Source organism: Mus musculus, chromosome 7, assembly GCF_000001635.26.
Source record: "Mus musculus strain C57BL/6J chromosome 7, GRCm38.p6 C57BL/6J".
Lineage (NCBI taxonomy): Eukaryota > Metazoa > Chordata > Mammalia > Rodentia > Muridae > Mus > Mus musculus.
The window spans coordinates 103,950,681-104,022,769 of NC_000073.6; the positions used below are offsets into that span (position 1 = coordinate 103,950,681).

A 72,089-nucleotide genomic window follows, 5' to 3' on the forward strand; every position below is an offset into this window, starting at 1 on the left:
CAGTCTTGGTATAAACCTTATTTGCAGTGAACATTCCCAGGAATATTTGAGAGACTTTTGAAATAACTCATACACAGTTTAATCTTAACCATAAGTGGGTAATCTGTACCTGAAGACTTAGAATGTTCTACTTGAAGAGATTATTATTATTATTATTACTATTATTATTATTATTATCATCATCATCATCATTATTATATCCTGACCACAGTTTCACTTTCCTCTTTACCTAACCTCACTTCTTCCTCATACAATCCACTCCTGTTCAGTTTCTCTTCAGTAATGGCCAGCCTCCATGGATATCACCCAGTCATGACATATTAAGTTACAGTAAGACTAAGGATCTACTCTCCTATTAAGGCTAAACAAGGCAACCCAGTGAGAGGAAAGGGTCCCAAAGGCAGACAACAGAGTCAGAGACAGCCCCTGCTCCCACAGTTAGGAGTCCCACAAGTCAATCAAGCTAAACAACTGTAACCTATGTACAGAAGACCTCGGTCAGACCCATTATGAGCCCAGGATAGTTGACTCTGTGGGCTTTCTTGCGGCTTCCTTTACCTTATTGCCTCTTAAAATTCTTCCTTGGAGACTGTTTTTAAGTGGGAAATGAATGTATAGAACATGTGTTAAAATTCCAAATACCTCAAAGCATCTTATATAATCTCATACTATACTAATTAATAGTGTTATTTTTCAGGGAGTAATGGCCAAGAAAATATTCAAATTCATAGGCACATAACTTTTAGATACTTCACTATTAAATGACTTAATAATTTGCCATTAAGATGTGGAGGTAAATAATTTAAGCTGAAGATTTGAGCATGGTTTTTAATCTAATAAAGTATTTATATCTTAATGGTCTGTGGGTCCTTTTTCCATAGAGATAGCTCACTGCTGCTCATGACTTCTGATCTTTGCTAAGCCATGCATTCTACCCACTGTGCTCCATCTCTGTCGCACCTATTAAACCCCCTGCAGTGAGGAAACCTGAAGAATGCAAACACTCTTATCTCACTTCCTCTGACGTACGGAAATCCATGCTAACATCTGATCATTTACTTACTTTCTCTCCAGCTCAGATTAGTAGCTCCTAAGAAGGATAAGAATAAAAGTAGGCTGTATTTTTCTTTCATGACCTAGAATTTACTCTAGAGATCTATGTGTCTTCTTGTTGTTGCTGCTGCTGTTGTTTCTAATAATCTGTCCTGAAAATGAACAAGTTGCAATAACTTTGTGAGATCTCCTCTCAGACAGCCATGAGCTTATGCATCCAAAAGTTGAAAAAAGAGTACATTTTACATTTGGATTTTGTTCTCTGGAGTGATTTTCCCCGTCTAACCTACATGCCTAGTCTTGGGTACGTGGCACTCAACAAATGTAAAGCTTTTTTCACAAACTTTGTATGCCAGACAAATTCCTATTTATCTTGAGATCTGCACTGATATGCTTTTCTTCAAAGTACTGTCTAGGTACTATGCCTACATTGTATATTCTTGTAACCACTTATGTGTGTCACCTGAATATTTTGCTTCCTGTCTTCTTAGAAAACATCTCAGCATTTCCTTGCATTTATGAAGGAACATTTATTGGATGACTCAACTGATGCTCACGTTTATGTCGCTCTTTGTAGAATACAACGTATCTTCTTCTCTAGTAGCACCTGTTGAGTACTTTTCTATTATCATTTCTACCCATTCACTGAATTCAGTTTCAATGTGGTCCTTAAATACTTTTCTTTCCAGGATGATAGAGTTTGTGCCCTGACTCTGTTTGATGTCAGGATACCTCTTCATATTTGCTGTGTTCTTATACTTATTAAATACTTTTGTCTAATTTCACACCTTTTTCTAAGTCTCTCAGACCACTTTTGATTTACAATATCCAGATTTTGTATATATTTGTGTATACCTATCATTTAAAGCATTTTTGCTAACTATACAACTATACACAGCCTTCTTCTCTCTTGTAAAACTAGTGGCACAAAGAAAACACTTCCCAAATAATCTTAGTAAATCTTATAACTGGATTATGATGAATTTATGTCAAAATATGTTTCAATAGTATTATACCTATAACTGTTACAATAATTAGGCATACTTATATGATCTTTCAACACAGCTACACACTAGATGATTGACTCAAGATAATATAGCAGATCCATCCTTTAGCATTTCTGTGTGGTGGTAGTATTCACAATCCTTTGCTGTCTGTTTTAAAAGAGGCAGTGCATTAAAATAGGTAACTATTGGTACCCTATTATGCAATAATAGAACACCAGGATTTGTTCATCCTTTTTAAATATAAAATTATATATCTGATCAAACTCTTCTCATCACCCTACCATTCCCTTGTTTTACTTAGTCTTTTGTAATTTTTATTCTAACTTTAATTTCTATATGACTATTTTTGGATAACATAATGTCCTCCAAGTGTTTGCTTTCACTTTTCATTGTAAGGATTTAAAATGTTCTAAGTAATTTTCATAAATTCTTTATTTAATCATCATATAAGATAACTATATCCATATTCATTTTCACACCCATGTTTTATTTCCTTGGGGGCATCTAATAATTAGAAAGCAGTATGATTACTTAGTAAGTGCTCTTCAGGGAACCTGACTCTGTCTCTTTTACTCCACTGATGGAGCTTCTTGTTGGCTTTAAAAGATGCAAGATATTATTCTAGCCACAGATCTATGAAGCTAAGGATGGCACAGGCCAAGAACTTGTGGACGTGAGCTTCTCTGGTCACATCCAATATTAAGTGGTAAGTGCTCAAGCTTATGGTCTCCCAGCCCTGCATCCTATAACAGCTTCAGAAAGATTTCAACCTCCATCCCTGGGCAAAGCTCTGTAGCTTTATTCCTACTAACAGGCACCACTTTAGCTTCCTGAACATGTAAGATAGAATGACAAGAAACCTAAAGACACCTATGGACAAGTTAACAAAACAAGATCATAGATTCTAGAAATAGTTCTTATAGTGTAACACTTCTAGTATACACTTCTAGTGTATCACATGTACAACTCATGCATTTATCAGGTGCTGATCTACTAATGGAAACTGCATGTTTTCTTGTTTCCCACATAAATGCAGTAATAGCATCAGTTAGACAGTAATAGGAAAGAATAGTGTAATTAGATAACTGGGGATAAAATGTTCTCTCAGAGAATACTTTTATAAAGAAGATTGTGAGCAAGAAATACTAACATTTACTTGTTGCTAAAAGCTTATGATAAATATCCAGACATATTGTCTGAGGTAGAAATAATAACATTGTTGTCTTGAACAGTAAAGAAACAAATGTATGTATAAACAAGTAGAAGAGGATGCACTTTCCACAGTCAGTCCAGTTCCAGGACTATGGGATTCAGTGTGCCATGTTCTTGTCTTTCTGTTGATATTTTCTGAATTATTATTCTGTACTATGCTGTGTGGTTTTAATCTTCACAGCTAAATGATCCCTTTTATCACCTCCCATCCTTTGAAACACATCTTAAACTCAGGAGAACAACTGTAGTAAGATGTCTTTCAAGAACATGTGTGGATGCATGACTGTGGAGACAAGAGAACAGGGATGGGAAACAAAACAAAAAATGCAAGTGCAATAGAAAAAATAAATCAGCAGAGAACAAATGTTGGGGAAAATAAGAAAAGAAGGCCCCTTGTTCCCAGAATCTACCAAGATTTGTCTGTTCACTCTCAGGTTTCTTGAGGTATGGCAGGCAAGATAAAGCTACAGTAGGATTAAGGATTCAATAAAGCAAATCAAGAGGAAGAGCTTTCAATCCAGATTAATACTTGGTGCACTTAAGAAACTAAATGTTGAGGCTTGTGTTTTAACATGCTCTGGTGTGTGTACCGTCACTTGCTCTGGGGGTGATTGATTTCCTGTGATTCTCTCCCCCTTAAGCTGCAGCACAGCCCACCATGCAGACCTTACCCAAGCCTGATACCTGCTGAGGTTAATAACATCAGAGAGTGAGGAGTACCAGGATCCTATGTGCAGGAGAAAAATGAGAGTTGTGCTTTTTCATTATCTTTGACATTTTCATAAAATGTTATAATTAATGATAATGATTTTTAATATCCCAATATTTAGTATCCAAAGTTTTCATTTTCTCAGAATGCTATGTCACATGGACTGTGGCAGTGATTTTTTTCCCGTCAGGATTGTTCATCCAGTTGACACTGCCTACAGTTTCATTATCTACAAAGTTGACAGTTAAAAATTGCAAAATTAATTTTTAAAAAATTACAAAAACCATTATGTTTCAAGTTGGTTTATGTTTTTATGTTGGCTCACATGCTTAGCTACCCTCACCTGCATGCGTCCCACAGGCAGCAAGTTAGACACCCCGGCAGGATATACCTAACTTCATTTAAACCTGGTAACTTTCTGCTGATCCTTCAGCTGGGTTTGAGCTGAAATGGTTTTTTTGTAAATAAAGCTTTCTCTGACTTTTAAAACGAAATCAATTTCTTTTAGGACTTTCTCACAGAATCTTGAACTTTTCCATCCCAGAATGTAATATAACGGAGAAGAAGACTTCGGGATACTTAATGACTGTGTCTGAACAGCAGAAGCACATGTGTTCTCTGTTTTATGGCTAAAATTCACCGAGATTCCTGAGTAAGTCCAGAACTCTCTACTTTCTTCATCATATGTGGTGACTGGTGGAGAAAAATGCCATTTGGTTATAAGCCAGTACTGAAGACAGAACTTAGTAATGCCTCACTTAGAATAATGAATTATCTCTATTGCAATGGCTGTAAAAAAAAAAAAAAGATGCACACCAGAAAATTTGTAATTTAGGCTTGTGCATGTGTGAGTAGATAAGCAGAGAGGGGAGAAGTGAGAGCATGCATTCATGAATGAGTTAAAAATCTACCATGAGAAGTCCTTCCTATTCTCCCTGTCCAGGATGCTTCTGTAGTGCTGTACTGGCCCAGACAACATTCTGTTAGGAAAGTGGTTTTTCATCTGATGACAACACGATCTGCCCAAGAAAACATTTACTGAAGTTTTGCTTAGACTATTAGTATTGTTGCTGTTGTGAGGCCCGTGGTGCTTTAAGATAAAAATTTTTTAAAATCCTGACAAAGAAAGCAGTCTTTTAAGACTGTCAGTCAAAATATTCTGGATGCTATCAACACAGTATTTTCAGAAGCAGTAAAGTCTTTTACAAATAAGCTAACCTGGCTTCTGATCCCTTCTCACTCACCTGGTCAATTGGACACAGTCTTTCTAGTTACTTGCCCCAGGCTGTATTCATTGCCACGATCTCAACCTTACCTTGCACCTCCATCATTCACTACCTACTCATTGGGATTTTTAAAGTAGTTATCTTGTACTTAAATACTTATCAGTAACATTCATCTATTGCAAACATTAGTCAATGCCTTATTCTGAGATTGCATATAAGTTGTCTCCTAAGCAGCATCCTACAGGCAGGAGTGTCCACACCAGCACAAGACAGTAATTTCCTCCTTAGCACTTTGGATTCATACTTTTTCTCCATCTATAACTTCTTTGTGACAGAGAAAGAAACTCCTTTACAATGAAAACACCTGGATGGGAATCAACTGTCAATTTTGTAGAAGATCTTTGGTCATGTGAATCAAAGTTTGTTTTCTTCTCTTTTGTTGATTCCCAATTATTTTTTCCCAACATAATCTCACTAGTTTGTGACTTTTGAAGTGGCACTTCCCCCTGGGATGAGATTTCAGCATGAAGAACTACAATAGCTCTTTGGGGTTCTTACCAACAACATTCATTTTGGTTGGCATCCCAGGACTGGAGACAGAGCACATCTGGATATCCATCCCCTTCTGCCTGATGTACTTCATCATCTTCCTTGGGAATGGCACCATCCTTCATGTCATCAGAACAGATGCTTCACTGCATCAGCCCATGTATCTTTTTCTTGCCATGCTGGCACTGGCTGAGGTTGGTGTCTCTGCCTCCACTCTACCAACTGTGCTAGGTATCTTCCTTTTTGATACTTCAGAGATTACCTTTGAAGCCTGTCTTCTCCAAATGTTTTTCATCCATTCTTTCTCCATTATGGAGTCAGCTGTGTTGCTGGCCATGTCTGTGGACCGCTTTGTGGCCATCTACAGCCCACTACGTTATACAACTATCTTGACACTGCCTCGCATCTTTGGCACAGGAGCTGTCATTGGACTGAAAAGTGTTATACTAATGGCCCCATTGCCTATACTCTTAAGGAGATTGCCCTTCTGTGGCCACAATGCCCTTTCTCATTCCTATTGTCTCCACCCCAATCTTATCCATCTACCTTGTGGGGACATTTCTATTGACAATATCTATGGACTTTTCATTGTGACCTCCACTTTTGGGCTAGATTCATTGCTCATTGTGGTGTCCTATGGGCTTATACTCCATACTGTACTTGGAATTGCCACTGGAGATGGGAGGAGGAAAGCACTCAACACATGTGGCTCACATGTCTGTGCTGTGCTTGCTTATTATGTACCAATGATTGGCTTGTCTATGGTACATCGCTTTGCACATCATGTATCTCCTCTGCTTCAAACCATGATGGCCAATGCTTATCTCTTCTTCCCCCCAAGTCATCAACCCCATTGTCTACAGCATCAAAACCAAGGAGATCCGTCGTGGCATTGTTCGAATGCTGTCAGAGAAGAGGTTCAGAGTTTAGTGGAAGATGTTAAAATAGGGGGATGTTTAGTTGGTTTCTATCATCATGTGTTATCCGCTTATTTCTATACCTGATGTAAACTTAAAACCCAATATCTAGCAGCTGTGGAGATCGTCAGTGATAAAGGGTAAATACTTCTCTCAAACAGAACCCATGTTCTGTTTCCAGCACCAACATTGGGCACCTTACAGCTGTCTTCAATTCCAAGTCAAAGGGGAACAGACTCCTCTGGCCTCAACCAGCACATGTAATTCAACAAGACACACACACATAATTAAAACAAAATAAATATTTCTTCAAAAGCCCAGTGTCTAATAGAAGGGAATTAGAGTCTGCCTCATTAACTAGAATGATATGGCAAGTAGATTTTGTGTGTGTGTGTGTGTGTGTGTGTGTGTGTGTGTGTGTGTGTGTGTGTGTGTGAGTGATGGATCAGTTCACAAAATCAATTGTGTTACATGCCATGTCATGTGTCATGCATGCCTAAATACTTTGCCTTGTAAATCTGGGGCAGAAATGCAAGAAAGATTGTTTCTTTAAAACATCTCATTCTTCAAGGGAAAATAAAACTGACATTTGAAAGATATCTGAGAAACCTACTGCACTCCCTACACTACGAAGAAAGAAAATAATCAGTGTTGCATCTGCTTGAATCTCTGAATTCCACAGTAGGTAAATTGATCCTTGAATTCCAGGATGTCCAAAGAAGTTCCCCACACAGATGCAGATGTGCCATTTTCCCAGCTTTGCCAAGGCCCCACACCAGGGGTCTCTACAATTACAAATCCCACACATTATACAAGATACTGATGTAGAACAACACAGATGTAAAGAAGCAAGCTTCCTCTTTATACACTTTTTATATTGTTGGACGTGATTCTGCAGATACTTTGAACTATTAAAGTGCTTTGGACTCAATGTTATTGAGGGACAAATATATAGTAGATACAGTGTTCTTCTAGTGATTCCTTACAAAGTTTCAGGTAGTGTTAACATAATGCTTATTCCTCAGATAAATATTCTAGTGCTTCTGGCTGCCCTATGAGAGGCTCTACCAAGTAGCTGACTCAGACAGATGTTAAGCTAACAGCCAAGCAGTGGATGGAGCTTGGGGACTCTTATGGAAGAATAGGGGGAAGGATTAGAGGAAAACCAACAGAATCAACTAACCTAGACCCTTGGGGTTCTCAGAGACTGAACCACCAACCAAAGAACGTACTTGGACGTATATGTAGCAGATAAGCAACTTGGATTCATATGGATTCCTCAGCAACTGGAGTTGGGACAGTTCCGAAGGCTGTTGCCTGTCTGTGGGATGTGTTCTTCTACCCAAGATGCCTTGTCTGGTCTCAGAAGGAAAGGATGCATTTAGCCTCACAGAGACTTGAGGTGCCAGGGTGGGAGGATACCCAGAGGCCCCTCCCGTGCAGAGAGGAAGGGGAGGGTCATGGAAGAAGGGATTGGGGGAGGGCATGACTGAGAGAGGGGCAGTGAGTGGGATTTAAAGTAAATAAGTAAAAAATGAACAATAAAAAATGTTTAAAAAGTGAACTAACATTGAATAAAAATCTAATACTTCAGACTGGAGAGATGGCTTAGTGGTTAAGAGGTCCTGAGTTCAATTTCCAACAACCTCATGGTGACTCACAACCATCTGTAATGAGATCTGATGTCCTCTTCTGCTGTGTTTGAAGACAGCAACTGTGTATTTATACATATAAATAAACAAATCTTTTTTTAAAAAAATCTAATACTTCTTAGTATCTTATTCAAGCATATAGAACAAAGAGCTACTGCTGTCCTCCAGCTGATCCAGACCTCAGAATGAAAACTACTAACACAGCATATGTCGATGGAGCAAGAACTCAAACACCTTGCTCTTATTATAATTCAGCCAAATAGAATGTACTGAACACAATTCTAGAGCATCAAGATTGAGCAGTGACAAAAAGAGACCAGGTTCCTTCACCTATGGAGCCAAGCAAGTATTTTCTCCATATATTTTCTGTCTGTGCCACATTTTGTATATCCTAGAACAAAGTTTAGAATCAATTTTTGTCAGAACTTATAATATCCTATATATGCATAAACACAAAATAAGCCTTTGAATATGAATTTTAAACATTTAAAATCTTGCTTCCATGTTGCATTTTTAGGACTGTGACAACTGAGAAAGACTTTCTGGAGAAGTTATACCTGAGGCCTGACCTCCAAGTTTTCATTTGCCATGCTTATATACACGCTGAACTAGGACTCTGTAGTTGATGAAGAGTACAGGATAGACTCACAGCCACTGTCTGGCATAGGAACTCAGTAGAAGACAGAGATTTAACATTGTAGGGGTAAATCAAGTTGACAAACCCACAGACAAGGCCTTTCCATAGAGAATCAGAGCAAGAAACATAGGTCATTTCCAAGAAAATGAGAAGGAATATTTTTAGGGAATCAAAGAAAAGCATTCGACATTTAGAAGGATACAAAGAAGATGATGGGATCATGTCAAAAGTGCAGTAGAAAATGAAAGTCTTAACAGCTCACTTCCAATTCGGAAACACACAGAATGCTTAAGGAATGTAACTGAAGACTGTGTTTGCTGCCACTATTCAGTTGTTTTTTTCAAGATAGGAGTCTGCATTCATTGAAGACAAACTATTTTTATTACATATTTTCTTTATTTACATTTCAAATGTTATTCCCTTTCTTAGTTTCCCCTCTGAAAATCCCCTATCCTCTTTCCCCTCCGCCTGCTCCCCAATCCACCAATTCCTGCTTTGTGGTCCAGGCCTTCTCGTATACTGGGGCATAGTACCTTCACAGGAACAAGGGCCTCTCCTCACATTGATGACTGACTAGGCCATCCTCTGCTACATATGCAGCTAGAGCCACGAGTCCCGCCTTGGATAGTCTAAGCTTCTGGACTAATATCCACTTATCAGCGAGTGCATATCAAGTGAGTTCTTTTGTGACTTGGTTACCTCATTCAGGATGATATCCTCCAGATCTATCCATTTGTCTAAAAATTTCATAAATTCATTGTTTTAATAGCTGCATAGTACTCCATTGTGTAAATGTATCACATTTTCTGAATCCATTCCTCTGTTGAGGGACATATAGTTTCTTTCCAGCTTCTGGCTATTATAAATAAGGCTGCTATGAACATAGTGGAGTATGTGTCCTTATTACAATTCAGAGCATCTTCTTGGTATATACCCAGGAGAGGTATTGTTTTATCTTCCTGTATAACTATGTTCAATTTTCTGAGGAACCACCAAAAAGATTTCCAAAGTGGTTGTATCAGCTTGCAATCCCACCAGCAATGGAGGAGTGGTCCTCTTTCTCCATATCGTTGTCAGCATCTGCTGTCACCTGAGTTTTTGATCTTAGTCATTCTGACTGGTATGAGGTAGAATCTCAGGATTGTTTTGATTTGCATTTCCCTGATGATTTAGGATGTTGAACATTTTTTTGGTGCTTCTAAGCCATTTAGTATTCCTCAGTTGAGAATTTTTTGTTTAGCTCTTTACCGCATTTTTATTTATTTATTTATTTATTTTTCCATTTTTTATTAGGTATTTAGCTCATTTACATTTCCAATGCTATACCAAAAGTCCCCCATAACCACCCACCCCCACTCCCCTACCCACCCATTCCCCCTTTTTGGCCCTGGCGTTCCCCTGTACTGGGGCATATAAAGTTTGCGTGTCCAATGGGCCTCTCTTTCCAGTGATGGCCGACTAGGCCATCTTTTGATACATATGCAGCTAGAGTCAAGAGCTCAGGGGTACTGGTTAGTTCATAATGTTGTTCCACCTATAGGGCTGAAGATCCCTTTAGCTCCTTGGGTACTTTCTCTAGCTCCTCCATTGGGAGCCCTGTGATCCATCCATTAGCTGACTGTGAGCATCCACTTCTGTGTTTGCTAGGCCCCGGCATAGTCTCACAAGAGACAGCTACATCTGGGTCCTTTCAGTAAAATCTTGCTAGTGTATGCAATGGTGTCAGCATTTGGAAGCTGATTATGGGGTAGATCCCTGGATATGGCAGTCTCTACATGGTCCATCCTTTCATCTCAGCTCCAAACTTTGTCTCTGTAACTCCTTCCATGGGTGTTTTGTTCCCACTTCTAAGGAGGGGCATAGTGTCCACACTTCAGTCTTCATTTTTCTTGAGTTTCATGTGTTTAGGAAATTGTATCTTATATCGTGGGTATCCTAGGTTTTGGGCTAATATCCACTTATCAGTGAGTACATATTGTGTGAGTTCCTTTGTGAATGTGTTACCTCACTCAGGATGATGCCCTCCAGGTCCATCCATTTGGCTAGGAATTTCATAAATTCATTCTTTTTAATAGCTGAGTAGTACTCCATTGTGTAGATGTACCACATTTTCTGTATCCATTCCTCTGTTGAGGGGTATCTGGGTTCTTTCCAGCTTCTGGCTATTATAAATAAGGCTGCTATGAACATAGGAGCATGTATCCTTCTTACCAGTTGGGGCATCTTCTGGATATATGCCCAGGAGAGGTATTGCTGGATCCTCCGGTAGTACTATGTCCAATTTTCTGAGGAACCGCCAGACTGATTTCCAGAGTGGTTGTACAAGCCTGCAATCCCACCAACAATGGAGGAGTGTTCCTCTTTCTCCACATCCACGCCAGCATCTGCTGTCACCTGAATTTTTGATCTTAGCCATTCTGACTGGTGTGAGGTGGAATCTCAGGGTTGTTTTGATTTGCATTTCCCTGATGATTAAGGATGTTGAACATTTTTTCAGGGGCTTCTCTGCCATTCGGTATTCCTCAGGTGAGAATTCTTTGTTCAGTTCTGAGCCCCATTTTTTAAGGGGGTTATTTGATTTTCTGAGGTCCACCTTCTTGAGTTCTTTATATATGTTGGATATTAGTCCCCTATCTGATTTAGGATAGGTAAAGATCCTTTCCCAGTCTGTTGGTGGTCTTTTTGTCTTATTGACAGTGTCTTTTGCCTTGCAGAAACTTTGGAGTTTCATTAGGTCCCATTTGTCAATTCTCTTGATCTTACAGCACAAGCCATTGCTGTTCTGTTCAGGAATTTTTCCCCTGTGCCCATATCTTCAAGGCTTTTCCCCACTTTCTCCTCTATAAGTTTCAGTGTCTCTGGTTTTATGTGAAGTTCCTTGATCCACTTAGATTTGACCTTAGTACAAGGAGATAAGTATGGATCGATTCGCATTCTTCTACATGATAACAACCAGTTGTGCCAGCACCAATTGTTGAAAATGCTGTCTTTCTTCCACTGGATGGTTTTGGCTCCCTTGTCGAAGATCAAGTGACCATAGGTGTGTGGGTTCATTTCTGGGTCTTCAATTCTATTCCATTGGTCCACTTGTCTGTCTCTGTACCAGTACCATGCAGTTTTTATCACAATTGCTCTGTAGTAAAGCTTTAGGTCAGGCATGGTGATTCCACCAGAGGTTCTTTTATCCTTGAGAAGAGTTTTTGCTATCCTCGGTTTTTTGTTATTCCAGATGAATTTGCAAATTGCTTCTTCTAATTCGTTGAAGAATTGAGTTGGAATTTTATTATTTTTTTTTTTTGAGTTGGAATTTTAATGGGGATTGCATTGAATCTGTAGATTGCTTTTGGCAAGATAGCCATTTTTACAATGTTGATCCTGCCAATCCATGAGCATGGGAGATCTTTCCATCTTCTGAGATCTTCTTTAATTTCTTTCTTCAGGGACTTGAAGTTTTTATCATACAGATCTTTCACTTCCTTCATTAGAGTCACGCCGAGATATTTTATATTATTTGTGGCTATTGAGAAGGGTGTTGTTTCCCTAATTTCTTTCTCATCCTGTTTATTCTTTGTGTAGAGAAAGGCCATTGACTTGTTTGAGTTAATTTTATATCCAGCTACTTCACCGAAGCTGTTTATCAGGTTTAGGAGTTCTCTGTTGGAATTTTTAGGGTCACTTATATATACTATCATATCATCTGCAAAAAGTGATATTTTGACTTCCTCTTTTCCAATTTGTATCCCCTTGATCTCCTTTTGTTGTCGAATTGCTCTGGCTAATACTTCAAGTACTATGTTGAAAAGGTAGGGAGAAAGTGGGCAGCCTTGTCTAGTCCCTGATTTTAGTGGGATTACTTCCAGCTTCTCTCCATTTACTTTGATGTTGGCTACTGGTTTGCTGTAGATTGCTTTTATCATGTTTAGGTATTGGCCTTGAATTCCTGATCTTTCCAGAACTTTTATCATGAATGGGTGTTGGATCTTGTCAAATGATTTTTCTGCATCTAACGAGATGATCATGTGGTTTTTGTCTTTGAGTTTGTTTATATAATGGATTACATTGATGGATTTTCGTATATTAAACCATCCCTGCATCACTGGAATAAAACCTACTTGGTCAGGATGGATGATTGCTTTAATGTGTTCTTGGATTCGGTTAGCGAGAATTTTATTAAGGATTTTTGCATCGATGTTCATAAGAGAAATTGGTCTGAAGTTCTCTATCTTTGTTGGATCTTTCTGGGGTTTAGGTATCAGAGTAATAGTGGCTTCATAAAATGAGTTGGGTAGAGTACCTTCTACTTCTATCTTGTGAAAAAGTTTGTGCAGAACTAAAGTTAGATCTTCTTTGAAGGTCTGATAGAACTCTGCACTAAACCCGTCTGGTCCTGGGCTTTTTTTGGCTGGGAGACTATTAATAACTGCTTCTATTTCTTTAGGGGATATGGGACTGTTTAGAAGGTCAACTTGATCCTGATTCAACTTTGGTACCTGGTATCTGTCCAGAAATTTGTCCATTTCGTCCAGGTTTTCCAGTTTTGTTGAGTATAGCTTTTTGTAGAAGGATCTGATGGTGTTTTGGATTTCTTCAGGATCTGTTGTTATGTCTCCCTTTTCATTTCTGATTTTGTTAATTAGGATTTTGTCCCTGTGCCCTCTAGTGAGTCTAGCTAAGGGTTTATCTATCTTGTTGATTTTCTCAAAGAACCAACTCCTCGTTTGGTTAATTCTTTGAATAGTTCTTCTTGTTTCCACTTGGTTGATTTCACCCCTGAGTTTGATTATTTCCTCCCGTCTACTCCTCTTGGGTGAATTTGCTTCCTTTTCTTCTAGAGCTTTTAGATGTGTTGTCAAGCTGCTAGTATGTGCTCTCTCCCGTTTTTTCTTGGAGGCACTCAGAGCTATGAGTTTCCCTCTTAGAAATGCTTTCATTGTGTCCCAAAGGTTTGGGTACATTGTGGCTTCATTTTCATTAAACTCTAAAAAGTCTTTAATTTCTTTCTTTATTCCTTCCTTGACCAAGGTATCATTGAGAAGAGTGTTGTTCAGTTTCCACGTGGATGTTGGCTTTCTGTTATTTATTTTGTTATTGAAGATCAGCCTTAGTGCATGGTGATCTGATAGGATACATGGGACAATTTCAATATTTTTGAATCTGTTGAGGCCTGATTTGTGACCTATTATGTGGTCAATTTTGGAGAAGGTACCATGAGGTGCTGAGAAGAAGGTATATCCTTTTGTTTTAGGATAAAATGTTCTGAAGATATCTGTCAGATCCATTTGTTTCATCACTTCTGTTAGTTTCAGTGTGTCCCTGTTTAGTTTCTGTTTCCATGATCTGTCCATTGGTGAAAGTGGTGTGTTGAAGTCTCCCACTATTATTGTGTGAGGTGCAATGTGTGCTTTGAGCTTTACTAAAGTTTCTTTAGTGAATGTGGCTGCTCTTGTATTTGGAGCATAGATATTCAGAATTGAGAGTTCCTCTTGGAGGATTTTACCTTTGATGAGAATGAAGTGTCCCTCCTTGTCTTTTTTGATGACTTTGGGTTGGAAGTCAATCTTATCAGATATTAGGATGGCTACTCCTGCTTGTTTCTTCATACCATTTGCTTGGAGAATTGTTTTCCAGCCTTTCATTCTGAGGTAGTGTCTATCTTTTTCTCTGAGGTGAGTTTCCTGTAAGCAGCAAAATGTTGGGTCTTGTTTGTGTAGCCAGTTTGTTAGTCTATGTCTTTTTATTGGCGAGTTGAGACCATTGATGTTAAGAGATATTAAGGAAAAGTAATTGTTGCTTCCTGTTATTTTTGTTGTTAAAGTTGGCATTCTGTTCTTGTGGCTGTCTTCTTTTAGGTTTGTTGAGGGATTACCTTCTTGTTTTTTCTAGGGCGTTGTTCCCGTTCTTGTATTGTTTTTTTTTCTGTTATTATCCTTTGAAGGGCTGGATTCGTGGAGAGATAATGTGTGAATTTGGTTTTGTCGTGGAATACTTTGGTTTCTCCATCTATGATAATTGAGAGTTTGGCTGGGTATAGTAGCCTGGGCTGCAGTTTGTGTTCTCTTAGTGTCTGTATAACATCTGTCCAGGCTCTTCTGGCTTTCATAGTATCTGGTGAAAAATCTGGTGTAATTCTGATAGGCTTGCCTTTATATGTTACTTGAGCTTTTTCCCTTACTGCTTTTAGTATTCTATCTTTATTTAGTGCATTTGATGTTCTGATTATTAGGTGTCGGGAGGAATTTCTTTTCTGGTCCAGTCTATTTGGAGTTCTGTAGGCTTCTTGTATGTTCATAGGCATCTCATTCTTTAGATTTGGGAAGTTTTCTTCAATAATTTTGTTGAAGATGTTTGCTGGACCTTTGAGTTGAAAATCTTCATTCTCATCCACTCCTATTATCCGTACGTTTGGTCTTCTTATTGTGTCCTGGATTTCCTGGATATTTTGAGTTAGGATCTTTTTGCATTTTCCATTTTCTTTGATTGTTTTGCCGATGTTCTCTATGGAATCTTCTGCACCTGAGATTCTCTCTTCCATCTCTTGTATTCTGTTGCTGATGCTCAAATCTATGGTTCCAGATTTCTTTCCTAGGGTTTCTATCTCTAGTGTTGCCTCGCTTTGAGTTTTCTTTATTGTGTCTACTTCCCTTTTTAGGTCTAGTATGGTTTTGTTCATTTCCATCACCTGTTTGTATGTTTTTTCCTCTTTTTCTGTAAGGACTTCTACCTGTTTGATTGTGTTTTCCTGTTTTTCTTTAAGGACTTGTAACTCTTTAGCAGTGTTCTCCTGTATTTCTTTAAGTGATTTATTAAAGTCCTTCTTGATGTCCTCTACCATCATCATGACATATGCTTTTAAATCTAGGTCTAGGTTCTCAGGTGTGTTGGGGTTCCCTGGACTGGGCGAAGTGGGTGTGCTGGGTTCTGATGATGGTGAGTGGTCTTGGTTCCTGTTAGTAAGATTCCTACGTTTACCTTTCGCCATCTGGTAATCTCTGGAGTTAGTAGTTATAGTTGACTCTGTTTAGAGATTGTTCTTCTGGTGATTCTATTGCCGTCTATCAGCAGACCTGGGAGACAGATTCTCTCCTCTGAGTTTCAGTGCTCAGAGCACTCTCTGCTGGCAAGCTCTCTTACAGGGAAGGTGCGCAGATATCTTGTATTTGGACCTCCTCCTGGCCGAAGAAGAAGGCCCAAAACAGGACCTTTCTCAGACACTGTGTTGCTTTGGCAGTTCCCAGAAGCTGTCACCTTCTGTGGTACAGACTCTCACCTAAGCAGACTAAATTCCTAAGTTCCTTGGAGTCCCGGAACCAAGATGGCGACCACTGCTGTTGCTGTGGCTGAGGCCGCCTCCCCAGCCGGGCGGGCACATGTCCTCCGGTCCGGACGGTGGCCGGCTGTCTACGGCCGCAACGGGTGCTGCCTCAGCGGCTCTGTGCCTCCGCCTGTTCCAGAAGCTGTCAGGTTCTCTGGCGCACCCTCTCACCTGTTCAGACTAATTTCCTAAGTTCGGCAGGTCCCGGACCAAGATGGCGACCGCTGCTTCTGCGGCTGAGACCGCCTCCCCAGAAGCTGTCAGGTTCTCTCTTTACCGCATTTTTTTAATTTTATCAGAAAGTTTAATTATCATTCAGAAAAAATCGAGTGGATAACTTTCTCTGAAATGAAAAGGGAGATATAACAACAGAATCTGAGGAAATCCAAAAATCATCATATTTTGTTAATTAGGATACTCTCACTGTGCCCTCTAGTTAGTCTGGCTAATGGTTTATCTATCTTGTTGATTTTCTCAAAGAACTAGCTCCTCGTTTGGTTGATTCTTTGTATAATTTTTTTTGTTTCTATTTGGTTGATTTCAGCACTGAGTTTGATTATTTCCTGCTGTTTACCCCTCTTGGGTGAATTTGCTTCCTTTTGTTCTAGAGCTTTAAGTTGTGCTGTCATGCTGCTCATGTATGCTTTCTCCTGATTCTTTTTATAGGCACTCAGAGCAATGAGTTTTCCACTTAGGAATGCTTTCATTGTGTCCCATAAATTTGGATATGTTGTGGCTTCATTTTCATTAAACTCTAAAAAGTCTTTAATTTCTTTTTTTATTTCTTCCTTGACCAAGGTATCATTGAGTAGAGTGTTGTTCAGCTTCCATGTGAATGTTGGCATTCTATTATTTATGTTGTTATTGAAGATTAGCCTTAGTCCGTGGTGATCTGATAGGATGCATGGGATAAATTCAATATTTTGTATCTCTTGTGGCCTATTTTGTGACTGATTATATGGTCAATTTTGGAGAAGGTACCATGAGGTGCTGAGAAGGTATATCCTTTTGTTTTAGGATAAAATGTTCTATAGTGATATTAAATCCTTTTGTTTCATAACTTCTGTTAGTTTCAATGTGATTCTGTTTAGTTTCTGATTCCAGGATCTGTCCATTGATGAGAGTGGGGTGTTGAAATCTCCCACTATTATTGTGTGTGGTGCAATGTGTACTTTGAGCTTTACTAAAGGTTTTTTTTTTAATGGATGTGGATGTCCCTGCATTTAGAACATATATGTTCAGAATTAAGAGTTCATCTTTGTAAATTTTAACATTAATGAGTATGAAGTGTCCCTCCTTAAATTTTTGATAAGTTTAGGTTGAAAGTCGATTTTATTGAATATTAGAATGGCTACTCCAGTTTGTTTCTTGGGACCATTTGCTTGAAAATTTATTTTCAGCCTTTTACTCTGAGGTAGTGTCTGTCTTTGTCACTGAGATAGGTTTCCTGTATGGAGCAAAGTGTTGGGTCCTGTTTATGTAACCAGTCTGTTAGTCGATGTCCTTTTATTGGGGAATTGAGTCCATTGATAAAACACCCATAGAAGGAGTTACAGAGACAAAATTTGGAGCTGTGACGAAAGGATGGACCATCTAGTGATTGCCATATGCAGGGATCCATCCCATAATCAGCTTCCAAATGCTGACACCATTGCATACACTAGCAAGATTTCGCTGAAAGGACCCAGATATAGCTCTCTCTTGTGAAACTATGCCGGGGCCTAGCAAACACAGAAGTGGATGACCACAGTCAGCTATTGGATGGGTCACACGGCCCCTAATGGAGAAGCTAGAGAAAATACCCAAGGAGCTAAAGGGAACTGCAACCCTATAGGTGGAACAACAATATGAACTAACCAGTACCTGGGAGCTCTTCTCTTTAGCTGCATATGTATCAAAAGATGGCCTAGTCGGCCATCACTGCAAAGAGAGGCCCATTGGACTTGCAAACTTTATATGCCCCAGTACAGGGGAATGCCAGGGCCAAAAAGGTGGAGTGGGTGGGTAGGGGATTGGGGGGTGGGTATGGGGGACCTTTGGGATAGCATTGAAAATGTAAACGAGGAAAATACCTAATAAAATAAATAAATAAATAAATAAAAATCATTAAAAAAAAAAAGAGATATTAAGGAAATGCCATTGTTGCTTCCTGTTATTTTTGTTGTTAGATTTGGAGTTTTGTTCATGTGGCTATCTTCTTTTAGGTTTGTTGAAAGATTACTTTCTTGCTTTTTCTAGAGCATAGTTTCCCTCCTTGTGTTGGAGTTTTCCCTTTATTATCCTTTAAAGGGCTCGATTTGTGGAAAGATGTTGTATAAATTTGGTTTTGTCATAAAATACCTTGGCTTTTCTATCTATGGTAATTGAAAGTTTTGCTAGGTATAGTCTCCTGGACTGGCATTTATGTTCTCTTAAAGTCTGTATGATATCTGCCCACGATATTCTGGCTTTCATAGTCTCTGGGGAAAAGTCAGGTGTAAATCTGATTAAGTCTGCCTTTAAATGTTACTTGATCATTTTTCCTTACTGCTTTTAATATTCCTTCTTTGTTTTGTGCATTTGGTGTTTTGATTATTATGTGACAGAAGGAATATCTTTTCTGGTCCAAACTATTTGGAGTTCTGTAGGCTTCCTGTAAGTTCATGAGCATGTCTTTCTTTAGGTTGTGGAAGTTTTCTTCTATAATTTCGTTGAAGATATTTACTGGTCCTTTAAGTTGACAATCTTCTCTTCTATACCTATTATCCGTAGGTTTTGTGTTCTTATTTTGTCCTGGATTTCCTGGATGTTTTGAGTTAGGATCTTTTTGCACTTTGCATTTTCTTTGATTGTTGTGTCAATGTTTTCTATGGTATCTTCTGTTACTGAGATTCTCTCTTCTATCTCTTTGATCTGTTTGTTATGCTTGCATCTATGGCTCCTGACTTCTTTCCTAGGTTTTCTATTTCCAGAGTTATCTCCCTTTGTGATTTCTTTATTGTTTATACTTCCATTTTAAGATCCTGGATTTTTTTTACAATTCTTTCAGCTGTTTGGATGTGTTCTCCTGTATTTCTTTAAGGGAGTTATTTATGTCCTTCGTATAGTCCTCCATCATCATCATGAGAAGTGACTTTAGATCCATATCTTACTTTTCTGGAGTGATGGTTTATCTAGCTTGCTATGGTCAGAGAGTTGGGTTCTGATGATGCCAAGTAACCTTGATTTCTGTTGATTCTGTTCTTATGCTTGTCTCCTGCCTTATAATTACCTCAAGTGTTCCCTGTCCTCAATATATGTGATCAGAGCCTGTTCTTCCTGAATCCCAGGTGAGTCAGAACTTCTCAGAGTCCAGCTTTCTTTTTGATCCTGTGATTCTGGGATCCTGTGATGCTGAGATTCTGGGTGTGTCAGAGTTCTTGGCAGTCAAGCTTCCTCTGAGACCCTGAGATCCTGGTGTGACCAAGCACCTGGAATGCTGGAATCCTGGGATCCTAAGATTCTTGTCATGTTAGAGTGTCTGAAAGTGGTACCTCTTTTGGGGACTTTGAGGCTGTCCACTGTTTGGAAACCAAGGTAGATCAGTACCTACAGGAAGGAACCTGAGGCACTAGTCAGGCAGGGTTCCTGTGTTCATGCTCCAGCTGGCCCCAGGCACTCCTGGATCTGTTGAAAAAAAATGTTGTGTTCCACTCACCAGTGACCCTAAGATCCTGGGTGTGCTAGGGAACCTGTGGGGTGGAGAGTCCTCTGGGGACCTTGGGATTGTCCACCAAGTTCAGGTCGAAAGTCACCTAGTCCTGGCGCCAACTGGAAGTGAAGACAAACTATTTTAATTATCATCTTCACATCTTTATAATAATCTCAAGCCATTTTTCTCTGCTCTAAACTTGCATTTATAAGCATAAAGAACAGAAATTCACATAAATAATTTGTGCACTTCAAATTTAAACTTACATGATGCAAGCTTTTTTTTTCAATAAATTTAAAATAAATCAGAGGTTCAAAACAGTAGATTTCTCCTAAGGAATGAACACAACCTGTCGCTGAAATGCCTAAGACTTAAGATTTAACCTCTACCCTTGAACTCTATGGTAACCCATCCTTATAGAACTTTCAGCCAATTTTTCCATATGTTTTCCCATGATAACCAAAACTTGAGCTTTCAGGTTTAGATGTTCAGGTTTCCAAGTTCACAGTGCAGTACAAAAACATCTCCTGAACAAGAGAGGCTTTCTGATTCTCTCCCTTGAGGACTGAGGTCTCAGAGCACAATCTGCATATCCCTGTAAAATTCTGGATACATCTCCCCACTGGTCTCCTATATTTCAGCCTGAGATCATCAGTGACATAAAAACCACATGCAGACATGGGCCAGAGAACAGATACTAAAGACCACTGAGAGAACACAGTGAGTACCCAATGAGACTGGATTCCTCCCGAAATGGATATCAATAAGATGGATAACAATAAGAGGAGGAAAATTTGGAGACTGAGAGGACATTCCATAGAAACAAGGGGAAAATTAAGCAGACCCATTTCAGAGGTGTGCCATGGGGAGGGGAGGCTGGAGGGAAATGTGACAGGTAGGAGGCATGAAGCAATTTCTGTAGAGATTTATCACACAATATCATTGATGCTAAGAGTGGCTCAAGTGCCTCTAATTCCATGCTTCATGGAACCTTTGTGTGCTGGTCTGTGTCATTAGAATCTTGCCATCAAAAATATTGCTTTCATTGCATGATATTACTGTTGATCCCCTATGATGTCCCCTATTGGGATCATCTTTTCCATTCTACAAAAGGCTTATCAAATGTCTCTGAAAAAGATGGATTCTAGGAAAACAAAGACAATAGATGAAATGAGTGAACAGAAATTAGCAAGCATCTTCCAGGAACTGGACATTACAGTGCCCCCTAAATGAGAGCTTGTCAGTTAAGGCCAAGCTGATAGTAAAGAAACAGTTCTGAGAATATTTTCCAGTTACTCAATCCAGAGCTGAGCACAGAAGGACCGTGTAGAGAGGAAGTAGGGCTAGAAAGGGCATGAAGAGCTAAGTAAAGGATCCCACAAGAATTCAGGCAACATTGTGTCTCCTGGAAGGATTGGCTAAGAAATTGACCCATCTGCAGAATTACTCAATAGACTATTATGTGTGTTATGTGCAGCAGAGGAAGAGTGTTGCCAGATTTTACTAATACTAAGCATGGTTCTCCCCTCTCTCCTCCTCCTCCACTCCCTTCCTTCTATGCTTCCATCTTTCTTTGTTTCTTCTTAATATATATCCACTGGCTTTAGGTCTACCCTGAGGTATCACACATGCATGAATACTCATGCTCAAATACATGTACTCACTTGCATACCTGTATTCACACACACAAATTTGTACACACACAAATAAATTCTCACCTTCAATAAGTGTGTTGTCCACTAATTTATCATTTTTCCAGCAGTCCCCTTGCCCACAGCCCCTCTGTTAACACCTGTATTAATGGTGTCTCTCCTTGGCTTAAGGCCTTGTGAAAGCTCTGTTCTCCCTTCAGGGCATTGGTTTCACTCCCTTTCTGTCTCAGTTCCCACCATACCTACAATCATGCCCACCTTTACAGGGCTACAGAGGATTTATATTCATAGAATATGCTGGTGTCCCACCTTAATCCTTTCTCTAGCCTTTTAAATTGTTACTCAAACTACAGAGAACCTGGTAGACTACTTTCCTCAAGATTTCCTGGCTTTTCATATCATACTTTCTACCATATTAAGAACCATGATGTGTGTGTGTGTGTGTGTGTCTGTGTGTGTGTGTGTGTGTGTGTGTGTGTCTGTGTGTGTGTGTGTAAGAATGTTATAAAAGTTGAGAGGGACATGAAGTGAAGCGAGCAGTATGAAGGGAAGAGCACAACAAAGAAATGATGGTAAGAAAAGACCAAAAGAGAATCACAATCTCTCCACCATGGAGAATATATATGTATATATTAGAAAGAGACCAAGAAAGAGATGATAGAAAGAAGAGTTATATATGAAGCTCATGTTCACTTCTGGGTCAGCACAGAATAGAGTGAGTTAATGAAATGTTTTACTGAAATCAGGCTAGACAGCCTCAAGGAGCAACTGTGCTGGACTAATTTCCTGGTTGTGTGAACAATCTTATCCTTGCAAAGTGCTAGGAGATAGAGGAACCATCATGATTTATCTCAGATTTCTTTCCTCTACATTTTCACAAGCAACCGATCACATCTGTAATTAGCATGCTTTTCTTAGAATATTTTCTAAGTTGTTAAATATTAATAGTGAATCTATTGATGTGGATTACTAATACTAAGTACTCGGAGAGCTTCACAAACCTTAGCTACGGTGGCTTGTCTTTTTTGACATATAAGTCTACATTTTCAGACTTTTAGAAGAGACAGTCCTTTAAATATTCCTCTTCCCATCATCCCTTAGCTGGTGAGCGGCGGGGCTTCAGATTTATACTTTTTGGACAGGAAGTTTTGCAGGGAACCACATCCACCCCCTCAGCTAGCATAGAATGCTTTGCCTCCAGTTAGCAGACTGATGCTCCAGAGCTGCTTACAGAGGAATGTGCAGAAACCCTGCCCCAAACCAAGCTACCCCTGAAAAGGAGTCAGCTGAGATCAGTGTTAGACCCTCAGTTCCTCCTCTGCTTCTTTTTGGCTCTCTCCTTTGGGTATGACATGGGAAGCAGAGGATGCAGTATGACTTCCCATGTCCTGCCATCATCTTTACTGCTTACATCCAAGACCTCCTCACAGCATTGTTGTCTTTTCTTTGTGTCTTTTCTTCTGAACTTTCTCTCTCTTTTTGTTAGGTCATGCTTCCCTTCTTACTCTTGGGTATCCAAGTCCTCCTCACACATCTGCCACTTCTTGCTGCTTCTCTAGGGTTCTGAATCTGCTCCACTGTTGACTGCCTTTGGCCCACCTATCACATCTCTGCCTTTTTTATCACATACTACCATCTTCCCCTATTCTTCATGGTGCTGCATCCTGCTTTTCTTCTTTTTCCTGGAAAACTGATCAGATTGCTCTGTGCTCTGTTCTCTGGAACCACTCCCTCCTGTAGCCTCTTACACCTCACTTCCTATAGCTGTTCCCTTTTTCTCATCTTTCTGCCTCTTTTTCTTCTTCCTGCTTTCCCTGAAGCTCTTGTCCGTGTGTTCCAGGAGCTCCCCACTTGGACTCTTTTCAGTTGTTGCAGCCTCTTCCTCCTCTTTCTGCTTCTTCATCATTTTCTTTTTCTGGGAGAGCTTCCTGTCAGTAAATGGTTAAGAGGTGCCCATATCCTTTGATCCTTTGAACCAGCAACTCCTTCCATGAATATTTTATTCCCTATTCTAGGGAGGAATGAAGTATCTACATGTTGGTCTTCCTTCCTGATTTTTTTGTTTTTGGAAGTTGTATCTAGGGAATTCTAGATTTCTGGGCTAATATCCACTTATCAGTGAGTGCATATCAAGTGATTTTTTTTTTGTGATTGGGTTACCTCACTCAGGATGATATCCTCCAAATACATCCATTTGCCCAAGAATTTAATAAATTCATTGTTTTTAATAGCTGAGTAGTTCTCCATTGTGTAAATGTACCAAATTTTCTGTATCCATTCCCCTGTTGAGGGACATCTGGGTTCTTTCCAGATTCTGTCTATTATAAATAAGGCTGCTATGAGTATATTGGAGCCTGTGTCCTTAATTCAAGTTGGAACATATTCTGGGTATATGCTCAAGAGGGGTATTGCTGGATCTAGTGGTAGTACTATGTTCAGTTATCTGAGGAACCACCAGACTGATTTCCAGAGTGGTTGTACCAGCTTGCAATCCCACCAGCAATGGAGGTGTGTTCCTCTTTCTCCACATCCTTGCCAGCGTCTGCTGTCACCTGAATTTTTGATCTTAGCCATTCTGACTGCTGTGAGATGGAATCTCAGAGTTGTTATGATTTGCATTTCCCTGATGATTAAGGATGATGAACATTTTTTTCAAGTGATTCTCAGCCCTCCAATATTCCTCAGTTGAGAATTCTTTGTTTAGCTCTGTACCCCATTTTTAATGGGGTTATTTGAATTTCTGGAGTCCAGCTTCTTGAGCTCTTTGTATATATTGGATATTAGTTCCCTATCAGATTTAGGATTGGTAAAAATCCTTTCCCAATCTGTTGGTGGCCTTTTTGTCTTATTGACAGTGTCCTTTGCCTTAAAGAAGCTTTGCAATTTTATGAGGTCCCATTTGTCAATTCTTGATCCTATAGCAGAAGCCGTTGCTGTTCTGTTTAGGAATTTTTCCCCCTGTGGCCATATCTTCGAGGCTTTTCCCCACTTTCTCCTTTATTAATTTCAGTGTCTCTGGTCTTATGTGGAGGTCTTTGATCCACTTAGACTTGGGATTTGTACAAGGAGATAAGAATGGATCAATTCACATTCTTCTACATGATAACCGCCAGTTGTGCCAGCACCATTTGTTGAAAATGCTGTCTTTTTTCCACTGGATGGTTTTAGCTCCCTTGTCAAAGATCAAGTGACCAAAGGTGTGTGGGTTCATTTCTGGATGTTCAGTTCTATTCCATTGGTCTACTTGTCTATCACTATACCAGTACCATGCAGTTTTTATCACAATTGCTCTGTAGTACAGCTTGAGGTCAGGCATGGTGATTCCACCAGAGGTTCTTTTATCGTTGAGAAGAGTTTTTGCTATCCTAGGTTTTTTTGTTATCCCAGATGAATTTGCAAATTTCCCTTTCTAACTCAGTTAAGAATTGAGTTGGAATTTTGATGGGGATTGTATTGAATCTGTAGATTGCTTTCAGCAGGATAGCCATTTTTACTATATTAATCCTGCCAATCCATGAGCATGGGAGATCTTTCATCTTCTGAGATCTTCTTCAATTTCTTTCTTCAGAGACTTGAAGTTCTTTTCATACAGATCTTTCACTTCCTTAGTTAGTGTCACACCAAGGGTGTGAAGGGTGTTGTTTCCCTAATTTCTTTCTCATCCTGTTTATCCTCTGTGTAGAGAAAGGCCATTGATTTCTTTGAGTTAATTTTATATCCAGCTTCTGCTCTGAAGCTGTTTATTGAGTTTAGGAGTTCTCTGGTGGAATTTTTGGGGTCACATATATATAATATCATATCACCTGCAAATAGTGATATTTTGATTTCTTCCTTTCCAATTTGTATCCCCGTGATGTCCTTTTGTTGTCAAATTGCTCTCGCTAGAACTTCAAGTAATATATTAAATAGGTAGGGAGAAAGTGGTCAGCCTTGTCTAGTCTCTGATTTTAGTGGGATTGCTTCCAGCTTCTTTCAATTTACTTTGATGTTGGCTACTGGTTTTCTGTATATAGATTTTATTATGTTTAGGTATGGGACTTGAATTCCTGATCTTTCCATGACTTTTATCATGAAGGGGTGTTAGATTTTGTCAAATGCTTTCTCAGCATCTAACGAGATGATCATGTGATTTTTGTCTTTGAGTTTGTTTATATAGTGGATTACGTTGCTAGATGTCTGTGTATTAAACCATCCCTGCATTCCTGGGATGAAGCCTACTTGGTCGTGATGGATGATCATTTTGTTGTGTTCTTGGATTCGGTTTGCAAGGATTGAGTATTTTTGCATCGATATTCATAAGAGAAATTGGTCTGAAGTTCTCTTTCATTGTTGGATCTTTGAACCAAGCCAGGAAGGCCTCTTCTTGGGCCTCCAGGCAAGCAAGCTTGGCCTTCATGGTGGTTCCAATCCAGGCAGCTTTGTATGCTGTTCTCTCCTCACAAGCTTTGAGTAGCAGCTCACTAGTCAGAATCTTTGGGAGCCTGGGTTCTTGGATATCAACATCACTGTAGCTCCCAAAGTCTCTGTCAGGCTTCTCTTCACCTGAGGATAGTGTGGCTGTCTTCCCAATCTTCTGATACAGCAAACTGGGCTTGGGGTGATTGAGCTCGGTAGTCTCCTTGGAAAAGTGCTTTATCTTCACACCATCCTTTCCTGAGTCCACTACCAAGCTGGCCGAAGTCTTGTTGAAGAGATCACCCCACCAGTGGTTTGTAAATTCCTTGGCAGGATCATGTACCAGCCTATTGGTATCTTGCTTCAGTGTCGCTTTGATGGCCTGAATGATGCCATTATTTCTCTGGACCAATCCAATTTCCCTCAGTTTTATGCCGATGGTGGTGTTGCTGCTGCTGTGACTGATGCTATTCAAATTCTTAAGTGAGTTTTCCCAGAGCTGTAAACTTGGCATTTATGGGTCTCTTAGGAATCATGACATGATAATATGCCATAATTACAAAAAATAATTAAATATTTGGGGATGTTCCATAGTTTTTATTCATAGAATATTCCAAAAAACTTAGACCCATTCATTGGTTATATTTAAAGAATAAGACCATACACACACACATGCACACACAGACACACAGAACACCAAGAATAACAAAGAATGAGTATAAAGACTGTATGCATGACTCAGGGGATGCCTCAGTACAGGGGAATGCCAGGGCCAAGAAGTGGGAGTGGGGGGGGAGGGGAGTGGGGGGGGAGGGGAGTGGGGGGGAGGGTATGAGGGACTTTTGGGATAGCATTGGAAATGTAAATGAAGAAAATACCTAATTAAAAAAAATAAGTTTAAAAAAAAAAAGAGTACCTGCTCTTGCAAAGGGCCAGACTTTAGTCCTAGCACTCACATCAGGAGCTCACATCCCTCTACAATGTTATCTCCTCATGCCACTGGGACAACTGATGAGAAAGTCACTGTTGTAGTGGTAATTCTTTCATTTTCATGTCAGTGGAACAGGGATCTGACCATTTATTTTTGTTTCATTTGTGAGAAGGAGGACCAGTTCGACTGTTGCTTACCTAGAACATTTTTAGTTATTTTCTATTATAAGCTTAAACTATATATTTGTTTCACTTTCAGTGCATTTTCCAGTGACATTTCTTAGGATGGACCCTTGGAGTTTTCTTTCACCATCCTTCTGTTGCACAAAGGAATGAAAGAAAATGTGCCATTGTTAGAGACCTTTGCCAGGCATGTCTGGAAAGAAACCATCCAGATGACTGCTATGGAATTGCATGAATCTTATTCCTACAAGTTCTTATTATAAATCTATACTCCATATGTTATAAATGATATTTTATATAACATAACATGCAGGAAAGCTTGAAGAATAATAAAATTAAATGAAATACTTCCCTTAACAAAAGACCTGTATTCATCCTCTAGAGGGTATCTTCAGACTACTTAATCTATCAAAGCTCTCCAAAATTGTTCATTAATACTTCCCTCAGACCACCTCATCTTGGCTTCACTTCCTATTATTCATCTAATGCTAACATACCTTTCTAAATGTTTCTTTTACTAAAATATCTAAAATAAAATCTTTCCATATAATGCCCTTTGCTTTCTCTTCCATTTCATCTAATTAATAAATTTTAGATTTCCTTACAAATTAATTTTAACCCATCTAAGCTATTTTTCCTTTCTATGCCCCACCCCTTTTTTCTTCCTTACCTGAAACTCTGGTCTACATTAACGTATTAGCTCCTAGATTCTCAGCTACTTGCAAATGATTAGAAATTCCTATGAATTCTCCCTGTCTCATTGGACCTACTATTCATCTATGAGCCACTCCTTATGGACTGTACCTACGGATATTAAATTCTTGGTATACCAAACAAACCTATGCTATTGCCCCCAGAATTCTGTCCTATTCCTGTGCTCTGTAAGAGGATAATTGTCAATATAGTCCACATAATTACAGAAGCAAGATACCTGAAAATAATCATGGTACTTTCCGATTTAAACACTATTTCATCTGAGTAAATGTCACAGAGTGCTAAGCAAATCACCTTTCTGTGATATTGGCCAGGTAGAAAAACTTTGTTCAATTTTGGTTATTTGTTTAAATTTCTAATAAGATTAATTTCAGCTATTAAAAATGTAAGAGTAGGTACAAAGGCACAGATACAAGAATTATCAAAGAAATTCTAACAAAAGAAATGTATTTTAAACATATTAATACATAGCTGAAAAAATGTAAATAGAAAATAATGAGTTTGTCTTGAATAGAAATCTATAGGAGAATAATCCTTACTGTTCAGCTTCTGACAACTGAATAAATCTGTATTGCATTTTTCAAGGGCAATCTGTCATATATACTTCTTGACTCTAATGATTGAGTGAACAATGATACCATAATGATGCTGTGTTTAATGTGGATTGCAGATTCTGTATGTTGCATCCATCAAGTATGTCAGAAGTAACAAACACCACTCATGATCCTTTCTACTTCATCCTCACCGGCATCCCAGGATTTGAGGATATCCATCTCTGGATCTCCATTCCCTTATTCTGCCTCTACACCATCTCCATCATGGGAAACACCACCATCCTAACCGTTATCCGCACAGAGCCATCTCTCCACCAGCCCATGTACCTCTTCCTCTCCATGCTGGCCCTCACTGACCTGGGTCTAACTCTCACCACACTCCCTACAGTCATGCAGCTCCTTTGGTTCAACATCCGAGAAATCAGCTTTGAGGCCTGTTTTGCCCAGTTCTTCTTCCTCCATGGGTTCTCTTTCATGGAATCATCTGTTCTATTGGCCATGTCCTTTGACCGTTATGTGGCCATCTGTCGCCCACTCCACTATGCCTCCATCCTCACCAGTGAGGTCATTGCTAGAATAGGGTTGGCCATCATTTGCCGCTGTGTCTTGGCTGTTCTTCCCTCCCTTTTCCTGCTCAAGCGCCTGCCCTTCTGCCATTCCCACCTTCTTTCTCACTCCTACTGCCTCCACCAGGATATGATTCACCTGGTCTGCGCTGACATCAGAGTCAACAGCTGGTACGGATTTGCTCTTGTCCTGCTCATTATTGTATTGGACCCTCTGCTCATTGTACTCTCCTATGCACTTATCCTGAAGAGTGTCTTGAACACAGCCACTTGGACTGAACGACTCCGGGCTCTCAACAACTGTCTGTCCCACATGCTGGCTGTTCTGGTTCTCTATGTCCCTATGGTTGGTGTGTCTATGACTCACCGCTTTGCCAAGCATGCCTCTCCACTGGTCCATGTTCTCATGGCCAATATCTACCTGCTAGCACCTCCTGTGATGAACCCCATCATTTACAGTGTAAAGACAAAGCAGATCCGTCAAGGAATTACTCGCCTCCTCTTGCAGAGAAAGGTGCACTGAAGACTGAAGTTTATATAAAAAGGGTACTTTTATAAATGTAACATGGAGTCAAGCATGAATATTACTTCCATAAAATTGGCATACCAAGGATGTGGAATGGAACATTTGCTTAATAGATACTCTTAGCTAATAAAAGAAACATTGTTGCTTGACTAGAAATTAAAAGATATTTTTTAAAGCTTAGGTTTGCTATTCTCTAACCACTTGCCTTTGAGATTGAGAAAAGCACTTTCAAAATATAAAGCTTTTTCTCTTTTCCTTACAGTGTTTTGAACAAGCACATAATCTCATTTTACAAACTCAAATTTCTTAAAATGTATGAGCATGCTCTCTGAAGTTATAGACTTTACGTGTCTATTTGGGTACTATAAGGTAGCATTTAATTAAATGGAAGATTTTATGTAAAATTTGGCCTATAGTAATAGAAAACTTTCTTGAACTAGGAGACCAATTAAAAAAAGAATTAACTATAAATATTGATCCTACATGAAAAGACAAATGAACACTACATTTAAAGAGTTGATGTGGAATAAGCTTGAGAAACTGGGAATTTTGGAAAATAGACATGTGAGAAAGAGTTGAGCTAATTCCATACTGATTTCTTGTAAACTGTGATTTCTTCCCAGAAGTATCCACTCAGCAATGCTCTTGGCAGTAACAGAAGAACACTGATGTCACTTTCTTGTTCCTGTCTCAAGCTTTCTAGTATTAACGTTTACAGGAAAAAGAGAAAGTAAAATGCAGGCCAACCTAGGTCTCAGGAATTAACTAAAACTTATCTGGGATCAAAACCTATTCATCTCAGTAAGAGTTCAATTCCTACCCAGATGTTTTTATGTAATATATGCATTTTCTTTTTATATATATTTTTTAATTTTTAAAAATTTTCTTTATTAGATATTTTCTTTATATACATTTCAAATGCTATCCCGAAAGTTCCCTATACCTCCCCCTGCCCTGCTCCCCTACACACTCATTCCTGCTTCTTTGCCCTGGGTTTCCCCTGTACTGGGGCATATAAAGTTTGCAATACCAAGGGGCCTCTCTTCCAATTGATGACAGACTAGGTCACCTTCTGCTACATATGCAGCTAGACACGAGATCTGGGGGTTCTGGTTAGTTCATATTATTGTTCCACCTATAGGGTTGCAGACACCTTCAGCTCCTTGGGTACTTTCTCCAGCTTCTCCATTGTGGGCCCTGTGTTCCATCTTATAGATGACTGTGAGCATCCACTTCTGTATTTGCCAGGAACGAGCATAGCCTCATATGAGACAGCTATATCAGGGTCCTTTCAGCAAAATCTTGCTGGTGTATGTAATAGTGTCTGCGTTTGGTGGCTGATTATGGGATGGATCCCCAGATGAGGTAGTCTCTGGATAATCCATCCTTTCACCTTAGCTCCAAACTTTGTCTCTGAAATACTTTCATGGGTATTTGTTCCCTATTCTAAGGAGGAATGAAGTATCCACCCATAGGTCTTCCCTCTTCTTGATTTTTTGTGTTTTGCAAATTGTATCTTGGGTGTTCTATGATTCGGGGCTAATATCCACTTATCAGTGAGTACATATCAATTGACTTCTTTTGTGTTTGGGTTACCTCACTAAGGATGATATCCTCCCAATACATCTATTTTGTCCAAGAATTTCATAAATTCATTCTTTTTAATAGCTGAGTAGTACTCCATCATGTAACTGTACCATAATTTCTGTATCCATTCTTCTGTTGAGGGACATCTGGGTTCTTTCTAGCTTCTAGCTATAATAAATAAGGCTGTGATGAACATAGTGGAGCATGTGTTCATATTACCAGTTGGAACTTATTCTGCATATATGCCCAGGAGAGGTATTGCTGGATATTCTGGTAGTACTATGTCCAATTTTCTGAGGAACCACCAGACTGATTTCCAGAGTGGTTGTACAAGCTTGCAATCCCACCAGCAATGGAAGAGTGTTCCTCTTTCTCCACATCCTTGCCAGAATCTGCTGTCATCTGAATTTTTGATCTTAGACATTCTGACTGATGTGAGTTGGAATCTTAAGCTTGTTTTGATTTGCATTTCCCTGATGATTAAGGATGTTGAATAATTTTTCAGGTGCTTCACAGCCATTTGATATTCCTCGGGTAGGAATTCTTTGTTTAGCTCTGTACCCCATTTTTAATGGGGTTATTTGAGTTTCTGGAGTCCAGCTTCTTAAACTCTTTGTATATATTGGATATTAGTCCCCTATCAGATTTAGGATTGGTAAAAATCCTTTCACAATCTGTTGGTGGCCTTTTTGTCTTATTGATGGTGTCTTTTGCCTTACAGAATCTTTGCAATTTTATGAGTTCCCATTTGTCAATTCTTGATCTTACAGCACAAGCCATTGTTGTTCTGTTTAGGAATTTTTCCCCTGTGCCCATATCTTTGAAGCTTTTCCCTACTTTCTCCTTTCTTAATTTCAGTGTCTCTGCTTTTATGTGGAGGTCTTTGATCCACTTAGACTTGAGCTTTGTACAAGGAGATAAGAAAGGATCAATTCACATTCTTCTACATGATAACCGCCAGTTGTGCCAGCACCATTTGTTGAAAAATGCTGTCTTTTTTCCACTAGATGGTTTCAGCTCCCTTGTCAAAGATCAAGTGACCATAGGTGTATGGATTCATTTCTGGGTCATCAATTGTATTTCATTGATCTACCTGTCTGTCACTCTACCAGTACCATGCAGTTTTTATCACAATTGCTCTGTAGTACAGCTTAATGTCAGGCATGGTGATTCCACCAGAGGTTCTTTTATTGTTGAGAATAGTTTTTGCTATCCTAGGTTTTTTTATATTTTTCGAAATGAATTTGCAAATAGCCCATTCTAACTCAGTGAAGAAGTATTGGAATTTTGATGGGGAATGCATTGAATCTGTAGATTGCTTTCAGCAGGATAGCCATTTTTACTATATTAATCCTGCCAATCCATGAACATGGGAGATCTTTCCATCTTCTGAGATCTTCTTCAATTTCTTTCTTCAGAGACTTAAAATTTTTATCAGATTTTTCACTTTCTTAGTTAGAATCACTAAAAGGTATTTTATATTATTTGTGACTATTGTAAAGGGTGTTGTTTCCCTTATTTCTTTCTCAGTCCGATTATCCTTTGTTTAGAAAAAGGCCATTGATTTGTTTGAGTCAGTTTTATATCCAGCTACTGCACTGAAGCTGTTTATCAGGTTTAGGAGTTCTCTGGTGGAATTTTTGGGGTCACTTATATATACTATCATATCGCCAGCAAATAGTCATATTTTGACTTCTTCCTTTCTAATTTGTATCCCCTTGATGTCCTTTTGTTGTCAAATTGCTCTGGCTAGAACTTCAAGTACTATATTAATTAGGTAGGGAGAAAGTGGGTAGCCTTGTCTAGTCCCTGGTTTTAGTGGGATTGCTTCGAGTTTCTCTCCATTTATTTTGATGTTGGCTACTGGTTTGGTGTATATTGCTATTATTATGTTTAGGAATGGGCCTTGAATTCCTGATCTTTCCAAGACTTTTATCATGAATGGGTGTTGGATTATGTCAAATGCTTTCTTAGCATCTGAATAGATGATCATGTGGTTTTTGTCTTTGAGTTTGTTTATATAGTGGATTACATGATGGATTTCCATATATTAAACCATCCCTGCATCCCTGGGATGAAGTCTACTTAGTCATGATTGATGGTCATTTTGATGTGTTCTTGGATTCCGTTTGCGAGGATTTTATTGAGTATTTTTGCATCGATATTCATAAGGGAAATTGGTCTGAAGTTCTTTTTCTTTGTTGATTCTTTGTGTGGTTTAGGTATCAGAGTAATTGTGGCTTCAGAGAATGAATTGGGTAGAGTACCTTCTGTTTCTATTTTGTTAAATATTTTGAGAAGAGTTGGAATTAGGTCTTTTTTGAAGGTCTGATAGAACTCTGCACTAAACCCACCTGGTCCTGGGCTTTTTTTTGGTTGGGAGACTATTAATGACTGCTTCTATTTCATTAGGGGAAATGGTACTGTTTACATTGTTAATCTGATCCTGATTTAACTTTGGTACCTGGTATCTGTCTAGGAAGTTGTCCATTTCATCCAGGTTTTCTAGTTTTGTTGAATATAGCCTTTTGTAGTAGGATCTGATGATATTTTGGATTTCCTCAGGTTCTGTTGTTATGTCTCTGTCTTCATTTTTGATTTTGTTCATTAAGATACTGTCCTTGTGCCCTCTAGTTAGTCTGGCTAAGGGTTTGTCTACCTTGTTTATTTTCTCAAAGAACCAGCTCCGCATTTGGTTGATTCTTTGAACTTTTTGTTTCCACTTGGTTGATTTCAGCCCTGAGTTTGATTATTTCCTGCTGTCTACTCCTCTTGGGTGAATTTGCTTCCTTTAGTTCTAGAGCTTTTAGGTGTCCTGTCAGGCTGCTAGTGTGCACTCTCTCTAGTTTCTTTTTGGAGGCACTCAGGGCTATGAGTTTTCCTCTTAGGATGGCCTTCACTGTGTCCGATAAGTTTGAGTATGTTGTGGCTTCATTTTCATTAAACTGTAAAAAGTCTTTGATTTCTTTATTTCATCCTTTACCAAGGAATCATTGAGTAGAGTGTTGTTCAGTTCCCATGTGAATATTGGCTTTCTATTATTTATGTTGTTATTGGAGATCAGCCTTAGTCCGTGGTGATCAGATAGTACGCATGGGATAATTTCAATAATTTTGTATCTGTGGAGGCCTAATTTGTGACCATTTATATGGTCAATTTTTGAGGAAGTACCATGTGGCACTGAGAAGAAGGTATATCCTTTTGTTTTAGAATAAAATATTCTGTAGATATCTATTAAATCCATTTGTTTCATAACTTCGGTTAGTATCCATGTGTCTCTGTTTGGTTTCTGTTTCCAGAATCTGTCCATTGGTGAGAGTGAGGTGTTGAAGTCTCCCACTATTATTGTGTGAGGTGCAATGTGTGCTTTGAGCTTTACTTAAGTTTCTTTAATGAATGTGGCTGTCATTTTATTTGGAGCATAGATATTCAGAATTGAGAGTTCATCTTGGTAGATTTTACCTTTGATGAGTATGAAGTGCCCCTCCTTATCTTTTTTGATAACTTTGGGTTAGAAGTCAAATTTTTTCGATATTAGAATGGCTACTCCAGCTTGTTTCTTCGGACCATTTGCTTGGAAGATTGTTTTCCAGTCTTTTACTCTGAGGTAGTGTCTGACCTTTTCCCTGAGGTGGGTTTCCTGTAAGCAACAAAATTGGGTCCTGTTTGTGTAGCCAGTCTATTAGTCTATGTCTTTTTATTGGGAAATTGAGTCCATTAATGTTAAGAGAATTTAAAGTAAAGTAATTGTTGCTTCCTGCTATTTTTGTTGTTAAAGTTGGGATTCTGTTCTTGCAGCTGTCTTCTTTTCAGTTTGTTGAAGGATTATTTTCTTGCTTTTTCTAGGGTGTTGTTTCTGTCCTTGTGTTGGTGTTTTCCCTTTATTATTCTTTGAAGGGCTGGATTTGTGGAACGATATTGTGTGAATTTGGTTTTATCATGGAATACTTTGGTTTCTCCATCTATGGTAATTGAGAGTTTTGCTGGTTATAGTAGCCTGAGCTGGCATTTGTGTTCTCTTAGGGTCTGTGTAACATCTGTCCAGGATCTTCTGGCTTTCATAGTCTCTGGTGAGAAGTCTGGTGTAATTCTAATAGGCCTGCCTTTATATGTTACTTTACCTTTTTCCCTTACTACTTTTAATATTCTATCTTTATTTAGTGCATTTGTTGTTCTGATTATTATGTGTCAGGAGGAATTTCTTTTCTGGTCCTGTCTATTTGGAGTTCTGTAGGCTTCTTGTATGTTCATGGGTATCTCTTTCCTTAGGTTTGGGAATTTTTCTTCTATAATTTTGTTGAAGATATTTTCTGGCCCTTTAAGTTTAAAATCTTCATCGTCATTTACTCCTATTATCTGTAGGTTTGGCCTTCCCATTGTGTCCTGGAATTCCTGGATATTTTGAGTTAGGATCTTGCATTTTTTAAATTTTCTTTGATTGTTGTGCCCATGTTCTCTATGGAATCTTCTGCACCTGAGATTCTCTCGTCCATCTCTTGTATTCTGTTGCTGACGCTCACATCTATAGTTCCAGATTTCTTTCCTATGGTTTCTATCTCCAACGTTGTATCACTTTGGGTTTTCTTTATTGTTTCTACTTCCCTTTTTAGGTCTTGGATTGTTTTCTTCAATTCCATTACGTATTTAGTTGTGTTTTCCTGTATTTCTTTAATGTCTTCTACCTTTTTAGCAGTGTTCTCCTGTATTTCTTTAAGTGAGTTATTAAAGCCCTTCTTGATGTCCACTACCAGCATCATGAGATATGATTTTAAATCCGAGTTTTGCTTTTCGGGTGTGTTGGGGTATCCAGGACTGGCTGAGGTGGGAGTGATGGGTTCTGATGATGGTGAGTGGTCTTGGTTTCTCTTAGTAAGATTCTTACATTTGCCTTTCACCATCTGGTAATCTCTGGACTTAGTTGTTATAGTTGTCTCTGGATGGAGCTTATTCCTCCTGTGATTCTGTTAGACTCTGTCAGCAGACCGGGCTGTCTAGATCTCTCCTAAGTCTCAGTGCTTAGAGTACTCTCTGCAGGCAAGTTCTCCTCTTGCAGGGAAGGTGCAAAGATATCTGCCGATCAGACCTGCCTCCTGGTTGAAGATGAAGAACTGAAACAGGGCCTGTCTCAGAAGATGTGTTGCCTCTGCAGTCTGCAAGTTCACCTGCACTGACTGGTCTCCGAGGGACATGGGATACAAGATGGCTCATTCACATGCTCTGGCGGTCAAAGCCTTCCCAGGCGGCCACCTCTCCTCTGGCTGGGAAGGTGCCTGAATGTCTGGAGTGCGAAGTGGAGTCTGTCCCAGGAGCTGTGTTGCTTCTGTAGTCCGTACTCTCACCTGTGCAGACTAGTCTCTGAGGGACCCAGGAGGCAAGATGGTTCCCTCACCTGCTCTCAATATATACATTTTCACTGCTTCTATTGTTTACATAAATTATTTGCTCAAAGGATTTTCAATTTTTAAAAACCATTTCTTTTATTTTTGAGACAATTATTATATCATTCTGCTCTTTTCTTTCATTCCTCCAAACTCTCCTATATACCTGACTTACTCCTTTTCAAATTCATGGTCACAGTCAGCTATTGGATGGATCACAGGGCTCCCAATGGAGGAGCTAGCGAAAGTACCCAAGGAGCTAAAGGGATCTGCAACCCTATAGGTGGAACAACATTATGAACTAACCAGTACCCCGGAGCTCTTGACTCTAGCTGTATATGTATCAAAAGATGGCCTAGTCAGCCATCACTGGAAAGAGAGGCCCATTGGACATGCAAACTTTATATGCCCCAGTACAGGGGAACGCCAGGGCCAAAAAGTGGGAGTGGGTGGGTAGGAAAGTGTCGTGGGAAGGTATGGGGGACTTTTGGGATAGCATTGGAAATGTAAATGAGAAAAATACCTAATAAAAAATATTTTAAAAAAAGCACGGGATAGCTAATTTACAAACACATATATAATATGTATATTTTGTAACATACATTTATAATAGAATAAACATTAAAAGAATTTTAAACAAAAAAAATGTTTCAAGGTGAAAATTTTGTTGAGAGCAAAAATTTTAAAATAACGGTTAGCAGCAACAAATACGTTGATATAAATATCTGTTAGAGGATATATTCTTAAATCATTGACATCAATAATTAAATCATTATAAATATAAATGCATGAAGTATGTGGTGAACTGTTGTAAACATGCTATATCATCTCTGAAAATGAGCTCGCACAAAACTCCATACATTAATTATAGAATATTAGCTATCAGCTTAAAAATACTGAAGCTAGACAGATTTCTGATGTCTAAGAAAATATATAAATGAAACTTTTGTAATTGCTGTTTCAAACAAAGTAAGCACTTCAAAACATTTCTGTATATAGGTGATTGATGAAGTAATACTACAAAATAGAAAACATTGTCATTGTAATTTGAGTCTTTGAGGTGAGGGAGGCTAACGGCCTGGTACTAGACCTAGAACCAGGGAACTAGACCAGCTCTCTGCAGTTTAGAAGATGAGAGTATAGTCACCCCTATTTTATGATACTTTTTTATTAAACCATAGGCAGAAAGGGTAAGAAACTATTGGACCTGTGTTGGTGGAGTTGAGAGAAGGGGTCAGGGAAGAGAACACATGCTGAAGCTGATGAAGGCTGAGGGCAGGAAGGAAGAACAGGGAAAGACAGAATATCTAGGCATGATGCCTGTGCAGCTGAGGCTCTTCATGTTTTACTATAAGGCTCAGTTGAAATTATTCAGCCTATGGACATTCCAGAGTCTTTAAGAACACCTAAAAACTGGATGTGGAAAGTATTGCATGGTGGGTTGGATGAAGAATCATTTCCTTTTGTACAAAGTGTCCTCATAGATAGGTTTTCATACAGTTTAATGTTTAAACATGACAATTTCAGAGTGAAATGGTGTTCTTTCATAAAGAAGAAAATGTTAAAACTATGAATATCTGGTGGCAAACAAAAAAGTACACTAATTCAAAGGGACATTTCCAGAATCACTACACTTAGGGTGACACTTCATCCCTAAGAATTTCCCCATGAATGTTTTACTTATTTTAATTTAAATATCATTAAATCTCAAAACTAATGTTACCTGGCTATTCTGTAAGAATTAGGATAGATTTACTATCCCATTACTACGTTAAACTAACATATATGATTTAAGAAAAGTTGCACATGTATGTACATATATATCAGTAAAATGTAAGATTTATAACATTTATCATTCAGAATCAAGCCTGCAGTAATGCTTTGAATTTCTCTTTTCCTTGTCAAATTACCTAGCAGAAAACTTTCCTTGTGGAAGTATTACAACCAGGGTTTATATATTCAAGAATAATCCCTGCCCTCTGAGTGTGTGATTCAGATCGATCCCTTCTTGCACGAGAACAAGTTGGCAATTCCCTGTTGGATTGGACGGGTCTTCACACTGTATATGATAGGATTGAGCACTGGTGGCACAAACAGATAGATGCTCAACATGAGGGTGTGAACCACAGGTGATGCATGCTTGGCAACACGATGCATCATAGACACACCAATCATAGGCACATAATATATAAGCACTGCACAGATGTGTGACACACATGTGTTGAGGGCCTTCTTCCGACCCTCACCAGAAGCAATACCCATCACTGTGTAAAGAATGAGCCCATAAGAGACCACAATAAATAATGAGTCCAGCCCAAAAGTGGCCAGGACAATGGTCAACCTCAAGATGCTGTTCAACCTAGTATCTGCACAAGGCAGTTGGATCAAGTCTGCATGGAGGCCATAAGAATGGGAGAGAATATTTATGTGACAATATGGTCGTTGTTTTAAAAGAATTTGAAGTGGGGCCATGAGTGTAACACTCTTTAGTGTAATACCCAGACCCATAGATATGATCCGAGGCAGAGTTAGAAAGGCTGTATGGCGCAGAGGATTATAGATGGTTACAAAGTCTTCATAACTCATGGTCAACAGGACTCCTGACCCCATGCCAGAGAAAGTGTGAATGAAGAGCATTTGTGCCAAACAGCCATCAAGGTCAATTCTGTTGGCACAAACCAAAGACTGCTCCTAACAGTGGGCATTGTGGACTCAGAGACTCCCACCTCATTGATGGCCAACATGTAGAAGAACAGATACATTGGCTCATGAAAAACTGAGACTTGTTGCACTGCAGCCATGATTAGGCTGTGGCCTACAATGGCAACCATGTACATGATGAAAATGGGAATAGAGAGCCAACCATGTTGGGTCTCAAGTCCTGGAATGCCAGTCAAGAATTTCATTATTCTCTGCTCCAATGACACCAACAGTCAAGATAAGTATTCACCTGCATTTGAAACAAACTGAACTTAGTTCAAACCTGTTAAGTCACAGTTACTAGCATCCCTTTAGAAACTGACATGAGGAGGTAAGAAAACTGGTGGGTCCCCTCAATCACCATTACTCACTCCTTGCATGTTAAAAGGGTATTTCAGATTGCTCAATCTCATGGGAGATTGCTGTTTTGTGTGTTCACTCATAAAATGAACATTTACTATTCTCATACTTAAATGTGTAGAAGGTAGAGAATATTAAAATTCAGGGCTCATGCTTCTGTTTTTCTAAGTTGGTAAAAGTGAATCCCACTTTCATCTAGGTTAGTGATCCCAGAATTGAATTGCCCCTCTGTATCTGTAAAGCTACAGCTGTACTGTAAATCTCAGGAGATTAGAGCACCTGGGTAAGCAATCATACCCATGGCTTCTCACTCTGTTCCAGACAAGAAGAAATACATTGGTTAAATGGAGATTCTGACTTTAGTAGGCATAAAATTAACATTCTGGGTGAAAATGCAAATGCACAATCTACTTCTGAATGGAAAACATAGTTGATAAAACCTATTGAATATACAGTGCTATGAAATGAGGTTTGACCTAAAATCCATAGACTGAGTGAAGATGGAGATAAATGGCTCAACTGGACATCAAGGGATTTCTCAAAAATTTTTTGAAAGTTTATAAATATGTGGCTTGATATAACATAACCTAATGAATGGAGAATAGCATAGTAAATCAGATTTTTAATAAAATAAAAGTGAATAGTAGATGAAATGACACACATATAATTGATATGCAAGCTAAGTAAACTCCAGTCATGCATTTAGCCATTCACAATAGAATATGTGTATACATCACAGCTTCTGTGTGAATCCTTCATGATTACCCATAACTCACATAAAATTGTCCACACATCTAAAGAGCTTTTAGAACTGCTCTGCTGGACAGATGAACAGTTAGAGCCATGTATAGCCAGCCAATGGAATGTGAATAGCAATTACCATGGAGAAAAGAGCTGGAAAGCAGGGAGACTTGCCAGAGAGCCTGCTTTCCCATTGTCTGTATTTTCCTCAAGAGCTCTGGGGAAGACCCACGCCACTTATCTTGTGTTTTCCTAAAAACAAACTGCTCTCCTGACAGGTGAAATATGCTTCCTTATGTCTCTTATACATAAGTCCTCTAGTTTCTACTTCATACATTACATCATCAACCCTTATTTCATAGTAATACTAAAAAATTGCAGTAATTCTAGTGGTATCCCATGCCAACTAAATTATGTACTGGATGTAATTACCTTTATTTCCTGAAGTAAATATAGCATGAAAAAGTGCCTTATTCTTACACTGTGCAATGGCAGTTTTTTACACTACAGTGACACTTGCAAGCAATCCTCAAATCACCATTCACTCCCTTGCATTTCAGTGGCTTTTCATTCTGGATTGCAACTCCACATTTCCTTGTTGTTCATCATCTGTTGGATACCCCCTTAGCATCTGCCTGGTCCTTTAATATGTTCATGATGCTCAAGATTTCACCCACAAATGTAGCCTAGATATATTGCCCGAGCTTTTGTTCCCACCGGCAAGAACACGCTCAGGACAACTGGAATCTTCTGCGGCAAAAGCTTTATTGCTTACTTCTTCAGGAGCAAGAGAGAAAATGGCGAAACCCCGTCCCTTTTAAGGAGAATTATCCTCCACCTAGGACATGTTGCTCCCTGATTGGCTGCAGCCCATTGGCCGAGTTGTCGTCACGGGGAAGGCAGAGCACATGGGGTGAAGAACTTCCCCTGGCACATGCCCAGATTATTTGTTTACTACTTAGAACACAGGATGTCAGCGCCATCTTGTAAAGGCGAATGTGAGGGCGGCTCCCCACATAGATAGGCATTAGTTTTTGGTTTTTGTTTTTGTTTTTTGTTTGTTTGTTTGTTTGTTTGTTTGTTTGTTTGTTTGTTTCCGAGACAGGGTTTTTCTGTATAATAACCCTGGCTGTCCTGGAACTCATTCTGTAGACCAGGCTGGCCTCGAACTCAGAAATCCAAATGCCTCTGCCTCCCAAGTGCTGGGACTAAAGGTGTGCACCACTTCTTGGAGTCCAGTTAGACCAATTTGTCTAATGGAAGCTTGAAGCCAATAATGTAAAAAATAAATTCTCTGTACAAGAAAATGAAATAGATAATCTTCCTCTATATTTTTCTTATCTTTATTAAGTGTTGCTTTGTATCTGCTTAACTTGCAATATACTATAGTTCAACTTATAAATTTTATTCATAATCTCATTATGAATCTTGTTACCAAACTGTCATCCATGGTCCACTTAATTATGCTCAATAATTGAATGTTTACTGCATCTTAAAAACACTGACATCAGCCTATCTTATTGTCTTACAGAGAAATCTCTTCTTCTGGATCTTAATATCCATGCAAACATTAATCTTAATCTGTGAGAATATATTTTCTTGTGTATTTGTTAGTTCAATATTTACTACTAGACTGAAATTCCTTTAGAAAACAGGGAGAGTGCTAATTTTCTCCAATAAGTCCTAATAATTGCTCAAGTTTAAATACATAATAGATTTGTATAAAAATACTAGATGAATAAATAATTTAATATATACTCAAAAGGTAAAAGTTTTAATATGGTGATCTATAATTTTTTCTCCATATTGCATATTTATAATACTAAATTACTTTGTCTTCTTCTGAAAGTTTCTGGCTTTTAACACCCAGGTTTTCTTGTCAAGATTCCCACTGGTGAAAAAATTTAATACAAGTCAGTAATGTGATGCATAGTTTGCATGGCAACAACTTTTCATAATATTGTGTAAGCATAAATAAAAAGTTATCCCAATCCTAACTTTTATATTATTTTATAGACTTGACATTTTGTTTAAAAGTAGCATTCATCTTTTATCAGAATGCTATAGTATTTATAACACACTGTGACAAGTGCTGTTTATAATTTACAATGTTTCTATTCAGCAATATGCTTGAAATTGTTGAAATCAAGTATTATCTTATATTTAAAGTCTATATTCTTGGAGCTTAGCAAAAAGACTTCTCTTTCAAAGCTCTGAAATATTGGAAGAACAGTTAGAAATAACGCCTGCTTCCACTGTTGTTACACTATTAGTTGAACTGGAATAATACATTTGAATCCTAGATGTGTATTGTAAGAGAACTTAGACCAAAAAATATATTATAAGGTTACAGAAAAGTGGGGAAAGGCATTTTCATATCACACGGGAGACTGGCAGGAAGAAGCATGTATTTCAAAATTCATGGGGTGTTGTGTGTGACTCTACCATGTCCCTAATGACCTTTGGCTTTTGTCCTCTTATAAGACTCTATAGTTGTCTGCAGTGAGTGAGTAGATAAGTAAAAGAATCACAATATTTATTCATTTAGGTAGTGATAATACTATAATAGTGCAATCTATAACATAGCATAAACATTGGAAGTCTTGACACAAAATGTTTCTGGTAAATGACAATCCATGGGAAGATGCTTGCACATCCATGCATATTGCAGCAATAGTAACAGAGCTAAGATGTAAAACTTGTCTACATGCACATCAACAGATAAATGGAAAAGAAAGTATGTTATATTCATGTGATGGGGTTTTAATCAGAGAGAAAGTGAGTGGAATTGTGTCACTTTCAGGAAAATTGGCTGAACTGAAGTTCACCTTATAAAGCAAAATAATCCAGATTTAAAAAGACAAATATGTTTTCTCATATGAAGAATCCAGCCTTAAGTGTGAATTGAAAAGCAGGAGTGGGAGGTTGGGGAATGGGGCAGCGGGAGGGTATAGGGGACTTTCGGAGAGGAAACTAGGAAAGTGGGTAGCATTTGAAAGGTAAATGAAAATATCTAATAAGTGTGAATTGAAATGAAATCCATAGATAATATGAAAATAAGAAGGCAACTGTGAGAGGAGAAAAAAACTAAAGGAAAGTAGAGAAGGAGACAAGAAAAAATAAAGACAAATATTATATGGTCTGTTGTGCATCTGTACATATGTGTGAGTATGATTATGTGCACTGTGTAAGCATATAAGTGTGTGCATCTACTTGTGTGCAAGTGTGCAGTCATGTATGTATATGTACACATCTGCACATGTTTCTGTGTAATATGAAAGCAAAAGGGGGCTATTTGGAGGAAGAAAGAAACAAAGAGAACAGAGGCGGAGAGACAAGGGAAGGTTGTGAGGGACTGAAACCAAAGAAGATAATACATTTGTATAAAAATGTCATAAGCTATTTTGTGTGCTCACTGCAATGTAATACAGATTCAGAAAGAAAATTTTATTATTTTCCCTATCATGTAACTCAAGCAAACACGTGTTTGTGACATTAAGTTAGAAGGACTATTAAGGAAGTGGAGGGAACTATAAGAGGGGAAATGGAGACTAGGAGAGGGTAATGCAGGAAGATTTTGCTGAAAGGACCCAGATATAGATGTCTCTTATGAGACTATGCCAGGGCCTAGCAAACACAGAAGTGGATGCTCACAGTCAGCTAATGGATGGATCACTGGGCTCCCAATGGAGGAACTAGAGAAAGCACCCAAGGAGCTAAAGGGAACTGCAACCCTATAGGTGGAACAACAATATGAACTAAGCAGTACCCCGGAGCTCTTGTCTCTAGCTGCATATGTATCAAAAGATGGCCTAGTCGGCCATCACTGCAAAGAGAGGCCCATTGGATTTGCATACTTTAAATGCCCCAGTACAGGAGAACGCCAAAAAGGGGCAGTGGGTGGGTAGGGGAGTGGGGGGGGTGGGTATGGGGGACTTTTGGTATAGCATTGGAAATGTAAATGAGCTGAATACCTAATTTAAAAATGGGGAAAAAAAGACTGTGAGGAAAGGGAGGCATGTATTATGGGGCAGCCAGTGTGAAGTGGCTGGAGGATGCTCATTAAACTGTCATGGGAAACTAAGATGACTTCTAAACTCCATCACCTCATGACAATTGGATGGATATCCAACTTTGCTCTCATCACCAGAGATACCACACTCCTGAGATGAACTCAGTATCCCCCAACTTTAAAAACCCATCCACTAGACTTGAATAATTTCTATAAAACATGCTCCCCATGCCTGTAAGGAGGAATCCTCTTCACTGACCAAAAGAAATTATGCCTTTTCCCACACACTCTAAGGTACTGTGCTAAGTTAACAGTATCAGAATAGGTGAAGAAAATTATTCAAACACAAACTGCTATATCCAGTCTTCAGAGAAGAGTTACTGGAGTTGGCATGGCCTACAAACTTCCAGGTGTGGTTCACAATGCTGGTCTGAGAATCACACACTGAGAACTGTGTTTCAAAACACTTAGTGCTAGTGTCCTATCACTCTTACCTTATACACAACAATTAGTGCCTGTAAAGTTTTCAGATACCCACCAAGCTTTGTTAGCTATAGTCAACAAAATCTTACTTAATTCAGTTCTCATTTGTTAAGGTGAATGTTAAGCCAAGGATAGTGTTCTCTGAAAAGCAAAGTGGTATGACTGTGTTGTTTATTGGGCCACAACTGGAGAGTTGAAATTCCAAACTTATCTGGGAAAATATTTTGTCTCAGGTAATTTTTTTTTAGCAAGACCTGAGTGGTGCCTTAATCTTTCCATCCTCAAAGGAAAGTCTACCTCTATCAGCTTTCAGAAGCTATTCCCTAATCACCTCATAAAACCTGCCTTTATTTCTACAAATATATTCACTCCATTTTTGGTGATTTTAGGTTCCCCTGTGCTCAAGCCAATTTGCCCTCCAGGACTTTGTTATTCCTGAAAAATAACATGCACGTTTCAGGGCCTAAGTTCCTACTTCTACATTTTTTTACATGTATATCTGTTCAATTAACAATGTGTTAAGCTCACTATTATAAAATTCTCAGAAACTAGTGGGGTTCGCACAGTCAGTGACCAATAACTAAGGTCATTTATGCTTCGAACCTGCCCTTTGTGCTCAGTAACTTTCTGCTTGGTGCTAATAAAATCTGTTTTGAAACCTGCCTTTTAAAAATGTTCTCCATACATTCATTTTCCATCATGGAATCAGGAGTTCTTCTAGCCATGTCTGTGGATCGCTTTGTTGCCATCTATAAACCACTCCGATACCCCGTTAAACTGACTCTGCCCCGCATTGCTGGTACCAGGGTTACACTTGGTCTAAAGAGTCTGTTGCTCATGTTCCTCCTGCCTTTTCTCCTAAAGCGTCTGCCTTTCTGTGGTCACAATGTGCTTTCCCATTCCTACTGTCTGCACTCAGATCTAATCCAACTTCCCTGTGGGGACACTCGTCCCAACAGCATTCTGGGGCTCCGCATCGTGACTTCTACTTTTGGGCTGGACTCACTGCTCATTGTTGTCCCTTATGTGCTGATCCTGTCCATGGTGAGTTTGTAATTTAGGCTTGTGCTTGTGTGAGTAGATTAGCGGAGAGGGGAGAAGTAAGAGCATGCATTCATGAATGAGTTAAAAATCTCCCTTGAGAAGTCCTTCCTATTCTCCCTGTCCAGGTTGCTTCTGTAGTGCTGTACTGGCCCAGACAACATTCTGCTAGGAAAGTGGTTTCCAATCTGATGACAACACGTTCTGCCCAAGAAAACATTTACTGAAAATTTGCTTAGACTATTAGTATGGTTGCTGTTGTGAGTTCAGTGTTGGAGCGTGTGGGGGACTTTTGGGATAGCATGGAAATGTAAATGAAATAAATACCCAATTTAAAAAAACATAATAATAAAAAAAGAGCTTATTTCAAACTCTGAAGAAGAGATTTTCATATTTTAGAGACTAGAGATTCAATTCACTCAGCACTTGGTGTTCATTAAGTGTGTCTGGCCGGGCATAGTGGCACACACCATTAATCCCAGCACTTGGGAGGCAGAAGCAGTCAAACCTCTGTGAGTTCAAGACCAGCCTGGTTACAAAGCTAGGCCAGAACAGCCAGGACATAGGAAAACTGTTGGCTTACAGGTGATTTGTTAGGCTCTTCCCAAGGACCTAGGAATAGTTTACATCATCTTTTGCACTGTCTCCAGGTGAAGGTACCCAGACAGTGTATAATAGTTCTGGCCCCCTTCTCTGCCCTCCTGGCTCTGCCCCACCCCTTCTCCAGGCCCTCACTCCATCCCCTTATCCTTTAAGGGGTTCTAAATAAACCTTCTTTATACTGGAAAAAAAAATCCTGACAAATAAGGTTAGCAGGTTTTATCTGTCTTCTTCTATTCACTAGAAACTCTTATTCACAAAGAAAGACAAATACTTATTGCATTTTCAGGTAATTTTTTTAACATTAATTTTCATGTAGTCAATATTATCATACATTTGTGCCAGTTTTCATGTAGTCACAAGTTTTCATACATGTATGTCAATTTCCATGTCAGTAAGTGCATTTGTAAATGTAATTGCTTGAGAAGGAATTGCTGAGCAAAGATTTCTGAATCTTACAATTTTGGTAGGCAAGCACTGTCATTATCCCCCCAAAGATGTCATGCCCACTCATTTGCCAACCAGAGTCTTACTATTCTTTTTTTTTTTTTTGAGTCTTACTATTCTTAAGTTTTGCTCCTACAACAAATACAAAGCTGTCTCTCAATTTCATCCCACTAGTAATTGTACTTAATGTATAAAAACTATGTGAACATGATTTTTACTTTTTTATTTTTATTTTATATAAACAGTCTCTTCATGCCTGAGGAGAGGTCCTACCTTCCCGGAGAGGAAGCAATGTGTGCTCTATGTCACAACTGTTCCCTGCTGTCCACTGTGAGGGGACAACCCATTTGCCTAAAGACTTGTGAATCTCCTAGGAGATCTAGACAGCCCTTAATCTAGTTGTTTTCATGACATGACAATGTTAAAGGATAACTTATCTCCAACAGTAGATGGTCCTTGAAACCAGAATGTGAGGGAGGCTAGCAGTGACAGAAACAAACCTCCATTAGAATATGGGCTAGGTCATTCTCACTAAATCTCAGATGGTCATCACATTCCCAAGTGCCAGATTCCTCATTGGAAACACACAATGCTTAGGAAATGTGTTTGCTGCCACTATTCAAATTCCCCTTTTCAAGATAGGAGTCTGTATTCATTGAAGACAAACTATTTTAATTATGGTTTTCATATCTTCATAATAATCTCAAGCCATTTTTCTCTGATATAAACTTCCATTTACAAGGATGCAAAATAGGAACTCACATAAATGATTTTTCCACTTCAAATTTAAGCTTGAATGATAGGAACGTTTTTCAAGTGAATTAAACATAAATGTGAGGTTCAAAACAGTAGAATTTCTCCTGAGGAATGAATACATTCTTTCTCTGACATGCATAAGACTTTAATTTTAACCTCTATCCTTGAACTCTATGGTAGACCATATATATAGAATTTTGAACTAATTTGAAAGACAGTAGGCTTTCCAACCATAGCCAAACATTTTTCTCTCAGGTTTAGTTGTTCAGGTTTCCAGCCTCACAGTGCAGTGCAAAAGCATCCCCTGAACAAGAGAGGCTTTCTGATTCTCTCCCTTGAGGACTGAGGTCTCAGAGCACAATCTGCATATCCCTGTAAGATCCTAGAGACATCTCCCCACTGGTCTCCTACATTTCAGCCTGAGATCATCAGTGACATAAAAACCACATGCAGACATGGGCCAGAGACAGATAGTAAAGACCACTGAAAGAACACAGTGAGTACTGAACTCCAACTGAAATGGATAACAATAGGAGCAGAGAAATGTGGTGGGTAGGAAACAAAGCAGTTTATGCAGAGATTTATCACACACAATCATTGATGCTAAGAGTGGTCCAGGTGCCTCTAATTTCATGCTTCGTGAAAACTGGGTGTGCTGTTCTTGTCATCAGAATCTTGTTACCAAAATAGTAGCTTTCATTGGATGATATCACTGTTGTTCCCTTATAATGTCCTCTATTTTTGTCATCTTTTCTGTTCTACAAAAGGCTGATCAAATGTCTCTGAAAGAGATGGTTCTAGGGAAATAAAGACAATAGATACAAGGAATGATCAGAAGATAGCAATTATCTTTCAGGAATTGGATGTTACAGTGCTCCCTAAATGATGACTTGTCAGTTAAGGGCAAGCTAATGGTTAAAGAAACAGTTCTGTGTGTATTTTTGAGTTACTCAATCCAGACCTCAGCATACAAGGACAGGATAGAGAAGAAGAAGGGCTAAAAAGGGCATGAAGAGCTAAATAAAGAATCCCACAAGAATGCAAGCATCATTGTCTACCCTGTCTTAGAATTGGCTAAGAAATGAATCCATCTGTGGAATTACTCAATAGACTACTGTGTGTGTTATGTGCAGCAGAGGAAGGCATTTCCATATTTTACTAATACTAAGCATGTTTCTCCTTTCTCTCCTCCTCCTCTGCTCCCTTCCTTCCATGCTTCAATCTGTCTTTTTTCTTCTTAATACATACAGATGTGTGTGTATGTATGTATATATACATATCCACTGGCTTTAGGTCTACCTCAGAGTGTCTCGAAGGCATGGATACTCATGCTCAAATACATGTACTCACTTGCATATCTGTATTCACACACTCACAAATTTGTAGATACACACAAATGCATTCTCACCTTCAGAAAGTGTGTTATCCATAATTTCATTCTTCTCCAGCAGTCCCCTTGCTCACAGCCCCTCTGCTAACACCCGTGCTAATGATATCTCTCCTTGGCTTAAGGCCTTGTGAAAGCTCTTTTCTCCCTTCAGAGCATTGGTTCTCACCTCCTTTCTGCCTCAGTTCCCATCATACCTACAACCAGGCCCTCCTCCTCAGGGAAAAATAGGATTCATAGTCATAGCATATGCTAGTGTACCATCTTAACACTTTCTCTACCCTTTTAAATTGTTACTCAAACTACAGAGAACCCTGTAGACTACTTTCCTCAAGATTTCCTGGCTTTCTATACCTTATTTTCTATCATATTCAGAACCTTAGCCTGCTTGTTTGTGTGTGTGTGTGTGTGTGTGTGTGTGTGTGTGTGTGTGTGTGTGTGTGCAAGCATGACATAAATGTTGAGAGGGATAAGAAGGGGTATGAAAGGATGAGCACAACAAAGTAATGATAGTGAGAAAAGACAATCACATGCTTTCTCACATGTAGAATACATGTATATGAGACTTATGAAGTAGAAAAAGACAAAGAGTTGTACAGAAAGTGAACATGAACAATGTATGATGTACATATACATATGAACATCACAATAAACATCATTTTATACTAATTTCAAAAAGAAGAAACAAGTCAAATTTAAAGCAATGTGTATATATGTGACACATCAGCATTGGACTGAGTAGCTCCTTTGCAAGAACCCTCAGTAAACTTTATTTTAACTGAGTTAAACAAAACAACTTGATGGCTTTTCTAAAAATATTATTCATATTAAACACACTTTTTTATTGTGAGCATAAATTATACAGTAATTAACTGAGTTCAAATTGTAACCTACTAGGGCAGTGTGTGGCAGTCAAATCTCTGGGAATTTCATGGTTCTCTACTGTTCTCCGCCATCTCCAGCGATTATTGGTTTACCACACAGACTATGCAGGTTGTATTTAACTACAACACCATCAAACATTCTACTTATGAAACCATATCAAAGGTTTTTAAAAGACGTTATTATGGAAATTTAGGTATATCACATTGTTGGACACACTGTTGGTCATCTGAGAGAGTAACCTCCTGATTGTTCATAAAGGGCTTGGACAACAAACAATGAGCCTGATCTCTTAGCATTCTCTGGTCTTCCCCATGGAGCTTGTCACTATTAGTGCTTTTCATTTAGTTCTGTAATCTCATAAACATAAATATGTCAAAATAAAGTATATTCCTCTATGATTATTTGCACTGATCAATCAAAGCAAGTAGAAATATAAAAACTGAGGGAAAGATCATATACATTTACAAAGAAAATGTGTGCCTAGCCTCTAGAAAAGGGAGAGAGATGTCAAGTCTATACCAAACTCTATTCAAGAGTGCCTGGAAGCCAAGCAGTAGTTGTGCACACCTTTAATCCTAGTGCTCCAGAGGCAGAGAACAGGAGGATCTCCGTTAGTTCAAGGCCAGCCTGGTCCACTAAAATCAGGCTAGACAGCCTCAAAGAGCCACTGTGCTGTGCTCATTTCCTGGTTGGGTGAACAATTTTGTTCTTGCACAGTGCTAGGGGATGGAGGAACCATCATGATTTAGCTCAGATTTCTTTCTTTTACATTTTTACAAATTACCAGCGACATCTGTAATCAACATGGTTTTCTTAGCATAATTTCTAAGTTATTAAATACTAGTAATGAATCTATAAGTGTGGATTGCAAATACTTAGTACTAGGAGAGCTTCACAAACCTTAGTTATGGAATCTTGTCTGTTATGCTTTATGGTCTTTCTTACTCTTTACTGTTTTCTTGGTCATTCTTACTAGTGTCTACAACATATGCATAATTTACTTTCTTATGAGAATTTCAGTCTTAAACATTTGCCTATATTTATTTTTTATGGAGCACAGTTTCTGGGTTTTAAATTATATTGACTTAAAGTAAAGGAACTTGTAAATATTTTAATATTTTTCCTAATTGAAAGAAATTCTATTATGTTTTAATTTTTTGTTTCCTATTTTCCCCAATTTTATGTTATGCTGCTGTACAAATTCTTAAGGGACTTTTCCCAGAGTTGTAAATTAGGCATTTATGGATCTATTAGGAGGCATGAAGTGGTAACACTCAATTATTTTCAGAAATAATTAAACATATCCATAATTTTATTCATACAGCATTCCAAAAATTAAGACATATTCATTGGTTAGATTTAAGGAATAAAATCTATATTCATCCTCTAGAGGCAATATAGAGCACTTTGAGACTACTTAATCTATAAAAAGCTCTCCAAAGTTGCTCATTAATTCTTCCCTAAGACCACTCCATCTTGGCTTCACTTACCATTACTCTAACACGAAAATGGCTTTGCAAATGTTTCTTTCGCAGACATATGAAAGTTTTTTCCATATATTGTCCTTTCCTTCCTCTTCCATTTGTATCTAATTACTACATTTTAGCTTTCCTTACAAATTGACTTTAACCTACCTAAATTTTACTTGCTTTCCACCCTGGCTTCTTTCTTCCTCACTTGAAATTCTGGTCTACATTATCATATTAACTTCTAGATTCTCAGCTACTTGCAAACTAATATAAGTCCCCATGACTTCCCTGTGACACATTGGACATTCATCTATGAGCGACTCCTTGTGGACTGTCTCTATGAATATAAAAATTTTTTTTTGTTTTTCTTTTTTTTCTTTCTTTTTTTTTCTTCTTTTTTTATTACGTTTTTTCTTCAATTACATTTCCAATGCTATCCCAAAAGTCCCCCACACCCTCCCCCCCACTCCCCTACCCACCCATTCCCATTTTTTGGCCCTGGCGTTCCCCTGTACTGTGGCATATAAAGTTTGCCTTTGGTTTTTCAAGACAGGGTTTCTCTGTGTAGTCCTGGCTGTCCTGGGACTCACTCTGTAGACCAGGCTGGCCTCAAACTCAGAAATCCGCCTGCCTCTGCTTCCCAAGTGCTGGGATTAAAGTCAAGCGCCACCACCGCCTGACGAATATTAAACTTTTGATGCACAAGACAAACCTGTGATATTGCCTCCTGAGTTCTGTCCTACTCCTAAGCTCCATAAGAGAATAAGTGCCAATATAGTACACATAATTGCTGAAGAAAGACACCAACAAATAATCTTGATAATCTCCAATCTAAATACTATTTCATCTGAGTAAATTACTCAGAGCACTAAACATATCAATTTTCTGTGATATTGTTCAGGTGGAACAAAGACATAATTTTGGTTTTGTTTGCTTATTTGTTTAAAATTCTAATAAGATCAATTTCACTTAGTAAAAATGTATGTATAGTTACATATGCACAGATATAACAGTCATTAGAGTACATCCTACCTGAGAAAATATGTAGGTACATTTTAAAGCACAATTAAAAATAAACAAGTGGAAAGAAATGAATTTGTCTGGAATAGAAATTGATAAGAGAATAATACTCTCTGTTCAGTATCTGGCTGTTGAATGATTCAGTATTGTACTTCTCAGGGGCAATCTGTCATATATACTTCTTGATTGTACTGATTGAACAATGATACCATACTGATGCTGTTTTTAACGTGAATTGCAGATTCTGTATGTTGCGTCCATCAAGTATGTCAGAAGTAACTAACACCACTCATGGCCCTTTCTACTTCATCCTCACCGGCATCCCAGGATTTGAGGATATCCATCTCTGGATCTCCATCCCCTTCTTCTGCCTCTACACCATATCCATCATGGGCAACACCACCATCCTAACTGTCATCCGCACAGAGCCATCTCTCCACGAGCCCATGTACCTCTTCCTCTCTATGCTGGCCCTCACTGACCTGGGTCTAACTCTCACCACACTCCCTACAGTCATGCAGGTCCTCTGGTTCAACATTCGGGAAATCAGCTTTGAGGCCTGCTTTGCACAGGTATTCTTCCTCCATGGGTTCTCATTCATGGAATCATCTGTTCTATTGGCCATGTCCTTTGACCGTTATGTGGCCATCTGTCGCCCACTCCACTATGCCTCCATCCTCACCAGTGAGGTCATTGCTAGAATAGGGTTGGCCATCATTTGCCGCTGTGTCTTGGCTGTTCTTCCCTCCCTTTTCCTGCTCAAGCGCCTGCCCTTCTGCCATTCCCACCTTCTTTCTCACTCCTACTGCCTCCACCAGGATATGATTCACCTGGTCTGCGCTGACATCAGAGTCAACAGATGGTACGGATTTGCTCTGGTCCTGCTCATTATTGTATTGGACCCTCTGCTCATTGTACTCTCCTATGCACTTATCCTGAAAAGTGTCCTGAACACAGCCACTTGGACTGAACGACTCCGGGCTCTCAACAACTGTCTGTCCCACATGCTAGCTGTTCTGGTTCTCTATGTCCCTATGGTTGGTGTGTCTATGACTCACCGCTTTGCGAAGCATGCTTCTCCACTGGTCCATGTTCTCATGGCCAATATCTATCTGCTGGCACCTCCTGTGATGAACCCCATCATTTACAGTGTAAAGACCAAGCAGATCCGTCAAGGAATTACTCGCCTCCTGTTGCAAAGAAAGGTGCACTAAAGAGTTTGTATAGAAAAGACTACTTTTATAAATGTAACATGGACTCAAGCATGAATATTACTGCCATAAAATTGTGTATAACAAGGATGTGGAGTGGAACATTTGCTTAATAGATAATCCCAGCTAATAAAAGAAACATTATTGCTTGACTAGAAGTTGAGGAGATTTTTTTTACATTCTTTTTTTTTAATTAGGTATTTTCTTCATTTACATTTCCAATGCTATACCAAAAGTCCCCCATACCCTCCACCCACCACTTCCATACCCACCCACTCCCACTTCTTGGCCGTGGTATTCCCCTGTACTGAGGCATATAAAGTTTGCACGACCAATGGGCCTTCCTTTCCACTGATGGTCAACTAGGCCATCTTCTGATACATATGCAGCTAGAGTCAAGAGCTCCAGGGAAACTGGTTATTTCATATTGTTGTTCCACCTATAGGGTTGTAGATCCCTTTAGCTTTTTGGGTACTTTCTCTAGCTCCTCCATTGGGGGCCCTGTGATACATCCAATAGCTGACTGTGAGCATCCACTTCTGTGTTTGCTAGGCCCCGGCATAGTCTCACAAGAGACAGCTATATCAGAGTCCTTTCAGCAAAATCTTACTAGTATATGCAATGGTGTCAGCTTTTGGAGGCTGAATATGGGACGGATCCCCTGATATGGCAGTCTCTAGATGGTCCATCCTTTCGTCTCAGCTCCAAACTTTGTCTCTGTAACTCCTTCCATGGGTGTTTTGTTCCCAATTCTAAGAAGGAGCAAAGTGTCCACACTTTGGTCTTCGTTCTTCTTGAGATTCATGTGCTTTGCACATTGTATCTTGTATCTTGAGTATTCTAAGGTCTGGGCTAGTATCCACTTATCAGTGAGTACATATCATGTGAGTTCTGTTGTGATTGGGTTACCTCACTCATGATGATACCCTCCAGGTCTGTCCATTTGCCTAGGAATTTCATAAATTCATTCTTTTTAATAGCTGAGTAGTACTCCATTGTGTAAATGTATGACATGTTCTGTATCTATTCCTCTGTTGAGGGACATCTGGGTTCTTTACAGTTTCTGGCTATTATAAATAAGGCTGCTATAAACATAGTGGAGCATGTGTCCTTCTTACCAGTTGCTATATCTTCTGGATATATGCCCAGGAGAAGTATTGTGGGATACTCCAGTAGTACTATGGCCAATTTTCTGCGGACCTGCCAGACTGATTTCCAGAGTGGTTAGACAAGCTTGCAATCCCACCAACAATGAAGGAGTGTTCCTCTTTCTCCACATCCTCGCTAGCATCTGCTGTCACCTGAATTTTTGATCTTAGCCATTCTGACTGATGTGAGGTGGAATCTCAGGGTTGTTTAAAGAATAGGTTTGCTATTCTCTAACCACTTGCCTTTGAGACTGAGAAAAGCATTTTCAAAATATAAAGCTTTTTCTTTTTTTCTCACAGTGTTTTGAACATACGATAAGCACATAATCTCGTTTTACAAACTCAAAATTCTTTTTTGTTGTTGTTGTTTTTTTGTTTTTCGAGACAGGGTTTCTCTGTATAGTCCTGGCTATCCTGGAATTCACTTCGTAGACCAGGCTGGCCTTGAATCCAAAAATCCGCCTGCCTCTGCCTCCTGAGTGTTGGGATTAAAGGCGTGCGCCACCATGCCTGGCTTCAAAATTCTTAAAAGATGAGAACATGCTCTCTAAAGTTATAGCCTCTACATGTCTCTTTCAGTACTAAATGCTATAATTTAATTAAATGCAACATTTTACGTAATTTTGACCTATTGGAATAGAAAATTTTCTGGAACTAGGAGACCGATTAAAGAAAGAACTAACCTAAATATTGATCCTACATGAAAAGTCAAATGAACACTACATATCAAGAGCTAAAGTGGAATAAGTTTGAGAATCTGGGAGTTTTGGAAAATAGACATGTGAGAAACAGTTCAGCTAATTCCATACTGATTTCATGTAAACTGTGTGATTTCTTTCCAGAAGAATCCAGTCAGCAATGCTCTGGGCACAGAAGGACACTGATGTCATTTTATTGTTTCTGTCATTAAGCTTTCTAGTATTAACATTTACTGGAAAAATTAGCGGTGATTAAGAAGAGACCAGCATCATTGAGGTGACATCTTCTGGGAAGTGTTTTCTGAAAGCACAAAGAGGCTGTGTTCCAGAGATGGCCAAGGTTGTACTCCTGCTGCAGTGGGACTTGGTAATATGTAAGGGTCACCCAGGTGGTACTGGTTTTGAAGGCATGAAGGGGTCACGCAAAGCAGCTGAGGCTCGGCACTGTGAGAGGCCATGGAAGGCCATTGGTGAAGGTGCAGCCTCAGTTTCAATTGAAGGCCCAGGACTGAAGGGGTCATGCAGTGTTTTGGAGATGCCAGTACCATGAGATGACTGCCAAGAGCAGCAGCAGCAGTGGAGTACAGGCATCTGGAGCCTAGAGGATGACGCGTGTGCTACAAAGGGCATGGCTGGAGAAGTGACCCAAGCCCTTGGAGGAGCCCAGAAGATAGTGAGTTGGATCCCAGACATTGGACGGTTGGAGATTGACTTTTGCTTTTGATTGTGACTGTGCCCTGATATTTTCTCTTGAAGGAAGAAACTGTTTTAGTGGAGCTCACAGTTAAGAAAGAGACTTTTAATTGTAAAAAGACTTTGGATTTTAAAAGAGATGGATATTTTAAAGAGATTGAAATTTTAAGAATATGTAAAGACTATGGGACTTTTAAAGTTATTTAGATCTTAAGTTATTTAGATCTGGAAAAAGTTAAAGTAAAAGTCAGGCTGACCTAGGTCTCAGGTACTAACTAAAACTTATCTGGGGTCAAAACCTATTCATCTCATTTAGAATTCATTACTACCCAGATTTTTTATATAATATATACATTTTCACTGCTTCTATTGTTTACATAAATTATATACTCAATGTATTTTCCAATTTTTAAAAACCTTTTTTTTATTTTTGAGGTTATTAATACATCATTCTACCCTCCTCTTTCATTCCTCCAAACTCTCCTATATACCTGACTTACTCGCTTTCAAATTCATGGGCTCTTTGAAAATAGCACAGGATAGCTAATTTACAAGCACATATTTAAATATGTATATATATTTTGTCAAATACTTTTATAATAGGATAAACATTAAAATAATTGTAAACTCTAAAATATGTTTCACAGCGAAAACTTCGTTGGAGGCAAAAAAAATTTTTTTAAATGAGTTAGCCATAACAAATGTATTGATATAAATATCTATTAGAGGATGTATTCTTAAAACACTGACATCAATTACTAAATCATTATAAATATAAATGCATGAAGTGCATGATGAACTCTTGTAAACCTGCTATATCATCTCTGAAAATGAGCTTGCACCAACCTGCATACATATATTGTAAAATATTAGCCATCAACCTAAAAATACTGAAACTAGACAGATTTCTATGTCTAAGATAATATATAAAGGAAACTTTTGTAATTGCTGTTTAAAACAAAATAAGCACTTCAATACATTTCTATGTATAGGTGACTGATGAACTAATACAACAAAATAGAAAATATTGTCATTGTAATTTGAGTCCTTGAGGGGAGGGAGGCTAAGGACCTGGTACTAGACCTAGGAACCAGATCTCTGCAGTTTAGAAGATGAAAGTATAGTCACCCCTATTTTATGATACTTTTTATTAAACCACGGGCAGAAAGAATAAGAAACAATTGGACCTGTGTTGATGGAGTTGAGAGAAGGTGTCAGGGAAGAGAACAGAACACCCCTCACAGCATGCTGAAGCTGATGGTGGCTGAGGGCAGGAAGGAAGAATGGGGAAAGACAGAATATGATGCCTGCGCAGCTGAGGCTCTTCATATTTTACTGTAAGGCTCAGTTGAAATCATTCAGTCTATGGACATTCCAGAGTCTTTAAGAACACATAAAAACTGGATGTGGAAAGTATTGCATGGTGGGTTGGATGAAGAATCATTTCATTTTGTACAAAGTGTCCTCATAGATAGGTTTTCATACAGTTTAATGTTTATACATGACAATTGTCAGAGTAAAATGGTGTTCTTTCACAAAGAAGAAAATGTTAAAACCATGAATATCTGGTGGCAAACAGAAAAGTACACTAATTCAAAGGGACATTTCCAGAATCACTACCCTTAGGGTGACAATTCATCCCTAAGAATTTCAGTAAAACATGAATGTTTTACTTATTTTAATTTAAATATTATTAAATATCAAAACTTATGTTTACTAGCTACTCTTTAAGAATTGGGATTGATTTATTACTTCTACACTCAATTAACATATCTGATTAAAGAAGAAATGTTGGACAGAAGGTACTCTACCCAACTCATTCTATGAAGCCACAATTACTCTGATAGCTAAACCACAAAAAGACCCCACAAAGATAGAGAACTTCAGACCAATATCCCTTATGAATATTGATGCAAAAATCCTCAATAAAGTTCTTGCTAACCGAATCCAAGAACACATCAAAACAATCATCCATCCTGACCAAGTAGGTTTCATCCCAGGGATGCAGGGATGGTTGAAAATACGGAAATCCATCAACGTAATCCAGTATATAAACAAACTCAAAGACAAAAACCACATGATCATCTCGTTAGATGCTGAGAAAGCATTTGACAAAATCTAACACCCATTCATGATAAAAGTCTTGGAAAGATCAGGAATTCAAGGTCCATACTTAAACATGATAAAAGCAATCTACAGCAAACCAGTAGCCAGCATCAAAGCAAATGGTGAGAAGCTGTAAGCAATCCCACTAAAATCAGGGACTAGACAAGGCTGTCCACTCTCTCCCTACCTATTCAACATTGTACTTGAAGTCCTAGCCAGAGCAATTAGACAACAAAAGGAGATCAAGGGGATACAAATTGGAAAAGAGGAAGTCAAAATATCACTTTTTGCAGATGATATGATAGTATATGTACGTGAACCTAAAAATTCCACCAGAGAACTCCTAAACCTGATAAACAGCTTCGGTGAAGTAGCTGGATATAAAATTAACTCAAACAAGTCAATGGCCTTTCTCTACACAAAGGACAAACAGGCTGAGAAAGAAATTAGGGAAACAACACCCTTCTCAATAGCCACAAATAATATAAAATACCTAGGCGTGACTCTAACTAAGGAAGTGAAAGATCTGTATGACAAGATCTTCATGTCTCTGAAGAAAGAAATTAAAGAAGATCTCAGAAGATGGAAAGATCTCCCATGCTCATGGATCGGCAGGATCAATATAGTAAAAATGGCTATCTTGCCAAAAGCAATCTACAGATTTAATGCAATCCCCATCAAAATTCCAACTCAATTCTTCAACGAATTAGAAAGAGCAATCGGCAGATTCATCTGGAATAACAAAAAACCTAGGATAGCAAAAACTCTTCTCAAGGATAAAAGAACCTCTGGTGGAATCACCATGCCCGACCTAAAGCTGTACTACAGAGCAATTGTGATTAAAACTGCATGGTACTAGTATAGCAACAGACAAGTAGACAAATGGAACAGAATTGAAGACCCAGAGATGAACCCACACACCTATGGTCACTTGATTTTTGACAAGGAAGCTAAAACCATCCAGTGGAAAAAAGACAGCATTTTCAACAAATGGTGCTGGCACAACTGGCTGTTATCATGTAGAAGATTGCGAATTGATCCATTACTATCTCCTTGTACTAAGGTCAAATCTAAGTGGATTAAGGAACTCCACATAAAACCAGAGACACTGAAACTTATAGAGGAGAAAGTAGGGAAAAGCCTCGAAGATATGGGTATAGGGGAAAAATTCCTGAATAGAACAGCAATGGCTTGTGCTGTAAGATCGAGAATCGACAAATGGGACCTCATAAAATTGCAAAGCTTCTGCAAGGCAAAAGACACCGTCAATAAGACAAAAAGACCACCAAGAGATTGGGAAAGGATCTTTACCTATCCCAAATCGGACAGGGGACTAATATCCAATATATATAAAGAACTCAAGAAGGTAGACTCCATAAAATCAAATAACCCCATTAAAAAATGGGGCTCAGAACTGAACAAAGATTTCTCACCCGAGGAATAACAAATGGCAGAGAAGCACCTGAACAAATGTTCAACATCCTTAATCATCAGGGAAATGCAAATCAAAACAACCCTGAGATTCCACCTCACACCAGTCAGAATGGCTAAGATGAAAAATTCAGGTGACAGCAGATGCTGGCAAGGATGTGAAGAAAGAGGAATGCTCCTCCATTATTGGTGGGATTGCAAGCTTGTACAACCACTCTGAAAATCAGTCTGGCGGTTCCTCAGAAAATTGGACATAGTACTACCGGAAGATCCAGCAATCCCTCTTCTGGGCATATATCCAGAAGATGCCCCAACTGGTAAGAAGGACACATGCTCCACTATGTTCATAGCCGCCTTATTTATAATAACCAGAAGCTGGAAAGAACCCAGATGCCCCTCAACAGAGGAATGGATACAGAAAATGTGGTACATTTACACAATGGAGTACTACTCAGCTATTAAAAAGAATGAATTTATGAAATTCCTAGCCAAATGGATGGACCTGGAGGGCATCATCCTGAGTGAGGTAACCCAATCACAAAGGAACTCTCACAATATGTTCTCACTGATAAGTGGATATTAGCCCAGAAACTTAGGATACCCAAGATATAAGATACAATTTGCTAAACACATTAAACTCAAGAGAATGAAGACCAAAGTGTGGACACTTTGCCCCTTCTTAGAATAGGAAACAAAACACCCATGGAAGGAGTTACAGAGACAAAATTTGGAAGTGTGACAAAAGGATGGACCATCTAGTGATTGCCATATCCAGAGATCCATCCCATGATCTGCTTCCAAACGCTGACACTATTGCATACACTAGCAAGATTTTGCTTAAAGGACCCAGATATAGCTGTCTCTTGTAAGACTATGCCAGGGCCTAGCACACACAGAAGTGGATGCTCACAGTCAGCTATTGAATGGACCACAGGGCCCCCAATGGAGGAACTAGAGAAAGCACCCAAGGAACTAAAGGGAACTGCAACCCTATATGTGGAACAACAATATGAACTAAGCAGTATCCCGGAGCTCTTGTCTCTAGCTGCATATGTATCAAAAGATGGCCTAGTCGGCCATCACTGCAAAGAGAGGCCCGTTGGACTTGCAAACTTTATATGCCCCAGTACAGGGGAACACCAGGGCCAAAAAGGGGGAGTGGGTGGGTAGGGAAGGGGGGGAGGGTATGGGGGACTTTTGGTATAGCATTGGAAATGTAAATGAGCTAAATACCTAATAAAAAATGGGAAGAAATAGAAATGTTGGGCATATATGTACTTGTATATCAGTAAAATGTAAGATGTAAGTATAACACTTATAATTCGTAATCAAGCTTGTAGTAATGCTTTGAATCTCTCTTTTCCTTATCAAATTACCTAACATAAAACTTTCCTTGTATTACAAACAGGGTTTATATATTCAAGAATAATCCCTGCTCTCTGAGTGTGTGATTCAGATAGATCCCTTCTTGCACGAGAACAAGTTGGCAATTCCCTGTTGGATTGGACGGGTTTTCACACTGTATATGATAGGATTGAGCACTGGTGGCACAAACAGATAGATGCTCGACATAAGTGTGTGGACCACTGGTGATGCATGCTTGGCAACACGATGCATCACAGACACACCAATCATAGGCACATAATATATAAGCACTGCACAGATGTGTGACACACATGTGTTGAGGGTCTTCTTCCGACCCTCACCAGAAGCAATACCCATCACTGTGTAAAGAATGAGCCCATAAGAGACCACAATGAGTAATGAGTCCAGCCCAAAAGTGGCCAGGACAATGGCCAACCCCAGGATGCTATTCAACCTAGTATCTGCACAAGGCAGTTGGATCAAGTCTGAGTGAAGGCAATAGGAATGGGAGAGAATATTTATGTGACAATATGGTAGTTGTTTTAAAAGAATTGGAAGTGGGGCCATGAGTGCAACACTCTTTAGTGTAATACCCAGACCCATGGATATGATCCGAGGCAGAGTTAGAATGGCTGTATAGCGCAGAGGATTATAGATGGCTACAAAGCGGTCATAACTCATGGCCAATAGGACTCCTGACTCCATGCCAGAGAAAGTGTGAATGAAGAACATTTGTGCCAAACAGCCATCAAAGTCAATTCTGTAGGCATTAAACCAAAGAATGCCCATAACAGTGGGCAGTGTGGACACAGAGACTCCCACCTCGGTGATGGCCAGCATGGAGAGGAACAGGTACATTGGCTCATGGAGAGCTGACTCTTGCTGCACTGCTATCATAATTAGGCTGTTGCCCACAATGGCAACAATGTACATGATGAAAAAGGGAATGGAGAGCCAGCCATGTTGGGCCTCCAGTCCTGGAATGCCAGTTAGGAAGATTGATAGGAGGTCAAGACTTTCATTGTTCTCTGCTCCCATGACACCAACCGTAGAGATAAGTTTTCACCTGCAGTTGAGACAAACGGCAGTTAGCTCAAACCTGTTAAGTCACACTTATTAGTATCCCTGTAGAAATTGACATAAGAAGGTGAGAAAACTGGTAGGGAAGTAACATAGCAGACATTCTCATCTTTTTCCCTGGTTCCCTGAAATCCCATTACTCACTTGTTGCATGTCAAAGAAGCATTTCAGATTGCTCAATCTCATGAGAGATTGCTGTTTTGTTTGCTCACTTATAAAATTAATATGTAAGATTCTCACACTTGAATGTGTAGAAGGTAGAGAATATTGATATTCAGGACTCATGCTTCTGATTTTCTAAGGTGGTAAAATTAATCCCACTTTGATCTAGGTTAGCCATCACAGAGTTGAATTTCCATTCTGTATCTATAAACCTGTACCTCTGACTGTAAATCTGAGGGGATCAGAACACCTAGGTAAGCAATCATACCCATGGCTTCTCACTCTGTTCCAGACAAGAAGAAATACATTGATTAAATTGAGATTCTGACTTTAGAAGGCATGAAATTAACATTCTGATTGAAAATGCAAATGCACAATCTACTTCTGAATGGAAAACATAGTTGATCAATGTAACCTCCCCCCCTCAGCCCGAAATCAGACTTGACTGTTATCACCAGGAGATCATCGGGGGTGAGCCTGCCACCCTATCGTTCTGCCACTCCCACTGCTACTACCTGCCGCCTAGCCAGAGTATTCACGTGGTCACCTGCAGCTGGACTCCGAAGATGATTTGGCAGGAATGGGCCCCTCCCCCTTCTTCATAACCCCATGTTTCCGAATAGTAAAATTGAGCTTGGATCAGAATCTCTTGACTTAGCTCCATCCTTTCTCGTGCTGCCTATATTCCCTCTTTTCTTCCAGATTCCAAGATGCCTTCCAGGCTTGACACCGGACATGTGAGCCGCTGGCCGGCTTCAACAGATCAAACCTATTGATGATACAGTGCTATGAAATGAGGTTTGGCTCAGAATCCATGGACTGAGTGAAGATGCAGATAAATGGCTCAATTGGCCATCAAGGGATTACTCAGAACTTTTATGAAAGTTTAGAAATATGTGATGAGCCCTGGTATAATGTAACCTAATGAATGGAGAATAGCATAGTAACTCATATTTGTAATAAAAGAAATGTGAATCGTAGATAAAATGACAGATATAATTGGTATGCAAGCTGAGTAAATTCCAGTCATGCATTTAGTCATTCACAACAGAATAGATACATCACAGCTTCTGTGTGAATCCTTCATGATTACTCATAGCTGACATAAAATTGTCCACACATCTGAAGAGCTTTTAGAACTGCTCTGCTGGACAGATGAACAGTTAGAGCCATGTATAGTCAGCCAAGGGAATATGAACAGCAATCACCATGCAGAAAAGAACTCGAAAACAAGGAGACTGGCCAGAGAGCCTGTTTCCCTATTGTCTGCAGTCCTCCTGCAGAGCTCTGGTGAATTCCCACAAAACTCATCTTGTGTTTTTCTAAAAACAAACTGCTCTTCTGACAGGTGAAATATGCTTCCTTATGTCTCTTATACATAAGTCCTCTAATTTCTACTTCACATATTACATTCTCAACCTTAATTATGTAGTAATACTGAAGAATTGAAGTAATTCGAGTTATATCCCATGCCAACTAAGTTATGTACCGAATACAATTAATTACCTTTATGTCCTGGAGTGAATGCAGCAGGTAAAAGTGCCTTATTGTTATACTGTGCAATGGCAGTCTTCTACACTACAGTGACACTAGCAAGCAATCCTCAAATCACTATTCACTCCCTTGTATTGCAGTGGGTTTTCATTATGGATTGCAACTCCACATTTCCTTGTTGTACATCATGTGCTGGACTCCCCTTTCAGCCTTTGCCTGGCCCTTTAATATGCTCATGATGCTCAAGATTTCACCAACAAATGTAGCCTAGATAAGGCATTAGTGTTATACTTCTTAGAGTCCAGTTAGACCAGTTTGTCTAATGGAAGCCTGAAGCCAATAATGTAAAATTTAATTTCTCAGTACAACAAAATGAAATAGATAATCTTTCTCTACATTTTCTTGTCTTTATTACATGTAGCTTTGTATCTGCTTAACTCCAATATACTATACTTCAACTTACATGTTTTATTCATAATCTCGCTATGACATCTTGTTACCAAACTATCATCCATGATCCACTTAATTATGCTCAATAATTGAATGTTTACTGCACCCTAAAAACACCGACGTCAGCCTATCTTATTGTCTTACAGAGAAATCTCTTCTTCTGGGTTTGAATATCCATGCAAACATTAGTCTTAATCTGTGAGAATATATTTTCTTATGTATTTGTTAGTTCAATATCTGTATCTCCTACTAGACTGAAATTCCATCAGAAAACAGGGAGAGTGCTGATTTTCTCCAATAAATCCTAATAATTGCTCAAGTTTAAACACATAGTAGATTTTTATAAAATACCATATGAATACATAATTTAATATGTAATCAAAAACTAAAAGTTTTAATATGGCACTAAAAGTTTTATATTTTTTTCTCCTTATTGCATGTTTATAATACTAAATTACTTTGTCTACTTCTCAAAGTATTTGGCTTTAATACCCAGGTTTTCTTGTCAAGATTCCCACTGGTTAAGAAATTTAACACAGATCAATAAAGTGATGCATAATTTGTATGGTGACAGTTTTTCATAATACTATCTAAGTATAAATCCTAACCTTTATGCTTTAAGTTATCTCAATCCTAACCTTTGTATTATTTTTGAGACTTTTCATATTTTAACAATGACATTCTTCCTTCAGCAAAATGTTACAATATTTATAACATACTGTGACAATCATTGTTTATATTTTGCAATTTTTCTACTGAGAAGTATGCTTGAACTTCTGGAAAACAAATATTCTCTTATACTGAAAGCCTAAATTCTCAGTCTCACATATCGCCCATGAAGTGAATCTCTTTCAAAGTTACCTTCTTAATCCTTTACAGATTCCTGCATCATTCTTAGGACAGTCTACAGTTTAGAACTGTGGCATTCTACTATTGATTCTTTATTTCACTCTATAAATATTCTAATACTGTTGATTCCCACAAAGGGAAATGTTCCCAAATCATTCCGGTTTCTTGTTCTGAGGATCTTATTCTTTCCTGATATCGGCACCCAGTTTTCGTTAGGAAAACTTATCATGGCATCACTTAGAGCTGATCACTTAGAGGCAACTCTGTGCTGGCTACAGAGTTTATACTCTAGAGGTGAGTAATTCCCAAAAACTGGTCTTCCTTTGATTTTACTTTTTTATCATGTATATTATATAGTGCTATGGTATCTGACTAAAGGTTAAAACCTGTGAATATGTGTTCAATAAGATTGTTTGGAAAACTAGTAACATTCAATGAAAAAAATGACTTCATAGCCAGTCATTGTGGAGCATGCCTTTAATCTCAGCACCTGGGAGGCAAAGGCAAGCAGATATATGAGTTCAGGGCTAGCCTGGTCTACATAGCAAGTTCTAAATAGAGACACCCTGTCTCAAACAACTCAAAACAAACAAATAGATAGATTCTGTAACTCCCCCCTACTAAATGATTGATACATGCTGTCCTTCCTGTTGGACTCTGAGCTTTTTGGAGGTCATGTTTCTGTCTGACCAAGTACCACCACTGCACTTCCTGTGACTGTGATTCCAAGGTATGCTTTTGAAAAACTAAAAGCATAACTAGATAGACAGAAGCTCTGACGTGATGCTCAGTCAAAACTGGAAGTCCTGGGTTTCACATTCTAAACAGTTATCAAACCAACAGCTGCCCTAAGGGGAGCTTTGGAGAACAGAGGGGACCTCAGTGAGGATGAGTAGAGCCAAGGATGAAAGGAATGAAAGGTAACAGGAAGGTAACTTAAAGCTCATGCAAGGAATGTTTTTCCCAGAGCTAAAGCTACACTGCTTATGAGCAATGGAAGTATTGAAAGGCAGACTAAGCAAACGTGGGAGTGAGCAGTAGTGCTGGCAGCACCTGCTGACCTGGGATTAAAGTTTCTTTCAGCTCACTGCCAGACCCCAGGTCTTAGGTGGCAGGCAAAAGAATTCTCACCCACTCTGTGATAGAATTTCATGGCTATGGATCAGTGTGAGACATGACAGACCCATATCATCATCATCATCATCATCATCATCATCAATCAACATCATCATCACACCACCTGTATTACTAAGATGACATTTAGTAATTCCAGCTGAAAGCACCTGGGAAACTATAGGGCATTTGAATCCATACTACTCTTTCTAAAGAAGACCTATATAACAATGGGATTTGTTGACTTATTTATTGTCTTAAAACTCTCTATCATGGATTAAATAACTTGTAGCACATATTTATATACACACAGGCATTAACAGAAATTTTAAAATATAGGACTATAATTATAGAACCTGAGAAGCCAATAGAATGATGGATAAAAACACACTTCTTGTACACATATCAAGTTCAACATCACCTGAGAGGGCTATATGAAGGAATTCTTAGATTTACAGATGGCCAAAGTTCATAATGGTTCCACATTGGCCTTAGGCAGCCACTAGTCACAAACCAAAGGTGGACTTTATATATCTAAGCAAGAGACCAGGGGCTTTGGGGTTCTGTTTTTGTCCCAGTATGATACCAAAGTGTGCTGGAAAGTGGAGAGGGTGAGATCTTACCTTAGGGATAGTAATCAAGAACTTTAAAAAAAAATCATTTACCTTGGAGAGGTATTACCCTATCTCCCCAGAGATCTAGAGAAATTCAACTACTTCCATATGATGAAGATAGAGAAAAAAAACTGATTCTGAGATCACCATATGTAACTCCCCTCCCTGCTCAAAAGCCAGCTCACAATGAAGACTGGGCCTGGAATCCAGAAGCATGATCTCTGAGTAGTGAGCTTTAAACAGTTTCAGTTTCCAGGCAAAACATAGAACTTATGGATGGACAGGACTTGGAGTCCAGGGCCAACCTCAGAATTTTAGCGATAGAGAAAATTATCTTGGCTACATTCGTCCATGTATCCTGTCTCTTCCCGAGTCAACTCCCTATTCAATATTTACACCTCCCACTGAACCCTCCACCAACTTCCTCTAGTTCAGGGTCATCTCAGGGCCATGCAGGAACATGAGGTTCAAACGTACAGACATATTGGCTGAGTCTTACCCATGTATTCTTATTATATCATAATAGTAATGAATTAACTTTCTGCTTGGAACTTGTTTTACATAGAATAAGTAAGTATCTGCAGAGACAGATACTCAAGTGAGAAGAGGTAAAAGGCTTGCTTGACTTGAGATGAATGTAGTGTACATAATACCCATACCATAAGTCCTGAGGCAGGTCCTAATTTCCCAACCTCTAGTATGCTTTTCCCACAGTTTCTGTTCTTCTCAGTAAATATTTCATGTTACCGCTTTTTTCATTTTGGTTTCTGATGGAATAAATCCTTGTTAAGGAAAGAATGGAAGGAAGGCTACCTCCTCTATCTGTCAAGTAGTCTACAAAAGTGGAGAGGAATATGGAGCTTAGCAAAGACATTTCTCCTCCTCTGAAGCTCTGAAATATTGGAAGAACAGATAAAAATAATGTCTGCTTCCAGTGTTGTTACACTTTTAGCTTAGCTAGAATAATGAGTTTTAATCCTGGATGTGTAATTCAAGAGAACTTAAACCAAATATATATTGCAAGGCTACAGAATAATGGGGAAAGAAGTTTCGTATCAGCCATGAGACTGGCAGGGAGAAATGTGGATTTCAAAATTCATAAAGTGTTGTGACCCTACCATGTCCCTAAGAACCTTTGGCTTTTGTCCTTTTATAAGATCTCCATTGAGTGAGTAGATAAGTAAAAGAATCTCAAATATTTATTCATTTAAGTAGTTATAATACTATAATATCAGTGAAATACATAGCATAGCACAATACATTGGAAGTCTTGACACAAAATGTTTCTGGTAAATGACAATCCATGGGAAGATGCTTGCACATTCATGCATATTGCAGCAATAGTAACAGAGCTAAGGTGTAGAACTTGCCTACACACCCATCAACAGATAAATGGAAAAGAAAACATATTATATTCATGGGATGGGGTTTTAATCAGAGAGGAAGAGAGTGAAATTGTGCCTTTTTCAGGAAAATGGGCTGAACTGGACTTTATCTTGTAAAGCAAAATAATTCAGGTTTAAAAAGACAAACAAATAAGTTTTCTCATATAAAGAATATAGACATAAGTGTGAATTGAAATGAAATGCATAGATAATATGGAAATAAAAGGCAACTGTGAGAACAGAAAGAAATCTACTAAAGGGAAGTAGGTAAGGGGACAAGAAAAAATACAGACAAATATGGTCTGTTATGCAACTTTACATATGGGTGAGTGTGCATATGTGCATTGTGTAAGCATATAAGTGCGTACATGCACTTGTATGCATGTGTGCCCACATGTGTGTGTGTATGCATGTGCACATGTTTGTGTGATATATGAAAGCAAAAGAGGGTTATTTGGAGAAAGAAAGAAACAAATAGAAGGGAGGAGGAGAGACAAGGGAGAGACAAGGAAAGGTTGTGTGAGACTGAAACCAAAGAAAATGATACATCTGTATAAAATTGTCATAAACTATTTTATGTGCCCACTGCAAGGTAGAACAGATTCAGAAAGAAAATTTTATAATTTTCCCTCTCATGTAATTCAAGCACACATGTGTTTGTGACATTAAGTTAGAAGAAGGACTATTAAGGAAGTAGAGGAAACTATCAGAGGAGAAATGGAGACTAGAAGAGGGTAATGGGGAAGATGGTCAAAGCACTTGATACACTGAATGAAAATAATATTACAAACACATCAGTAAAGCAAATATACACTAATAGAACATTGAACTTAATATTATATTAAAAGTTTAGCATTCGTGAAGAAATCATGAGGTTCCACCTAGCTTAAAGTTTAAATGGAAAGATAAATACACCCTTTTAAGTGTAAGTATAATTCCGTAGAGTAGAGTAAGCAATTTGTCAGGGGACTTCCTAGTCAGAGCACTTGTATACATGGAATTCACATTGATATAATCCGATCCCTCATCTAACTGCAATAGCAAACTTGCTTTTCTCTTTAATTTTGCCTACTTGTTTGAAAGCCCCATCTTTTTTTCCATGCCAGGTAGGGTTAGATAACAGTGATCAAGACTGTGAGGGAAGGGAGGCATGTATCATGGGCCAGCCAGTGTGAGGTGGCTGGAAGATGCTCATTAAACTTTCATCTGAAGCTAAGATGATGTCTAACCTCCATCACTTCATAAGGATAGGAATGCAATCCATCTTTGCTTTTGTCACCACAGATTCCACACTCCTGAGATGAACTCAGTCTCCCCCATCTTTAATAACCATCCACTACACTTGAATAATTTCTTTGGACCATGTTCTCCACCCTTCTCCAAAGGAAGCCTCCACATTGAACAAAAGAAATTATGCCTTTTCCCACATACTCTAGGGCACTGTTCCAAGTTAACAGTATCAGAATAAGTGAGGGAAATTATTCAAACACAAACTGCTATGTCCACTCTCCAGAATCTCTGTTTCTTAGACTTAGAGAAGAGTCCCTGGACATGGCATGGCCCACAAACTTCCAGGTGTGGTTCATGATGCTGGTATGAGAGTCACAAACTGAAAACTGTGTTTCCAAACACTTAGTGCTATTGTCCTATCACTCTTACCTTACACACAACACTTAGTACCTGGAAAGTTTTCAGATACCCACTAAACTTTGTAAGCTATAATCATCAAGTTCTTACTTAATTCACTTCTCATTTGGTAAGATGAATATGGAGCCAAATTGTGTTCTCTGAAATGCTAAGTGGTATTATTATGTTGTTTATTGGACCATAACTGGAGAGTTTAGATTCCAAACTTTTCTGAGAAAATATTTTGTCTCAGGCAATTTTTTTCTGGGAAGACCTAAATGTTCCCTTCTCCCTTTCATCCTGAAGGAAACACTCTACCAAACCTGTCTGTCAGTTTTCAGGAGCTATTCCCTACCACCTAATATAGCATACCTTTATTTCTACAAATATATATCAACACCAAACCTCCATAGGACTATTCTCTATTCAAATTTTCCACCTCATTTTTTGTGATTTTTAAAATCCCCTGTGTTCAAGCCACTTTGCCTGCAGGACTCTGTTATTCCTAAAATAAATAAATAAATAAATAACCAGCACTTTTCAGGGCATCAGCTGCTGCTTCTACATCTTTTGACATGTATATCTGTTCATTTAACAATGTGTTATGCTCACCATTATAACATTCTCAGAAATTAACAGAAGGACTCTCACAGTCATTGGCCAATAACTAAGTTTACCATTGTATCAATTAAATTATTCTCTTTTTCCTTCCTTTTATTGGATATTTTCTTTATTTACACTTCAAATGTTATCCCCTTTCCCAGTTTCCCCACACCCCGAATTACTCTTTTATTGATTCCAATAAAGTCACAAAATTCCAAAATCACAGCTATTGAAAGCTTCAGGCCTCTACTTTGTTTCAGCAATATTCTTAAATTTAGCAGGCAAGTTTTAGTCTCTTCTCTTACAGAGCTCTCTCAGGTTCTGCCACATTCCTCAGGTCTGAGATTTATGGAAGACTTTGAGCATCCCTTTGCGGATCTCCTTGGTCTTCACGCTATAGATGATGGGGTTGAGCATGGGAGGTACGAATAGATAGACATTGGACATCATAACATGAACAACAGCTGGAGCACTTTTCCAGAAGCGGTGGATCATGGAGACAGCAATTATGGGAACATAAAATGCCAGTACTGCACAGATGTGTGATATACAGGTGTTGAGTGCCTTGAGTCGCTGTTCGTGTGATGCAATAACCAACACAGCTCTCAAGATCAGTGCATAAGACAGAAGGATAAAAACTGAGTCCACACCATATGTGAAAATTACCACAAAGAGCCCATAGATATTGTTAACATGGATGTCTCCACATGCCACTTTCATCAGATCTGGATGGAGGCAATATGAATGGTGTAGCACATTGCCCTTGCAAAAGGGCAATCTTTTTACAAGAAAGGGGAAAGGAAAGAGGGTAGTGAAACTTTTTGCAAGGATACCCAGACCCATAGCCAGGATGCGGCTATTGGTAAGCACAGTGGAATAGCGTAGTGGGTCACAGATAGCCACAAAACGATCAAAGCTCATGGCAAGTAGTATGCCCGATTCCATGAAAGAAAACGTGTGAATGAAGAACATCTGTACCAGACAGGCATCAAAATCAACATGGCGGTAATTGAAACAGAAGGTAGCAAGTACGGTAGGAAGTGTAGATAGGGACACTCCCAAGTCATTGAGAGAGAGCATAGAGAGGAAATAGTACATGGGTTGGTGTAGAGGAGGTTCCCGAATGACCAGAGCAAGGATACTGAGGTTGCCTGCAATGGAGATGAAATAGAGGAAACAGAAAATCAGGGCAATCCAAGCTTGGCCTGTGTTCATCCCAGGAATGCCTGTCAGCTGTAGTGTGGCTGGCTGGAAGGGAGTACCATTCAAGCCTAGCATGGTAGGCAGATGAGAGAAGACAGATGAGGATTAGGCCCAAGAGAGGACGTAAAGGAAGTTCTTCCCTTTCCTTCTTTCAGATGTCCTGTCTCCAACACAAAATGTCAGGGATAAAATATATGTGCCTAGATTCTGCCCTGTCTACTAGACTATTAGGTTTTTTATATAATTGATCATATCTTCATTTATTTCTCTACTGCCAGGCCCAGTATATGCCTGAGAACAGAGGGAAGCTCTATGAAGAGCTGATGATCAAATGCAGACTACATGCACAAAGCCCATTACCATTAGATACAATATCCTACCACTTCTTCATATACTCCAGATATCATATACTTAGAATTGGAGAGAAAAATAGAACTTAAAATAGACTAAACAAGAAAATAGCCTGGCCTTTGGGAACTTCCCAGTTGATATCATAGATAAACTACATGCAGCCACAAACTTCAGATC

General features: G+C 38.8%; 4 protein-coding genes and 4 pseudogenes across 4 annotated transcripts; 4 read left to right on the forward strand and 4 right to left on the reverse strand.

The window, feature by feature from the left end:
• Positions 5,732-6,683, forward strand: Olfr634-ps1 (olfactory receptor 634, pseudogene 1; annotated as a pseudogene).
• Positions 22,678-23,574, reverse strand: Gm4886 (predicted gene 4886; annotated as a pseudogene).
• Olfr635 (olfactory receptor 635) lies at positions 28,496-29,461 on the forward strand. Its single transcript, NM_147118.2, has one exon. The coding sequence runs from the start codon at positions 28,496-28,498 to the stop codon at positions 29,459-29,461; it is 966 nt and encodes a 321-aa protein (NP_667329.2).
• Positions 38,425-39,362, reverse strand: Olfr636-ps1 (olfactory receptor 636, pseudogene 1; annotated as a pseudogene).
• Olfr637-ps1 (olfactory receptor 637, pseudogene 1) lies at positions 45,299-45,963 on the forward strand (annotated as a pseudogene).
• Positions 52,579-53,544, forward strand: Olfr638 (olfactory receptor 638). Its single transcript, NM_147120.1, has one exon. It carries the CDS (start codon positions 52,579-52,581, stop codon positions 53,542-53,544), a length of 966 nt encoding a protein of 321 aa, NP_667331.1.
• A 7,525-nt stretch (positions 53,545-61,069) lies between these two features.
• Positions 61,070-62,020, reverse strand: Olfr639 (olfactory receptor 639). Its single transcript, NM_147084.1, has one exon. It carries the CDS (start codon positions 62,018-62,020, stop codon positions 61,070-61,072), a length of 951 nt encoding a protein of 316 aa, NP_667295.1.
• An 8,671-nt stretch (positions 62,021-70,691) lies between these two features.
• Olfr640 (olfactory receptor 640) lies at positions 70,692-71,636 on the reverse strand. Its single transcript, NM_146822.2, has one exon. It carries the CDS (start codon positions 71,634-71,636, stop codon positions 70,692-70,694), a length of 945 nt encoding a protein of 314 aa, NP_667033.2.
• Positions 71,637-72,089: the final 453 nt, after the last annotated feature.

Bases quoted from the DNA above. Each gene is read 5' to 3' on its own strand.
- Olfr635 (NM_147118.2), top strand. From the start codon at position 28,496: ATGTTGCATCCATCAAGTATGTCAGAAGTAACAAACACCACTCATGAT.
- Olfr638 (NM_147120.1), top strand. From the start codon at position 52,579: ATGTTGCGTCCATCAAGTATGTCAGAAGTAACTAACACCACTCATGGC.
- Olfr639 (NM_147084.1), bottom strand. From the start codon at position 62,020: ATGGGAGCAGAGAACAATGAAAGTCTTGACCTCCTATCAATCTTCCTA.
- Olfr640 (NM_146822.2), bottom strand. From the start codon at position 71,636: ATGCTAGGCTTGAATGGTACTCCCTTCCAGCCAGCCACACTACAGCTG.